Source organism: Ahaetulla prasina, chromosome 9 (assembly GCF_028640845.1).
Source record: "Ahaetulla prasina isolate Xishuangbanna chromosome 9, ASM2864084v1, whole genome shotgun sequence".
In the NCBI taxonomy this organism is placed as follows: Eukaryota; Metazoa; Chordata; class Lepidosauria; order Squamata; family Colubridae; genus Ahaetulla; species Ahaetulla prasina.
This window is the reverse complement of record NC_080547.1, coordinates 34847696-34909658: the sequence shown is the minus strand read 5'-3', so window position 1 is coordinate 34909658 and position 61963 is coordinate 34847696. Positions and strand designations below refer to the sequence as shown.

At 39.7% G+C, this 61963-nt stretch overlaps 1 protein-coding gene across 1 annotated transcript; it reads left to right on the top strand.

Moving 5' to 3' along the window:
- The first annotated feature begins 22996 nt into the window (after window positions 1–22996).
- On the top strand, window positions 22997–57760 carry LOC131204031 (zinc metalloproteinase-disintegrin-like MTP9). The gene is made up of 17 exons (XM_058194832.1): window positions 22997–23174; window positions 23600–23703; window positions 24507–24583; window positions 26371–26449; window positions 27586–27662; window positions 30948–31146; window positions 32718–32780; window positions 36916–36987; window positions 37485–37654; window positions 40508–40592; window positions 42151–42281; window positions 44437–44614; window positions 45108–45197; window positions 46386–46581; window positions 52188–52290; window positions 54081–54204; window positions 57414–57760. The coding sequence occupies exons 1-17, from the start codon at window positions 23012–23014 to the stop codon at window positions 57444–57446; spliced, it is 1944 nt and encodes a 647-aa protein (XP_058050815.1). The 5' UTR covers window positions 22997–23011; the 3' UTR covers window positions 57447–57760.
- Window positions 57761–61963: the final 4203 nt, after the last annotated feature.

Genomic DNA, 61963 nt, shown 5'->3' with positions numbered 1-61963 from the left:
AGAAAGATGGATGAGTAACCTACAGTGGAGAAATCTAAATGATAGTTCTCCAGACTGGGTGAGAAAGTTAGCTAAATAAATTTAATTTCAAACTGCATTCAAAGTAGCTGCCTCATCTCTAGCACCAAATCTTCCCCAATTTTCAGTAGTTTTTTCAGAGCGTGAATTCCCATAAGTGTGTAACAATCTTCCACCTTTACTTGGTGGGTTGTGATCAAACTCAAGTATCTTTTATCTACATATCTCAACTATCTACAATATCATCTGTGAACTATCGAGGAGGGTGGGGAGCTGTCTTCATTCTCTTTCTCTCACACATGATATCCAGGCAGAGTTGCCTCCGACTCCTCTGAATTTCACCCCATCCCTTCTGGGAAACCATTTCCTCACTGCGTTCCAGCACAGGAATGTACCTGTGGCAGTGCTGATGTTGGAAAATCAGGACATAAAGGAATCAATCTGGATTTAGATTCTGCTACAACAAGTGGTTTTTTGGAAGTTGCATAATAGTAGCTTCAGCTTTCTGTCTATCAAATGGCATAAGCAAGTTTATTGTAACACTGTATGAGATAGGGAATGCTTCATATATAATGAGGCTGAGTAATTGTGCATAATAGGTTACAAGTATCTGAATATTAACTAAATTGTTCTGAATTCCTCTGAGATGTCTTAAACCATTTGTTATCCTGTCGACATGTTACACTCTATTAAAATACATCAGTTTTAAACATTTAGATTTTTCAAACAGATTTTTTTTTAAAAAAGATCTTTGTATGTCTAAAGACATCGACTGTGCAAGTCTCAACTGCACCCTTAAACACATGCTATTTATTTCTCTTCTATCTGCATATAGAATAGAATAGAATAGAATAGAATAGAATAGAATAGAATAGAATAGAATAGAATAGAATAGAATAGAATTCTTTATTGGCCAAGTGTGATTGGATACACAAGGAATTTGTCTTAGGTGTATATGCTCTCAGCATACGTAAGGAGAATAAAATACATTCATCAAGAATAAAAAGATACAACACAGTGATAGTCAAGGTTTACTAATAAGGTATTAAATCATACTAGGAAACAAATAAAAACAATATAACTGAAAGATACAAGCAACATGGTTATAGTAATAAGTGGGAAGAGAGAAGAAGAGAGAGGCTGGACCTTCGTCTGATGTTATGCAATGCCAGGTCCATTGTAAATAAAGCCCCCGTCATCTCCGATCTTATACAGGAGGGGGGCGCGGACCTGATTGGCATTTCGGAGACCTGGTTGGGCACGGAAGGGGGAGTACCCCTGGTAGAAATGTGCCCACTGGGTTTCCGTGCATTCCATCAGGCGAGGGCCCAGGGTAGGGGCGGGGTGGTGGTGGTTGTTATCAATGAGAGTCTAGAACCGAGGGAGACCACTGTGCCACAGATAGCCGGATGCGAGTCCCTCCTTGTGAAGTGGGGCCGGGGGATGCAGGTGGGTTTACTGATCACGTACCTGGCTCCTTGCTGTGTGACAGAAGCCCTGCCCGAGCTGCTGGATGTGATCGCTGGGACGGTGGTCGAGACCCCCAGACTTATGGTCATGAGGGACTTCAATCTACCGTCGGTGGGGTGGTGGTTGTTATCAATGAGAGTCTAGAACCGAGGGAGACCACTGTGCCACAGATAGCCGGATGCGAGTCCCTCCTTGTGAAGTGGGGCTGGGGGATGCAGGTGGGTTTACTGATCATGTACCTGGCTCCTTGCTGCGTGACGGAAGCCCTGCCTGAGCTGCTGGATGTGATCGCCGGGACAGTAGTAGAGACCCCCAGACTTATGGTCATGGGGGACTTCAATCTACCGTCGGCGGGGTGGCATCTATGTCAGCTCGGGAGTTCATGGCCTCCATGACGGCCTTGGGCCTGATGCAGTTAGTTGACGGTCCCACTCACATCGGGGGAAACACTCTGGACTTGATTTTCATCTCTAGCCAGTGGTTGAATGATCTGGAGTTAGGGGAGTTAGTTATCAGACCCTTGTCATGGTCAGATCATTTGCTCCTTCAGCTGGACTTTCGAACCGCCGACCCCTGCCGCAGGGAGACAGAATCGACTCGTTGGTTCCGTCCCAGGCGCCTGATGGACTCTGAGATGTTCCAGACGGAGCTTGGGCCATTCCCTGAGGATTTGGCCCACGACTCGGTTGGGGATCTAGTTGCCGCCTGGGATCGGGCGGCAGCTGGTGCTCTAGACCGAGTTGTGCCTTTGCGGCCTCTGACCCCATGCCGATCTCGTTTAACCCCTTGGTACTCTGAGGGGTTGAGGGAGATGAAGCGCCAGAGACATCGTCTAGAGAGTATCTGGAGGTCCAGCTGCTCCGACTCTGACCGGACACTAGTTAGGTCCTATATTCGGACCTATCTAGTGGCAATGAGGGTGGCAAAATGGGAATATTTTTCCACTCTCATTGCATCAGCAGATAACCGCCCAGCCGCCCTGTTTAGGGTGACCCGCTCGCTCCTTCAACAGGGAGCGGTGGAGGATCCCTTACACGGTCGAGCTGAGGAGTTTGGGCAGTATCTGTTTGATAAAATCACTCAGATTCGGGAAGGGTTGGACACTGATTGGGTAGATCCGGGCGGGATGGGAGAGGCAGGTCTTGGGGTTACTATCTGAGACGAGTTTGATTCTGTGGCTCCTGAGGATGTGGACAGAATACTGGGGGGACTGAATGCGACCACATGTTTATTGGACCCGTGTCCCTCCTGGTTGGTACTGGCCACCCAGGAGGTGACATGAGGCTGGCTCCAGGGAATTGTGAATGCTTCTTTGATGGAGGGTGTTTTCCCTACCGCCTTGAAAGAGGCGGTGGTGCGGCCCCTCCTCAAGAAGCCCTCCCTGGATCCAGCTATTTTAGGAAATTACTGTCCTGTCTCCAACCTTCGTTTTGTGGCAAAGGTTGTTGAGAGTGTGGTTGGACATCAGTTGCCCAGTACCTGGATGAAACCATCTATCTTGATCCATTCCAGTCCGGTTTCCGGCCTGGATACAGCACGGAAACAGCCTTGGTCGCGTTGGTTGATGATCTCTGGAGGACTCGGGACAGAGGTTGTTCCTCTGTCCTGGTCCTATTATATCTCTCAGCGGCTTTTGATACCATTGACCATGGTATCCTGCTGTGCCAGCTCGGGGGACTTGGAGTGGGAGGCATCGTTCATCGGTGGTTCTCCTCCTACCTCTCCGATCGGTCGCAGATGGTGTTGACAGGAGGGCAGAGATCGGCCCCGAGGCGCCTCTTATGTGGGGTGCCGCAAGGGTCGGTTCTCTCGCCTCTTCTGTTCAACATCTACATGAAGCCGCTGGGTGAGATCATCCGTGGTTTTGGGGTGAGTTGTCACCTATACGCTGATGACACTCAGCTGTATATTTCCACCCCTAACCACCCCAACGAGGCTGTTGAAGTGATGTCCCAGTGCCTGGAAGCCGTACGGATCTGGATGGGGAGAAACAGACTCAATCCCACCAAGACGGAGTGGCTGTGGATGCCGGCAGCCCGATACAGTCAGCTAGTTCCATCGCTGACCGTTGGGGGTGAGTCATTGATTCCCACGGAAAGGGTGCGCAATCTGGGCGTCCTCCTGGATGCTCGGCTGTCTTTAGAAGAACATATGACGGCCGTCGCCAGGGGGGCTTTCTATCAGGTTCGCCTGATACGCCAGTTGCGCCCCTTTCTGGATCGGGCTTCCTTATGCACAGTCACCCATGCCCTTGTTACATCCCGCCTGGACTACTGCAATGCTCTCTACATGGGGCTCCCCTTGAAGGGGACCCGGAGGCTTCAACTGGTCCAGAATGCGGCTGCGCGGGTGATAGAGGGAGCACCTCGTGGCTCCCATGTGACACCTCTCCTGCGCAGTCTGCACTGGCTCCCAGTGATCTTCTGGGTCCAATTCAAGGTGCTTGTTATCACCTTCAAAGCACTCCATGGCTTAGGACCCAGGTATTTACGGGACCGCCTACTGCCGCCAGTAGCCTCACACCGACCAGTGCGCTCTCACAGAGAGGGCCTCCTCCGGATACCGTCAGCCAAACAATGTCGGCTGGCGACCTCCAGGGGGAGGGTTTTCTCTATGGGAGCTCCCGCCCTCTGGAATGAGCTGCCTCCGGGGCTTCGTCAACTCCCCGACCTCCGGACTTTTCCCCGCGAGTTGAAGATGCTATTGTTTTGATGTGCAGGACTAGCTTGAACATAGTTTTAAACTGTATTTAAATTTTTAGGCCGTTATTGAATCAGTTTTTTATATAGTTTTTAAATTTGTATTGTATGTACCGTTTTTATTGGCTGTGAACCGCCCTGAGTCCTTCGGGAGAACGGCTGTATACAAATATAAGAAAGAATGAAAGAAAGAAAGAAAGAAAGAAAGAAAGAAAGAAAGAAAGAAAGAAAGAAAGAAAGAAAGAAAGAAAGAAAGAATAGTAATACAGTTCTAGTAAATTATTTGACAGTGTTGTGGGAATTAGTTGTTAAGTTTAGTTTAGTTTGTGAAGTCTGTGTCTTGTTTGCTTGCAGATCCAAACCAGACAGTTATAGAGGTGCAGATGACAGACTCAATAATTCCTCTCTAGAACTGAATCAGCAGCTCTTTGGGCAGTTTGAGCTTCCTGAGTTTGTGCAGAAAGAACATTCTTTGTTGAGCTTTTTTGATGACGTTTTTGATGTTAGGTATCCATTTTAAGTCTGGAGATATGATGGCACCTAGAAACTTGAAGGACTCTGCTCTTCACACTTGTTGTCTAGTATTGTAAGAGGTGGTAGTATAGGAGGTTTCCTTCTAAAATCCACCACCATTTCTATGGTTTTGAGTGTATTTAGTTGAAGATTGCTCTGATTGCACCACAAGGGTAGTCGTTCAACCTCCCGTCTGTATGCAGAATCATCATTGTCTTGAATGAGACCAATCATTGTTATATCATCTGCAAACTTCAATATTTTAACAGAGGGATCTTTTGAGATACAGTCATTGGTGTACAGAGAGAAGTGGAGAGAGCACACAGCCCTGGGGGGCTCCTGTGCTAATTCTGCAAATATCTGATGTGATTTTGCCTAGCTTCATCTGCTGCTTCCTGTCTGTTAGGAAGCTTATGATCCATTTACAAGTGTGGTTAGGTACAGCTACCTAATTTAGTTTAGTTAGAAGAATATCTGGAATGATGGTATTGAATGCTGAGCTGAAGTCTACAAAGAGGACCCTTGTATAGGTCTTTGGAGATTCAAGATGTTGTAGGATGTAGTGCAGAGCCATATTAACAGCATTATTTGTCGATCTACTTGCTTGGTAGGCAAATTGCAAGGGGTCTAACAGTGGATCCCTGATTGTTCTCAGGTGGCTGAGCACTACTCTTTCAAAGGTCTTCATAACTACAGTTGTTAGAGCAATTGGTCTGAAGTCATTCAGTTCCTTGATGGAGGGTTTCTTTGGCACTGGGATGATAGTAGAGCATAGATTGCCTCCCACCGACCCGTGTGCTCTCACAGGGAGGGACCCCTTAGGGTGCCATCCGCCAGGCAGTGCTCACTGGCGACACCCAGGGGAAGGGCCTTCTCTGTGGGGGCTCCCACCCTCTGGAATGAATTTCCCCCAGGACTCCGCCAACTTCCTGACCTTTGAACCTTTCGCTGCAAGCTTAAGACACATCTATTTATTTGCGCAGGACTGGACTAGAATTTTAATTTTAATTTTAGTTTTTAACGGGGTTTTATTATTTTAATTATAATTTTAAATTTTGGCCTAATTCAATAAGTTTTTTAATTAGTGTTTTATCTTGTATTATATTTGTGTTTTTATCAGGCTGTAAACCGCCCTGAGTCCCTCGGGAGATAGGGCGGTATAAAAATTTGATTAAATAATAAATAATAAATAATAATAATTTGAAACAGGAAGGAACATAGCACATCTCTAGTGATTTATTAAAGATGTGAGTGAAGATGGGGGACAGTTGGTCAACACAAGTTTTTAAGCAAGAAGGAGTTATTTTGTCTGGACCTGGTGCTTTCCCTGACTTTTGTCTATGAAATACGCTTTGCACCTCATTCTCTGTAATCACCAGAGGTGTTGGGCCCAATGGGATAGGGTAGGTTGTGGTCATGCTGGCCACATGACCACAGAAGCTCTTCAGCTGTGAATCAGAGGTGAACACTGCCCCCTAGAGTCAGACATATTTTTTAGTGTTTCTCTTTTTTTTAATTTATTTTTTTTATTTTCAATTTACATAACAATAAACATTTTTTAACAGTACTGTGTCATGTGTCCCTTACAGGAATTTACATTTATTTCTATACATTTTTGTTTCTCTGTTCTAACCAGTTATACCACTTATCCCACACCTCATGCTTCTTCCTTGCCTTTCATTTCTAATGTGACATATTTTTAATGCATCAGTAATAATGTTTGATAGTTCTCCATATCATATTTGGCCAGAAGATTTTAGAAGCAATAACAGCCCAATGAAGCTCACCGGTTGTGTGCATTTTGCCTAGGTAAAGATAGGAAACTTTGTGTTTCTGGTTCCAGATCTTCTTTCACACACTTTGTTCTGATGACACCCAGGAAAGATCCAAGAGAATAGGAAGGGGTGACATTTCTAGTTTTTATTAGATAGTACTAACCTTGTTCTTGAAAATTCTAAATTCTAAATGAGACAGGCTGATGTTAATGGTAGATAAGTTTCCAGACAGAGCACATGAATTTGACATTGTCCTTTGAATCACAAACAGTAATGGTGTGTGGGAATGACCTTGGAAGACTGGGAACAGTAACACAAGAGACAATATGACCTCACAACTGCATAGTAGGTGGTGCAAGAGGCTCAGAAGGGACCCTCCTAGTTTCTCAGACTGCAAAGGAGACACTGGGAGACTTGTACTTTCAGACACTAGAGGAGTTGGTTTTCCAGAGCCTCATCTCACCACTTCTACTTCTGTTCTGTAGAGAAAAAGGCTTCTCAAATAGAGCCACTAAAATTGCTCACTTGTGCCCTGGTTCTTAGTACTCAAGTTTTCAATTCAAAAATATCTGTTTTTATTTTTCCGCAATTCCAGATTTCACAGCCATCTGTGAAATCCCATTTTACCACTCAAATGGAATAGATTACTTCCTGGAGTTGTAGGTACTTCATTTGACTAGATCAGTCAGCAAGAGAAACTCACGTGATCAGTTAAAGCTACCACTGCAACATTTAGCAACAAAGTGTTTTTTAAAAGCACACATTCTATCTCTTCCTAGTGCTCACTTTCCTTTCATCTTAAAATGTGATGTAAAAACTCCAATAATTTGGAACTGAGCGGGATCAGATTTTCCTAGTCCTGAACCAGATTGCCTTGAATGTATCATCCACATTCCTAACAACATGGTAAATTTTAAGGTGAAAAGGATGTCGGGCTACCAAGAATGTATTTGATAATACACCTTAGATTCTGGAGTGTTCACCATTGTATTTTAATTTAATTTTATTATTTATTTTGTTATTTTATATTATTTATTTTAATTTTATTATTATTTATGAGCTGCCCATCTTGTTCAGAGACGATTCTGAGAAGGTTATAAACATTAGAACTAGTACATATTAAAATAAGAAAGGGGAAAAAATAACAGCAGTAATATTATTGTTAACAGATGGAAAGGAGGGGAACACGAAGTACAGGAGGAAAGATGGGGGTCAATCCGACAGAATGGTGGGCCCCAGTTGGGGCCTCAGACCAGCTATCAGAGCCGGGTTTTCAGGCCCTTTTGGAAGGCCAGAAAGGAGGGTCCAGATCTCCCTTCCAGGGGGAGAAGATCCCAGAGGGCAGCAAAGGCTCTTCTCCTAGGCAGCCTCAGCCAAAATCCCTTCACTGATGGAGGTGCCCACCTTGCCCCCTCTGCCACCATGGATGGCGTGGACCAATCCATTCACCTGAGATGATTCATTTATTATTCCTTTTCTCTTGTAGCTCAAGTCACAGCACAGGAGGAAGCTGGTCTTTCTCCTTTTATATCTCTACAATAATTGCCATTTGAGAGAAATCGGAGTAAGGGGGCAACCAGCTAATAGTGATCCATGGTTGAGGATAAGCTTAGAGTTGGATCACCCCAATCTAAAATCAGCACTTTAGTTGCTATGCTAGACTTGCTCCTCTCAATGGCAGCTGACTGGCAATCCTTACATTTACCACATGGATAGAGAACTTTTTCCTTTGAAGGCCCCGTGGCTTGTTTGATGCTACAGAGAATGGTCTCCTATTTATAAGCCTATCTTTGTTCGCTTTTGTTAAGATATTAAAATTTAATAGCTGGAGCTGTGGGGTTATGCAGTGAGCCACAACACACAGTCAGAGCGGATTGCTCTTGCGTGAGGTAATCTGCGCTGTGATTGGTTGCCGTAGGTGTGAAGGGGGAGGGGGAGTCTCCCTTTTTTCCCGCCTTTTTCTCCTGTCCGTCTTTGTGATTTACCTCATGAGGCTCCTTGTTTGCCTGTCTCGTTTTCTATATACATAGATGTCAAAATATTTATTTAGTATGACACCTGCTGCACAATTCCCTGACAATTTTCATATATGTAAATAGTACAAGACTATTATATGAACCTTTATAAACAAAAGGAAACAGCAAATGATAAAAATTGAGAATTACCTATTGGAAGAAGGGCTTATGCCACTAGAAGAAGAAAAAAGAGCAATGTTAAATAAAGAAATAACAATAGAAGAATTGAGGGGGGTAATCCTAAGACTTAAAAACAATAAGACACCAGGACCGGATGGTCTCCCAGGGGAGGTCTATAAAAAAATGAATGAGATTATAGAACTATTAGAAATATGTAATGAAGCTCTGCAAGAAGCAAAACTACCAGAATCGTGGTACATCACTTTAATTGCGAAAGAAGGTACAGATAAAAATCAAGTTAATAATTATAGACCTATATCCCTACTAAATGCTGATTACAAAATATTTACGAACGTAATTGCAGAGAGGATGAAGAGAGTGTTGAACGAGATTATACACTCCAATCAAAATGCCTTCTTACCAAATAGACAAATAAAGGATAATATAAGAATAATAATAGACATATTGGAATATTACGAAGTGCATCCAGGGAAACAAATGGCCCTTATTTTCCTGGATGCCCAAAAGGCCTTCGATAACCTCAATTGGCAATTTATGATAAGGCAAATTAGAAATATGAAAATGGGAACTAAATTCAAAAATATGATAGAGGCAATTTATTCGATGCAAAAGGCAAAAGTAATAATAAATGGAGGTACCACCAACACCATCCAAATAGCCAAAGGTGTACGCCAAGGATGTCCACTGTTGCCACTTCTTTTTATCCTAACATTAGAAGTATTCCTAAATAGCATAAGAGCAAACCGAGGAATAAAAGGAACAAAAGTTAAAGAGTTTAAAGTACAGGCCTTCACGGACAACATGGTATTCATCATTGAAGAGCCTTTGGAATCTGGTCCCACCCTAATACAAGACATAGAAAGATATGGGGAAGTGTCTGGACTTAAAATCAATAAAGGGAAAACTAAAATGATAGTTAAAAATTTAATAACCAAACAGAAGGAAGAAAAGGAAAAGGAAATGGAAATGGAAAAGGAAATGGGTTTGCAAATTGTAAAAAAAATCAAATATTTAGGGATATGGCTAACAGCAAAATGATCATCACTTAAGGAGGACAACTATATGGCTTTAGCTCAAAAATTAAAGATTGATTTGGAAAATGGGGGAAGTTATAACCATCACTTTTAGGTAGGATAGCAGTTATTAAGATGAATGTCCTACCTAAATTGCTATACTTATTCCAGACAGTCCCCATATTATTAGACAGAAAATTCTTTGGAGAACTTAATAAAATTACCACAAAATTTGTCTGGGCAGGAAAGAAGGCAAGAATTAAATTATCCACTCTTCAAGATGGTAGAGATAGGGGTGGCTTTGGACTTCCAGCGTGGGAACTTTACCACAAGGCGGTATCTTTGGTTTGGATAAGGGAATGGGTCAATTTAAATAATAGAAGAATCATAGCATTGGAAGGCCATGACTTACGAAAGGGGTGGCACGCCTTCATGTGGGATATTTATTTATTTATTTTTATTTATTTATTTTGTCACACAGTATATATAAGCGTAAGCATGAAATAACTATACAATATATAAGTATATATATAAGTATGAGTATGTAATAACTAAATTAATTGGATATAACAAATATATAAAGGAAGTAAAACAGATTCATATTTTTACAGACATAGAATAAGAGATGTATTGGTATGGAATTGGCAAGACATAAGGAAAAAAAACTATATGAAAATTCCTGGCTGGTTATCCACTATGGAGGCGATGATCCACCCCAATACACTATACATAAGTTAGATGCCACGATATTTGGAAATATTAGACAAACAGGGAAAACTTAAAAACATTCAGACATTAAAGGGACAGGGAATATCGATATATTGGTGGCCATATTTACAATTGCAATCTAGATATAAGAAAGACATGGAAGAATTTGGAATTGATTTGGAACCAAATCAACTAGACAAATTATTGTAGGTCCAGAAGGAAAATTAATATCTAAATTATACAAATACCTACTAGAGTTTGATAGAATGGAAGAGGTGGTGAAAGAATCGATGATTGCATGGGCAAAGAATATAGGGCACAATATAGATTTAGATAATTGGGAATTAATCTGGAATAAAAATTTAAAATTAACCAAACTTACTGCTTACAAAGAACATCAATATAAAATGCTTTACCGCTGGCACCTAGCGCCAGATGGGTTGGCCAAAATGTACCCGAATTTAAGTCCAAAGTGCTGGAAATGTAATCAACATCAAGGTACCTTCTTTCATGTTTAGTGGATGTGCCCTGAAGCAAAAAAGTACTGGATTAAGATACAGGGATGGTTACAGGATATAACAAAATGCCAAATTGAAGTGAATCGAGAAATATTTCTCTTGGGGATGTTTAAGACAAAATTTGATAAAAAAACAAAATACTTGATTTTGCACATTCTAACAGTGGCAAGGATTGCGTTCGTGCAATATTGGAAACTTAGTAACATATCACCAGAGAATCTGATTATCCAAAAAGTATATGATTGTGCAGAAATGGATAGGCTTACCATAGAACTACAAGAAAAAGAAGATTCAGAATATTATGTGGTCTGGGATAATTGGTACACATGGACAATCAATAGAAATAGAAAACAATATATATATAAGGCTATTTATGATTAGATGTATATAATGTATATAGAAATTATATGGAAGGTAGATCCGAAATACACAATAATGTCACGGCTCTGTTGAATATGTATAATTGTTATGAAAAAAAATTGTAATAAAAATATTTTTTTTAAAAAATCATATATGTAAAAGCCATTTTGGCATAGCCTTCATCCCTTTCTTGCAGCAATAGCACTTAGACTTATATACCGCTTCACAGTGACTTTACAGCCCTCTCTAAGGGCTTTACAGAGTCAGCCTATTGCCCCCAACAATCTGGGTCTTTCTATTACCTGTAGAAAGAATCTCATTTCAATATAAGAAAAACAAATGCTTTTCAGAAAAAAATTGTCAGAAACAATTTCCACTGTGATATTTACCTTTTTTCTGAATGATGCAATAGTTTCAGTGTGTCATCTTCTACAGGTGTCGTCTTCTCCTACACTATAGAACAGGGATGTCAAACTCAAGGACGTGCTTAGATCTGGCCCGTGGGCCTGCCCTGCAAACAGTGAAGAAACGGCCCGCGGTGCCTCTGTCAGCAAAAACGGAGCTCGGGAGGGCCACCTACGGCCTGACCCCAGGCTCCATTTTCAGCCATGAGAGCCTCCTGCAACCCTCTGCCAGTGAAAATAGAGCTCGGGGGAGGCTGTGCGCTCCATTTCCACTGCCAGAGTGCTGCAGGAGGCCGTCATTGCCGAAAACGGAGCCTTGATGAGTGAAGTGGACCTGGCCACGTCCACCCTGGCAATGCCCTTTGGCCCCCCTGAGGTCAAAGACAACCTTGATGTGGCCCTCAATGCAATCAAGTTTGACACCCCTGCTATGCAGGTAGTCCTTCACTTACAACAGTTCGTTTAGTGACTGTTCAAAGTTACAAGGGCACTGAGAAAGTGACTTATGACCATTTTTCACAGTGACACCCTTTCCAGCATCCCCATGGTCATGTGATCAAAATTCAGATGCTTGGCCATGGGTCCATATTTGTGACCGTTGTGGTATCCCAAGGTCATGTGATCACGCTTTGCGACCTTCTGATAAGCAGCGTCAATGGGGAAACCAAATTCACTGAAGAACCGGTTTACTAACTTATCAGTTGCGGTGATTCACATAACAACTGAGGGAAGAAAGATCATAAAATGGGGCAAAATTCATTTAATCAATATCTCATTTGGGTTGTGTTTGACTTGGGGGGCTGGGGTGAGCGTGGCCATGGTGGGTGTAGGCAGCATGATGTCACTTGTACCAAGTAGCGCTTGTGGTGGTTCGAGTGCCAGGGAAAACAGGCTCCTGAGCCCCATTTTCGCCTGTGACAGCCTCCCGCGACCCTCTGCCAGCGAAAATGGAGCTTGAGTGTATGTGTGTGTGGGGGTATGCACAGCCCTCATGAGCTCCATTTTTATTGGCAGAGCCACCATGGGCTGGTCCTTCATGATTTCCATGGCAACCCCGTGGGCCAGATCTAAGCACCCCGCATTCTGGAACTGGCCCTCGGTCCTTGAGTTTGATACCCCTGCTTTAGACCATTGACAGTCTTTTTTTTTAAACTATTTATTTATTTATTTATTTATTTATTTATTTCATACCCATGAAAGCGTGTCTGACCAGCTTACAAGATAAAACACAAAAACATTCGACAATTATAAATATAAGGGCATTAAAAAAATTTTTAAAAAATTAAACTAAAAAAGCAAGGATTTGGAGAGGACAAGCCAGCGTAGCCAGGTTTTTAGGCTTTGCCTGAGAGATAAAAGAAAGAGAATGAATCTTATCTCCTGGGGCAAAATATTCTAAAGGGGAGGAACAATGGCAAAAAAGGCTCTTCTTCTGGATCCCACCCGCTGAAATTCCTTGGCAGAAGGATCTACAGCAGCCCCTTCTGCCAGCATGAGTGGGGCAAGTCAGTCCCATTGGGAAAAGATGGCTCTGAAGATATCCTAGATCCATGGCATGAAGGGCTTTAAAGTTAATAATTAACATTCTTAATTGCACCCGGTAACAGATCAGTGCAGCTCTTGTAACAAGATGTTACATTTGCTATCCAAGGAGCCTCCAAAACTGTCCATGCCAAAAATGGACCAATTGTAGCTTCTGAATACTCTTCAAGGGAAGCCCCTGTAGAACACAATACAAAAATCAAGTGGGAGATGGACCATAGTTGGAAGCAGGATGCTTGCTGCTTTCCAAGGGTGAGAAGGTAACTACCTTGTGAAATCATAATTATGAATGCTAAAGAAAAGCTTTGGTGATTCAGGGAAGTTCAGGATTATTATTTTTTGATCAAGAGCTGGGACATTAGATAAAACTATAAGATGCCATCAAATGCCAGGGAAAAAAGCCATCACCTTGTGTAGAGGACAGCAGTAAAATATAAATAAGGACTTTAGCTTCTTCATCCTGTTAAAAAGTTTCTTTTGCAGAAGTGATTAGGGTAAATATGTTTTCCTATTATTTTCTAATTCCTGCCATGAGAAAGCTAAATGTCAGAGTGTGTGTTTGTTATTACAACTTCTTGGCATGGATGAGATTTACTGTGGTAAATGGTGTGTATTTATCTTTCAAGGATTGGGACCATCTCCAGAAAGGCAATGAAATGCCATCACATGTCACATAAAAATTTTGTAAACATAAAAGTGGATATTGCCAGGTAAGGTTACATGATTATTTCCATGACTTCCATGAATTGATCGAACCCTTTTCTGAAGAAAGGAAAAAAAAGATTGAGGGAGCTACATATGTCTAGCATATCAAAGAGGAGGATTAAGGGGGACATGATAAGTGTCTTCTAGTACTTGTGGAGATATCATAGTGAAGAGGGCATTGACTTATTAAAGGGAGATCCAAAGTAAAGTAAGGAGAAATTTTCTGACAGTGAGAACAATTAATCAATGGAAGGAAAGTTCACTGGCGATTTGACTGGGATGGAACAAGGCTCCTGTCTTGAGCAGGGAATTGGACTAGAAGACCGATGAGGTCCCTTCCAGCCCTATGATGCTATATTCTGTGAAAGTAGCCAAGCTGGTAGCCGGTGCCACCTCTCATAGTAGCCAATTCCAAAGCTGAATTATAAATTCTGTAAAAAAAAAAAGGAAACAAAGGAAACAGATTTATTCCCAGGACTAAATTTCATTGGGTGACCTCTGCTTCAGAATAATCTCCCTAAATTCTTAACCCTGTTTATGGTTAAAAAAACTACAACAAAAAACTAAATAGCTAAGAAGATTTCTCAGGTTTTCAATAAATTAGAATAGTCACCTATGGTGAAATCCTCCATTTTCATAAGGCTATCAGGCGATTCACAACTCATAAAATGCACATGGAAAGGTCCCTAACACAAAGGAGAAAAAAGTTAGAGCAACATTAGTATAAAATATCTTAATGCAATTCTTTGAACTAGGCATACTAGAAAAAGTACATCAGAAAATAAATATATTAGATGCTCATATACATGCATACAAATTTTAATGCAGGCTTCTTGTTAATACAAAATTTATAATGATTAAATTTAGCCACAATATGCTCATTATCTATTTCATTTATACCACAACTCTGATCTCAAATTAATATATAATGCAATAAGTTCACAAAAGATTAGACTATGGAATAGTCTATAAAATAAAAAAATATTTGCAAATCTTTAGCCAAATATCAAACATTCATTGTAAAACAGCCAACATTACTGCAACAACTGTTCATAATGCTGGCAAGAATGGACTATCCTTTGTCCTCTATATGAAGAGGAAGAAAGAATGATATATTAGAAAACAAGGAAGAAATAGAAGAGAGAGAGAGACAGAGAGACAGAGACAGAGACATCGAGAGTGAGAGAGAGAATAGAATAGAATAGAATTTTTTATTGGCCAAGTGTGATTGGACACACAAGGAATTTGTCTTGGTGCATATGCTCTCAGTGTACATAAAAGAAAAGATACGTTCATCAAGAGAGAGAGGGAGAGAGAGAAAATATGGATGTCCCATGAAATTTTAGTTTTTATTCCCAGCCATTACTTTCTCCAGCCTTGCCCATTATTTGTGAAATGCTTCTCCTACTTTATCTTCAAAATATCATTATGGACAGAAAGGCAGGAAAACTAAAGTTGATATGCAAATACTATAATCCCAAACAAATATTCAGTAAATAAACTTATTAATAGTACATTGAGTGCACAAAGAAGACACAAAGAAATATATTGCATTTGAACTTTTAACAATTTATATCTTTTAAAAATTGGCATCATCCCAGCTGTTCCCTAATTCTGAAGTCTGCCCTGTGTTCCCTAGTGCAGTCTTTCTCAACCTCAGCAACTCAGCTCAGTATGCTGACTGAGGAATTCTGGGAGTTGAAGTCTACACAGCTTAAAGTTGCTGAGATTCAGAGAACACTGAACTAGGGTCGACATCTCATGGTACAACCGATATAGTGAACTTTATAGCTGGTTTTACCGCTCAGAGCAAGAGGACTGCAGTATGGACTGAAATCACTTTGTTCCTTTACATTTTACATGAATTTACTCCATTAGTTTTCCCAAACCTTCTTTGAATGGGAAAAGAATCTCCCATTTACTCTTTCTAGAGTTTTGCAATGTTGTTACAAAGCACATTTATATGCTGAAGTTTGCAATGTTCTGAAAGTTGTGATTCAGTTCACTTCTAATGTGTTATCAAAAAGCATAGGTAACAAACAAATGAGTACCCTATTACATATTTGCATATTTTAGGTGAATGTCTGCTCAAAAATAATTTATATGAGGAAAAATAATTTGTTAATGATGGGGTGGGAAGAGAGAACATTAAAGGTATACAAAATAAGATTATTAGGAGAAGGTCTATAGGAAAAATGTGCATGATGCAGTATTACAAATACATTGTAATTCGAGAATAAACTGAGAGAATTGTAAACCTGGAAAAACAAGAGTTTCTGTCAGAAGACTTTAGGGGAAGAACTTCCCCTTTGTATTGTACCCTTTAAAATGATATATATTGCAGACCACTTTTATAAACACCAACTAGCAGTCAGAAGACAGGATAAAAACTGCTTAATTCCTTAACTCCTTAACACAGAGTTTCAGCTGGGAGACTGGGAGCATCCTAGATCAAGCCAAGTTCAAAAAGACTAGAGAATTCCTGGGATTTGGGACTCAAGCAAATCAGGTACACAGAGATCAAATCATCTACACATTAATTGCAAGAGACAATCAAGAAGCCAAAAAGGAACAAAAAAACCAAAACCCCAAACATTTCCTCACTGGCAATCCACTACCAGATGAGCAAACACCAACACCAAGATGAACACTAGACCAAAAATCTAGAAGTAACCCAATCAAGGAACTTTCAACTCAGACAAAAAGCTAACATAAAAACAACCTAATTTGGTGGAATGGAATTAAAAAGAAGACTCTCGTCAACGCCAATAGGAAAAGCCATTTGTATATAAATAAAGAGCAAATCCCACTCCCTTCTAGCATTGATGATATTACCTAGCTTGGTAATGAAATGTCTGTCATAAGCAGTAGCTGCTTAAAACACAGTAATATCAGCACAGTAATACAATAGTTTTACGGTAGCATCCTAAAGAATAGCCTTAATAATAATAATTGACTGCCAAAAGGTTAAGCATAATAATTGTTTCAGAGTTGTTTTGCCTTGTCTCTTGCCAGCAGCTGATTGAAAGAAACAGACAAAAAGAGATTAAAGGAGATTCAAAAGAGATTAATGCCAAGGAGAATGTAGAAAGAAACCATTTTCTCCCCTGATCTGTTTCTTTATTTCTTTCTTTTCTCTGCTTGTTTTCATTTTATCTTCCAAAGCTGCAAAGGGTCATACTGCAGCTTATGCAACGTTAGAATTAGTGGCAGTCAAGAATGCATACATTTCTCCTGCCTATATAAAAAAAACAGGGCTTTGTGGCTACCATCTTGACACTCTTTTACCAACCCTCCCTGCAGATGCCCATAGCTGCAGTCAAAACTCATGAAAATCACTGAACCTTGTTAATGGTGGTTAGAATTGGGGGAGAGATTCATTAGCAAAATGAATAACAAATGGAGTCATAAAGAGCCAGTTTGGTGTAATGGTTAAGATGCTGGTCTAGGAACCAGGAGACTGTGAGCCCATCTAAGGCATGAAAGCCAGTTGGGTGACTTTGGGCCTCTCTGTTAGCCCAACAGAACTCATAAGGTTCCCCAACAATGTGGTTGGAGAAGAAAATAGGACAATGAAAGAATGTTAGGAATGTTCACCACCTTGACTTATTTATAAAAATAATAAAGGCAGGGGAGAAAAACTAAACATAAACCAGAAATCAAGAACAAGACATTTGGCCATAAATCATATAGATGTAGCAGAAGAACATTTCCAGTGTTGGAGCATTCACAACTTCTGCAGGCAAGTTGTTCCACTTAGAGCTATCAATAAGTGGAACAACTTGCCTGCAGAAGTTGTGAATGCTCCAACACTGGAAATTTTTAAGAAAATGTTGGATAGCCATTTGTCTGAAATGGTGTAGGGTTTCCTGCCTCGGCAGGGGGTTGGACTAGAAGACCTCCAAGGTCCCTTCCAACTCTGTTATTATGTTATGTTAAGAAAAGACAAAGCTGGAGGATGGAGTTAAATGTAACATCAGTTTGGAGTTGTTGCGTTGTCAAGTCTAGTCCTCCATGAATTTCATTGACTCTTTTCTAGTATCAATTTGGCATTTACCATTGGTTGACTAGATTTGTGTATACAGTGGCAGAGGTAAACCTTCTGTGCTTTGAATTCAGTGGCTTTGTTTGATTAATTGTGGCTGCATTGTGTTGAATTCCAACATGACCTGGTCACTCTCTGCCAAAGTTCCTGCAACTTCAACCCCCTTATCATTCCATCTCTGTTAATCAGAGTTCAGTCCAGTATAGCTGACCCTCTATTCCTTCCACAATTAATAGAAGCCACCATGGGGTTGTCAAAAAATTTCTTTCTTTCTTTGACAAAGTGACTAAATCGGTGGATAAGGGAAACACTGTGGACATAATTTTACTAGACTTCAGTATGGCATTTGACAAAGTAAACCACAGCCTACCTCTTGGAAAGATTGAACAATGTGGGATAATCAGTATCACCACCAGATGGATTTGCAACTGACTGACCAACCACACTCAGCAGGTAATTCTCAATGGAAGTACATCTATATGGCAGGAGGTATGCAGTGGGGTGCCCCAAATTCTGACTTAGGCCCAGTACTCTTCAACATCTTCACAAGTGATTTAGATGAATGAATAGAAGGGGAACTCATCAAATTTACAGGTAACCTCAAGTGGGGGGAACAGCCAACACTTTAGAAAATAAGCTCAAGTTTCAGAATGACCATGACAGACTTGAACTCTGAGCCTTATCTAATAAAATGTAATTCAGTGGTCAGAAAAGTAAGATTTTACACATAGATAAGAAAAACAAAATGCACAGATATAGACTAGGTGTTATTTGGCTCAACAGTAGCAACTGTGAGTAAAATCTAAGTGTCCTAGTAGAATCAACATTTAAGTGTGAGCCAGCAGCGTGCTGCAGCTGCTATAAAGGCTAATGTACTCCTAGGTTGCATGAACAGTGGGATAGTTTCAAGAAATAATAATACTGGTTTATACTGCACTGGTGAAACCACACTTGGAATATTACATCTAATTCTGGTCATCATGATAAAAAAGAGAGAGAGGAGAGGAGAGGAGAGGAGAGCAGCAAACATGATAAGGGGTCTGAAGACTAAACCATATGATCAAAGAAGAGACAACTCGTTATGTCATGTCGAAAAAGAGAAGGACTGGGGGTGATATGATTACAGTCTTCCAGTACTTGAGGGGCTGTCACAGAGAAGAGGGGGGTCAATTTATTCTTCCAAGCAGATGAAGGCTGGACAAGGAGTAATAAGTGGAGGGTCATTAGAAAGAGATTCAACCTCGAATTAAGGAATAATTTTCTGACAGTGAAAATAATTAATCAAATGAACAGTTTGACTCTGGAAGTCCATCACTGGAGGTTTTCAAGAAAAGGTTGGACAGCCACTTTTCTCTAATGGTATAGGATCTCCTGCCATGGACAGAGCTTGGACTAGAAGGTCTCTTCCAACCCTATCATTCTAGATCTGGCCCTTCTTTCTTTAATGCCTACTTTCCAAGAAAATTAAGACATTAATCCTAGTGCAAAAATATTGTAAGTGTGTTTGAAATGGCTGCTGCCAGTTATGGAATATTGTGGTTTGGCAAGGAACCATTTCTTCTCAAGTATAGTAAACATCCTCCTCTTGTCACAAATGACAAATGAAACCTTGTTGTCCTTTCTTTTCTATTGATGATGTGACTCAGAAGGGCTTTCAGCCTGCAAAGTCTGTGCCCACACAAATATTTGCAGTTTTCCTTGCCTTGTAAAGAAGTTTCCTTCAACTGATGAGTGGGTTGAAAATACTTCTCTGAGGTTCCCTGCCTAACCTTTAAAAAAAAAAGATTAAGTTGCCAAAAGGAAGAATGATCTAAGCATGCTTTGAATCATTTGCAAATCTACCGACGTCTATCCTAGACTTTCCAATTGAACTTTCACATTTATTTTACTTTGGTATCTTTTTCAAGGGCCAGTGTGATATAAGTTAAGGTATTGGATTGGAGTCAGGATAGCCATGTTTAAATCTCCAGTTACCATGCATCTCACTGGATGAGTTTTGACATTACTTTTCTTAATGTACACTAACTCTCAAAATTTGTGCTGTGAGGAAAAATAAGAAGTTATTTCATGTATATTTTAAGCTCCATGGAGGAAAAGTGGGAGATGAATGTAAGAGAATAAAGAAGATTCTTGAAGATCGCTCTTATGCAACAATTTTCTTAGATTACATTGATGAGTTTTCCTTTCTGTTGATTCTTTTTGACCAAGATAATATAATTTGATTGAGCTTGTAATAGCTTCTAGATTATGAGAATAGATAATAATACACCAGCAAGTATAACAAAAAAATCACAGGAAAATAGAATAAAAAGGAAAAATAATTGTTCTAAAATATCAAAAAAGGATTAGAGTAAATATGGCATTCTGTACAAATTATAGGACAGTACTTAACTAGGGCCAAGGAAATAAAAACAGACGGATCCAATAATAACATCAGAATGACCAGATTTTTTAGTAAAGAATAGAAATAATAATTATTGGCAAACATCTGCATAGAGGGGACAGTATAGAATAACATGTTCCATCAATTTAATTATTCCTCTACCACTTTCTGTTTTCAAAGGGATTTTTTGGTATCCTCCTTCAGTAATTGCTGTTGGGAGGGCATTGAATTTTGCTAGGGATAATGTCCTTCTGAATTTTGGGATACTTGTGTGACTAAGATATCTGACTGGTTGGAGAAGATGTGCAGAGTCGTTCAAGAAGGGATTTCTGAGAATTTATTTATTTAGAAAATGTATATGGATGCCCACTCATTCTCCATGAGTACAGCTGGAAAGTCTGCTTACAGCTCTAAATCAATGGCCCACTGTTTGAGATTAGCCAGTGCATGTTCATAGTCCATCATGGTGATGGCTGGCCAAGAAACCAAAAAGTTGCAATTTGGCATGTATTGCCTGGCTCCAGAAGCACTAAAAGCTGTCAATCATCATTAAAGTGGACTGTCAAGCACAAATAACCAAGAGCATTTGTTGTGTTCAATGCACAGAAGAATGTATGATTGCTACCTCTAATAAAAGAACCTCAAGAGGTTCACTTCTTAATATAGTTGAAAAGAACAAACAGATCATTGAGATGTACCATAGGTTGTTTTTCTAAAGAATGGCATGCATGTACAGTACAATGGCATACAATATGGGAATCCAAGAGATAACTTTGACCTAGACGAGAACTGTTACATCAGCAAAGAGGGTTGAAGGGTACCTGAAGCTGCAAATTTGGCTATAAATGAATCCCTATGGATTTTATAGAAGAGATGGTATCCCTAAGATTTCCAGATGCTACAAAATTAAAATCTAGATATGATGGCTATACTGCTTAGGGCTGCTGGTAGATGCCCAGTTGATTAGCAATATCTGGAAGTCTAAGCGACTATTGGTAAAGATAAGGCAAAAGTTTCTGAAAGAAAAATCCTTATACATGTAGTACATATACCTGTACATGTATTCACCCACCTAAATAAAATGCAGATAGATAGAATTAATCTGAATCACTGGGAAATGAATAACAATCATAACAATCTACTGACATGTGAGTGATTATTTCTTCTTTAGAAGTAAAACACAGAGAGACAAAGAGACAAGTTAATGGAGAAGAATGAGGTTGTTCAGTCGAGTAGCAGCTATGAGGAATGATCTCAATCATGGAATTCTGATTTTTTAATCTCTTCATTCTTTGATCACTCTAAAACAGAACCAAGGTCTCACTTCAAGAGAGCTCATTGGGTAACACATTTTAAGGTTATTGAAAGGGAAAGCTTTTCCTCCTTTTTCCTATTATGAGAGAAGAATTTAGAAATTTTAGATTTATTTATTTATTTATTTATTATTTAAATTTGTATACCGCCCTTCTCCCGAAGGACTCAGGGCAGTTCACAGCCAAGTAAAAAATGCACAATACATTATAGATACAATTAAAATACTAGTAAAAAACTTATTTAAATTGGCCGCAATTAAAATTTGGAGATAAAACCCAAATTTTTTTTTCAGATTCAGCATCAAACTGAGATAAGCAATGCATTAAAAGAAAGTATATATTTCCAGAAATATGCATCTATTATAATACTGGTTTATCATTTATCCTGCCCTCAAACAGAAAGGCTAAATTCAGCATAAGATGTGGCTTGAGACTACTTTGATAGCTCTTCTCATAATAAGCTTTGCAATTTTAATCAGTTTGGTGTCATTGCAGGAGAGGACTGCTGATGATGGTGAGGGCAGAAGTTCTGGAAGAAAACAAGCTGGCCACCAAAGAGAGTGTCAAAGGCTCACACAACTCCTTGTTTCTAAAAGAAGAGAAGGTTCTTTTGCCTTTGTCCTCTTGGAATGAAGAGGACTGCAGCTTCTCTTTCTCCAAAAATTGCCAAACAGAGTAATCAAAAGTAGATCTTCTGAAAAACTTCCAGTGTTGGAGCACCCACCATTTCTGAAATCAAACCATTCCACCCATGAATTGATCTCGCTTTGAATGCATATTACTGCAGCTGACATTCACATCAACATATAAATCTCCTGTTTCAGAAAATGGAGGGGCTGGTGAAGGAATTATGTGAAAACAAAAGCTCTTGAGTTCTCTACAAAGGGAGAAATCTACCATGGCATAGAAGGTTTTTTTTCCCCTGTAGTGAAGTCAGGGACCCCTTAGGTAAATGCATTGGCATGGACTCAGTCTTTCCCACAATAACATCGTTTTTCAGAGGCTACAAGTCAGCTCATTGAGCTTCCTGGTTAGCAACCAGCACTAAATGCTGGCAATATTGAAAGGATGCTAGCTTGTTCAAAAAGTGCCTCTTACTCACAAAATACTATTTAAAAAAACAACTTTGGCATTTAAGACCCCGATGCCCCACTTAAGAGGCCCCAAATTTAGTTGTATTAGCGTGTGAGCCAGGGAAGGCAGTGCTGTGAACATGTAATCCTCTCCTTTTGGCTTTTGCTTTGAGGGATGCCTTCAAAGAAGCTTTTCAGATGTCATGGTTGGAGTGACAAGCACTAAGCCAGTTGGAAAACTGCCCTCCAGTAATCTTGTTACAACTTAGAATTTGGGCAAATCCTTTAGCAAACACCTTTGCATATAAGGGCATGAATGAAGCTGAAGGACTCGTTCCTTGCTTCTCACAGTCAACTGGAGAAGAGCTCAGGTTGGCTTGGAAGCAGAAAGAGATTCCCTGTCTGCCAGTCTGATCCAGGCTCCAAAATGATCCAAGCTCTCTTGGTAACTATATGCTTAGCTGTTTTTCCATATCAAGGTAAGATGTTCTCTTTGGTTTCATTTTTGACTGATGGCTATACTAAACCATCATGTAGTATGGTTTACTAAATTGTGTGAATCAGACTATTGTGATTTACAGGTTTTTATTGTACCTTTTATCACTTAGTGCACAAATTACCACATTCATTGAGATTTATTTATTTATTTATTTATCTGATTATTCAAGCTCCAAAAATGTTTCTTTTGCACTGCCCAGTTAGACTCCCAGCTCTCAAACATCATTCAGCAAATTGCATACCTAGAGATAACCTGGATTTCTGTGCCAGGTTCCACTAGAAAAAGATTCCATTCTTCATTGGTAAATGAATAACAAATTGCGTTGTGGATGTGGGAATGGTAGAATAACATCCCAAAGTAAACCAAACCTTTCTTTTCTTTCTTTCTTCTTTTTTCTTTATGAAGGGAGCTCTATAATCCTGGAATCCGGGAATGTTAATGATTATGAAGTAGTGTATCCACAAAAAATCACTGCATTGCCTAAAGGAGTTCAGAATCATGAGCAAGAGGTAAGAAAAAGACCTCTGTTTCATCAGCAAATTCCTTCTTGTCAGCCAACAGAGCTTTTGTTATTCCTTTCCTGCCATCTAATGGTTATCTGGATTTTTGCATTGCAATCTATGTGCCTGATTCATTCATTCATTCATTCAACAAATTTATATGGCAACCTTCCCAATATACTATAACTAATAAAGTGTTGGGAAACATCCAGCTATATAGGGAAGAGGGTTCAAGCAAGGAATTAGCCTTGAGTCATTTCATAGCTGCAACAGATCCAGGACTGACATCCTCACCCACCCACCCCCAGGAAGTTTCACTAAATTTTATCTATCTGTTCTGAAGAGAAGGGAAGCAGTCTAGGGAGATGCCTGTATTATAGGCAGAATACAATAAAGTAATTAGTTTAAACTGAGCATGAGATACGAAATTATACTTTCTAGCTTCTCAGAATGCATCATTTTGAAATGTAAAAGTTGTTTCTAGGTGTTTCTAGGTGAAGATGGTATAGTGGTTCCAGCCCAAGATTAGGACTAAGAACCAGATTCAAGTCCATAACTGGATGACTAGTCTCTGTCCCAGCCTAGCTTCATTCACCAAGATATTTAGTTGGAGAATGAGATCTTGAACTTATGCAGGAAAATTTAATTTAATTTAAGATTGTATAGTGGCCTTCAAGCACCAGATGAAATACTCTAAATCTAATAAATAATTTGGCTATAGCTCTCCATTTGACACAGATGTAGAGTTGTTAAGAGGGTAAACATTTTATTTGTCTATTTTTTAAATAAACCCCAAACTCTTTGCATTTCAGACCAAGTATGAAGACACAATGCAATATGAATTTCAAGTGAATGGAGAGCCAGTGGTCCTTCATCTAGAAAGAAATAAGTATGTTAACTCAGAAGTTCTCTTAACTTTACTAGGACAATATGAAAAATGTATATTCTCGGACATAATCCAAGAGAAATAATAATTGTATTGCTCTGTTTGGAAAACTAAAAGTAAATTAAATTTTACACTATAGGAGAAATAGATACAGCTGGTGAACATGTTAATTATGTTTGACCCCTGAACTGAGATTTTTTTATTTATGCTTTTTATGGTACATTGCTGGACTATAACAATTTAGATAAAGTTGAACCATTTAAGGCTGATAACCTTCTATCACTTGAATTACCTAGGTTAATTATGAAATATTATAGAGGTTTTCAAATGATTGCTTATGCTGCTTCACAGATACCCATCAATCTGAATAACATTTCCTAAGAGACCTATATAGCATGAAAGGCATGAAATAGCATGATCTCTTAGGGCACAAAAGGGGACACAACCTAAATACCCATGTGAGCCTTCTTGGTGATGTTCCATTTGAACTGTAAATCAAGATAATAATAAAGATATTATTTATTTTATTATAAGCCACCTGGCTTATATTTGCATACTAACTAACCATGGAAACAGGTTTTTGGTCTTTTACCGACTCATCTAGCCAGACCTTTAAAAAAATTGACAGCTTTGTTTCACTACAGGGAACAAAAGCAGAATAAAATTATTTTTCAGCAGAAAAGAATAGCATAGTTGGAAGGGACCTTGAAGGTCTTCTAGTCCAACCTCCTGCTCAAGCAGGAGACTATATCATTCTATAGCTTTCCAATCATTCCTTAAAAACCTCCAGTGATGGAAGACCCACAACTTCTGAAGGCAAGCCATTCCACCTATTAATTATTCCCATTGTCAGGAAATTTCTCTTAATTCCTGGCTGGATTTCTCATATATAAATAAACTAATAACACCACTAAAAGAAAATATGCCATTTTCATTACCCCCAAGCCTGTAAATGCCATATCACCATTGAAATTAGTATGCAACTAAACTGTAAACATGGGAAGTCTCTGCAATCCTGATGCAATTTAACATTAGTGTTAAGACCAAGATATATAGTTGGTGCATTGAGAATGACTGCTTGGCTTTTATTTTAGAATGTATTTTGCTTTTGACTATGCTATATCCAAAAGATGCTATTTTTGCCTTTTTAAAAAAATCATCTTTGGGATAACTATGACCTGGATGACTGAGAATCTCCGTAGACCATGCTATATGTGCCTCAAATGAATATCGCCTTTATTATTAAGTATAGGCTACGAAGAAATGGCCCTATATGTGGGTATCTGTATGTCACTTTATCTTATATCACTGGAGATATTTCATATTAAATTCTAACATGTGCTTTAGAAATTCTAATGTCCCCTTTTGTTTTGTTTAAAAAACTTCAAGACAGATGCTTCTGTATGAAGGTTCAAGGCATTTCTTTGAGGTTGCTTCATTTTACTCTTAAGTAAATAGAGCTATACTGCCCCTCTTTATAGACCAAGCAGTTTCATCAGATTGTTGCATAGACCAGAAGAATGAAAAGAAGAGCAATACAAACTGTCTTCTCCTGGTCAATCATACCCCCTCTGAGCCTTGATGAAGAGAATTGCACTGCTTCCTTGGTGTAAATCCCTTTCCTCGGGGGAATCTAGTATGCTCAGCACTCCTCTTAAGGTTCAAATACCTGCTCTATTCCCTTGATACCAAACAATATGCTAAAATAAGTAGTTGTAGACTTACTATAAAATTATCTCTGTCCTACTTAATTCCTGACATAGATATTCTCTTCTTTGCATTCTTTCCAGAGGACTTTTTGCAGGAGATTACAGTGAAACTCATTATTCCCCTGATGGCAGAGAAATTACAACAAACCCTCCGGTTCAGGTAATATCCAGAGTTTCTTACTTTTAGGAAACAAATTGAGAGGAATATTTGAGCACAATATTCCAAATATGTATGTACCAGACCAGGCTACTCAAACAAGAAAGACTGTATATGTATAAAGTATCTTATACCGAAATATTCATATAAGGATGTATGGATTGTTAAACCCAGTTTGTTTAATGCATTGAATTAATAGGGCAAGATTTCAATCAACCAGTTCTTTCCTTCTGGTTAAAAGCAAACATTTTGTGGAGTGAGTTTCCCAAATAGATTTATTATGAGAACATCAGGTTTATAAGATCCACCTTTTCATTTTTAAACCAGATTACAGTGATAAATGCAAAATCATTTGTTTGTAATACTAAAAGTGGGAGAAATTCACTTTGCTTCTATACAGAAATTCATTTGATACCTCTCACATTAAAAGGCCCAGAACATGGCTGCACAGCAAAAATATCACAGCATTAAGATCTAAAAGTGCATCCTCTGTCTCCATAAAGTATCTACTTCTGGCTTAACATCATCAAGTTCATACAAATTGCTCCTATTTAGCGTGTAACAGAAATCTCCTGACTTTAATGCCTACATGGATCCTGATTCCAGATGATGCTAGGAATTATATCTCTGTGCATATTTCTGAAAGCTTTCATTGTGTGGGCTCAAGGAAATAACAATTAATTGATATCATTAGTAAATGTGGAATTTTTCATACATTATGGTAAGATTTCAGAATGTAGGACAATCATCAAGTCTGATAGTTTATTCAGCAAATCCTGTGGTTCATCACTAGAGTTGATCTCCAAGAAGACAAGGTTGGTGGAGAAAAAGGCTTATAATTTGAATAAGACATTTTCTATTTGTGTGTTGGTTGTCTGCCCAAAAGTTCTTAGCATTTTAGCATCAGGAGGGCTTTTCCTGCAGTATGACTTGTTTTTATGGAGATTTGTGTTTATCCGATGTTCATTTTGGAAAAATCAATATTAAGCAAGTCTTCTGTCCCCCGAATCAAAATGATCTGAATAATTACTGTCTTAATATTTCATTGATGTAGTGGAATACACTGGAACTGCCCTTCTGCTCATCAAATTACACTGCAAACAAGCTTTAACCAGTGTGATCCTCTTGCCCCCATACAGGATCACTGCTATTATCATGGTTACATTCAGAATGATGCTGACTCAACTGCAGTCATCAGTGCATGCGATGGCTTGAAGTAAGACAGTCTCTTTTATTTATTTTATTAAGAATAAAATACTGCTCTTGGAGTTGTAATAACTCCAATTTAAAATGAAGGACATCAGTTTTTCATGCAAATTAGTTGGGTGTGACGTCTGCAGAATTTAGAAGGACTTTGGTTGAATACCAAGAAGAGCTGCTGCCAGCCAGTAGAGACACTAGGGAGCTAAATCAGGTCTGTCTAAAGGAGCTTCCAAGCCCATGTCTCCTTTGTATATAGGAGGTGATGTTGATGTTACAGGTAGAGAAGATGAGTAAATTTCAGATTGCATACTGTGCTAGAAAGTGTACAGGAAGGGGCAAGCAGACTTTTCAGTTCTACCCAGAAACACTTTCTTGAGTCCCTCTGCACACCTTCTCCAACCAGCTAGATATCTTAGCTGCATAAAAATCCCAAAATTCGGAAGGTTCTTATCATTAATCAGATTCACCATCCTCCCAGTAGCTGTTATTGAAGGAAGACACTAAAAGATTCCCTTTGTACAGCAACTGTGTCCATGCAGTGGAGGAATGAATAAAATATTTGAATGTAATAGAATAACAACAGAACAATAAAGGAAGAACAGAATGATAGAATAACAGAATTGGAAGGGACATTGAAAGTCTTCTAATCCAACCTCCTGCTCAAGTAGGAGTTCTATATCATTCTGGACAAATAGCTGTCAATCTACTTTTAAGAATCAGTGGTGATGGAACACCGACATGGTCTGAAGATAAACCTTTCTACTGGTTAATTATTCCAACTGTCAGAAAATTTCTCCTTAGTACTAGGTTGCTTCTCTCCTTGAATAGTTTCCATCCATTTTTTCTTGTCCTGTGTTTTGGAGGATAGATTAACCCCATCTTAGCCCCTTAAATATTGGAAAACTGTTATCATGTCACTCTTAGTCCTTCTCTTCATTAGACTAGATGTACCCAGTTCCTACAACCACTCATCATGTTTTAGCCTCCAGCTCCTTGTTATTCTGCATTGTTATTCTCCGTCATTATCCATATTATTCTAAATTACCCTCTCTAAGCAGTTGCTTCCCAAGAATTCTTATTTCCATTCTTTATTAAATATCCTGGTCATCCTGACTCATATCTTAAATTGCTGATTTAAAATATGGTTTTATTTTCTTCACTACAGCCATATACTGTGCTATAGATTGTACAGTAGATTGTAGTATTCCTCTTTTTCTTTTTAGATATTTTAGAATAGCTATATTTTTCCTCTGTTATCCTAATTAGTTGTGACTTCTGGGTTTTATTTGCTGATCTATGGCTGAATAAAGATTTATTGATTCACTGTACAAGAGGAATATATATACATACATGTATATATACATACATACATACATACATAGACAGTACGATTTACGTTAATTGTTATTTAGTATCCTACAGCTGCAATAGGCCACACTTGAAATAATGCATCCAGTTTTGGTCGCCCAGATGTAAAAAAGATGTGGAGACTCTAGAAAGAGTGCAGAGAAGAGCAACAATGATGATTAGGGGACTGGGGGCTAAAACATATGAAGAACGGTTGCAGGAACTCGGTATGTCTAGTTTCATGAAAAGAAGGACTAGGGGAGACATGATAGCAGTGTTCCAATATCTCAGGGGTTGCCACAAAGAAGAGGGAGTCAAGCTATTCTCCAAAGCAATTGAAGGCAGGACAAGAAACAATGGGTGGAAACTAGTGGTGAAATCTGAACCGGTTTAGTACCAATTCTCTGGCTGCGCATACGCGCTACATGCGCATGCGCATGCACAGTGCACATCACACACCAAATGTGATGTGCGTGCACATGCAGTGCATGCCAAACAGAGGCATGGGGTAAGTAGAACAACGCATGGGGGGTGATCAGCTGTGGCATTTTTTTTTTACTTTTAAAAGCATTTTTTTACAACCTGTTCGGCCGAATAGGTTGTAAAAAAGTGCTTTTAAAATTTAAAAAAAGGCTCTGATGATCATGAGGCTCAGCTGTGATCGTCTGAGCCTTTTTTTTACCTTTTAAAAGCATTTTTTAAAAGAAGCAGCAAGCAGACAATTGGGTGACTGGGAGGGCATGGGCGGTGGGGGGGGCAGGTGATTTTTGCTTCCGGTTCTCCGAACCACCCGCCACCATCACTACCGGATCGGCAGATCCAGTCTGAACTGGGAGTATTTCACTCTTGGTGGAAGCTAATCAAGGAAAGAAACAATCTAGAACTAAGGAGAAATTTCCTGGCAGTTACAACAATTAATTAGTGGAGCAACTTGGCTCCAGAAGTTGTGAATGCTCCAACACTGAAAGTTTTTTAGGAAGATATTGGATAACCATTTGTCTGAAGTGGTGTAGGGTTTCCTGCCTGGGCAGGGAGTTGGACTAGAAGGCCTCTAAGGTCCCTTCCAACTCTGTTATTCTGACTATTGCTAAGTGTTGTATCTTATGATATATGATGAATGCATTTTTATGATGATCATGATTTATCACTTATAGCTTTTATATGTAATGTGAGCTTATGCACTGAAGACAAATTTCTTGTGTGTCCAATCACACTTGGCCAATAAAGAATTCTGTTCCATCCCAACCCAACCCAACCCAACCCAACCCAACCCAATTAATTCTATTCCATTATATTCAATAGTGGGTTTCCCCCGGTTCAATCTGTTCTTGTGAACCAATACTAAAACTGGTGGGAGGATCCGCCCACCCGCCCGTTTGTCACTATGGACAATCTGTACATGCATGCGCTCCCATTCCGAACCAGTAATAAAGGTAAGTAAAACCCATCCCTGATTCTATTCCATTATATATATATGATATAAAGTATTTCACAATTATGAGATAAAGTTTTACACAAAAACAGAATCTTTCAATAGGTTTAGTCTTATATTTGCATAGATAGAAACAATATTTTTTAAAAAACTCTAGGTGATATACAATATTGAATTCCATGCCAAACTTTCTCCATACAAATACTGTACGGGTATTTCTTGGTTGTATTGCGAATGTGTATTTTTCTGATAATAGCTGAATCTTTGGGAAGCATGAGAAAGTTATATGAGTTCTGAGGATAGAAAATAATAAATTCAGTTAGTTTTAAGGAGGGATTCAAAAACACAGGGACTGTTGACTTGGTTAATTAAAAATGGCTCTCAGAGTTTAGTTGTTTCCTTGAAGACATTTCATTACCCAACTAGGTAACATCATCAGTGCAGGTCATCCCTGAACTAACAATATTCTCTTTTATCGGTTATCCATCTCTGACCACCTTTTTCTACATTATTTTACAGAGGACAGTTCAAGTATCAAAGGGAGACATATCTTATTGAACCCATGAAGCTTTCCGACAGTGAAGCCCATGCAGTCTACAAAGCTGAATATGTAGAAAAGGAGGAGGAGACCCCCAAAATCTGTGGGGTAACCCAGACTACTTGGGAATCAGATGAGCCCATTAAAAAGGCCTCTCATGGGTCTATTACTCCTGAAGAAGTAAGTCTCATAAACCCTCAAGTATATAACATCATTTGAGAACAGGGATACATTTATTTGTAAATTAAAAGAGAAATTTTTGGGTGATTAGATAGAATTCATAAGGGAGGAGCCCCCATTTCTAAATTCTTTATCCTCAGCAAGTTGTGGTTACATACATTATGTTTAATTGGTCCTTAATTGGTCCTTTATCTTGAATGTTCTAGTCTCAATGTCTGGTCATGGTCACTTTATTCAAACTGGATCGTGTGCAGCAGGGTTAAGAAAGTGGCTGTCAGAGAGCAAGGAGAGAAATTGCATTCTAGAATTGGCAATTTGGCTTTACAGCTCTATAGGCTGAAAAAACATGAATACAGTTTCCTAGGGAAAGAAGCAAGTAATACACCCACACACATGCAGATCTTAGCATAAGTGTCCTTCCTGAGTAATTTGGGCATTGTAGTGGTGAAATCTAGGAGTGGAAGGCAGGAGGGAAGGGCTCTTTCCCAGGGAAATAAGAGGCAGATCAGCAATGAGTCCTTGGATTGCAGAAAGAAGCCCAGAGAGGATCCTCCCCAAAACTTTCACAGGATGTATCCAATGGTTACACAGAGTGTACTTTAGTCTGGCAAGATTCCTGTCTATAGGAGAGCATCAATAAAGAAACTACTCCAGTGGTGGGATTCAGCCAGTTCGCACCACTTCGGGAGAACCGGTTGTTAACTTTCTGAGCAGTTTGGTGAACTGGTTGTTGGAAGAAATCATTAGGACAGAGAACTGGTTGTTAAATTATTTGAATCCCACCACTGAACTATTCTCAGCACTTAACCATGTTGTTCTTGTTCCTTTTGCCTGAGCAGTCTGAAGCAATATTTCAGTAATCATTTCAAAATTACATCAAAAGAAAGATATACATCTTTGACCATTTAGGGTGAGTTCAGGGGGTCAAAATTAAATTCTGTTCAGAACTAGGTATTCTTATATAAATTTATCTTTCAATGTCAGCATCCTAAATTCCAAAAACAGATTAATTGGAAACAATTGTCACAGCATATTAATACAAAGAAAGTTTATTTGTGTCGTGACAAACTTTTTTTAAAGGTGACAACTTTTGTTTCTGCTTGACAATCCATTGCATAATGTACTTTTTCCTCAAACATTCAGAGTTCCCCAACCTTTCCAGCTTTGCAGACTGAGGGGGGGAGGGGTTGGTTCCATGCGAGTAGAAGGGTCATGTGTGTGCACAGCTCCATTTGTGTGAGGAGTGGGCACATGCACCATCTCATGCAAATGGAGCATGCCCCCCCCCATGCTTGCTCGCTGCCCATGCAAGTGAGATGCACATCTACCATTTCCAAGGCCCGGAAGTGGGTTGTGGCCCAGGGTTTGCAGGGCCCTGCTCTAAATGCTAAAATTTTACCAAGCTGCCTCCCTAGAAATGTCTTCTTCAAAGAACCAATATTTCTGAAAATCAAATATTTTGACCAGGGAGTATAACAAGCAGTTTTCTGATTATCTGATGATGACCAAGATTCTTTTGGGCTGCTGGGAGCAACATCTCTAAACAGCCTTTTGTTTATTGTTCTCTTTAGCAAGACAGATACTTGGGTGTCAAAAAATACATTGAGTTTTACGTAGTTGTGGACAATCTAATGGTAAGTATCCTGGATATTATTCCATTTTTTTTCTGTGTTGATTTCTGCCTTTTTTAATCTGGGCATTTTTGAAGACATTAACAAACATCCTAACTGGATTTCTCCTAAAATGTGTTTTATCATAAACTTTGATATTTTTTTGTTATTGGAGCCAACCAATATTTACAAAGTTAAGACACATTTCTAAATATACTCTAATTTGCACATTTGTTCTTCTTGGATTCCATCTAAATTTATTTTTATCCCACACTGGTTAAACAATTCTATGGGTTTCTTTGAAACATTCCTGTAAGGTGGAATGTTCCCCAATATACTATTCTTGGCATTGTAACCATATACGGAACGTAACATGCTGAAACCAGGTATTTACATCTTGCACGTAGCAATATGATATATAAAGCCTTGCTGGAAATCCCCGGACTTTGTTCAGACCAACAGCTTTGTTCTGTACTTGAACCTGCGCATATATAATAAACCCTTCCTTCCTTCCCAGTCTCTTCATTCTACAACACCTGCACTATTCGTTTATCCAAGTTGACAACACATGAAGTGTAAGATGTCTAGTGGAGAATGCTTATTTTACACTTCTCTAAATGTGGAAATATGGAATCCAATTTAGGAAAGCAGTAGGCTGACCAAAATTTTCTCCAACCAGGAAGTGAGCCTATGTATGCTGCTGAAAAGTTAATAATCTTAATATATTAATGGCACAAATGTAAATTAAAAGATCAGCACAAAAGAATTATTTGGACTGCTTGGATAATAGAATAGAATAGAATAGAATAGAATTTTATTGGCCAAGTGTGATTGGACACACAAGGAATTTGTCTTGGTGCATATGCTCTCAGTGTACATAAAAGAAAAGATACGTTCATCAAGGTACAACATTTACAACACAATTGATGATCAATATATCAATATAAATCATAAGGATTGCCAGCAACAAGTTATAGTCATACAGTCATAAGTGGAAAGAGATTGGTGATGGGAACTATGAAACGATTAATAGTAGTGCAGATTCAGTAAATAGTCTGACAGTGTTGAGGGAATTATTTGTTTAGCAGAGTGATGGCCTTCGGGAAAAAACTGTTCTTGTGTCTAGTTGTTCTGGTGTGCAGTGCTCTATAGCGTCGTTTTGAGGGTAGGAGTTGAAACAGTTTATGTCCAGGATGCGAGGGATCTGCAAATATTTTCACGGCCCTCTTCTTGATTCGCAGTATACAGGTCCTCAATGGAAGGCAAGTTAGTAGCAATTATTTTTTCTGCAGTTCTAATTATCCTCTGAAGTCTGTGTTTTTCTTGTTGGGTTGCAGAACCGAACCAGACAGTTATAGAGGTGCAAATGACAGACTCAATAATTCCTCTGTAGAACTGGATCAGCAGCTCCTTGGGCAGTTTGAGCTTACTGAGTTGGCGCAGAAAGAACATTCTTTGTTGTCCTTTTCTAATGATGTTTTGATGTTAGCTGTCCATTTGAGATCTTGCGATATGATAGAACCCAGAAATTTGAAGGTTTCTACTGTTGATACTGTGTTGTCAAGTATTGTGAGAGGTGGAAGTATGGAAGGGTTTTTCCTAAAATCTACCACCATTTCTACGGTTTTGAGTGTGTTCAGTTCCAGATTGTTTTGGTTGCACCACAAGGCTAGTCGTTCGACCTCGTCTATATGCGGATTCGTCATTGTCTCGAATGAGACCAATCACTGTTGTGTCATCTGCGAACTTCAGTAGCTTAACAAATGGATCATTGGAGATGCAGTCATTGGTATACAGAGAGAAGAGAAGTGGGGAGAGCACACAGCCTTGGGGGGCCCCTGTGCTAATTGTACAGGTATTTGATGTGATCTTGCTTAGCTTCACTTGCTGCTTCCTGTTTGTTAGGAAGCTTGTGATCCACTTACAAGTCTGTTCCGTACCTGTAGCTGGTTTAGCTTAGTTAGAAGAATGTCTGAATGATGGTATTGAATGCTGAACTAAAGTCTACAAAAGGACCCTTGCATAGGTCTTTGGAGACTCAAGATGTTGTAGGATGTAGTGCAGAGCCATATTAACAGCATCATCTGTTGATCTATTTGCTCGGTATGCAAATTGCAAGGGTCTAAAAGCGGATTCGTGATGGTTTTCAGGTAGGAAAGCACTAGCCTTTCAAAGGTTTTCATGACTACAGATGTTAGAGCAACTGGTCTGTAGTCATTTAGTTCCTTGATGGTGGGCTTCTTGGCACTGGGATGATGGTAGGGCGTTTGAAGCAAGAAGGAACATAGCACATCTCTAGTGATTTATTGAAAATATGGGTGAAGATGGGGGCCAATTGGTCAGCACAGACTTTTAAGCAAGAAGGAGTTATCTTGTCTGGGCCTGGCGCTTTTCCTGGCTTTTGTCTGTGAAATAGGTCCTGCACTTCCTTTTCTGTGGTCACTTAGGGTTGTGAACCCAATGAAATGGGGTCAGTTGTAGGAGGCTTGGCTGTTGTTGCTGTGTCTGAGATGGGGGTTGTGGAGATAGGTGGCTGTAGTTTCCTTTCAAACCTGCAGTAAAACTCATTCAGGTCATCTGCCAGTTGTTGATTACCTTCAGCCTGGGAAGGAGGTTTGCCATAGCCGGTGATATCTTAAGAGTTTTCCACATGTTTGCTGGTTCATTTGCTGAAAATTGATTCTTTAGCTTTTCAGAGTAGCTTCTTTGCTGCTCTTATCTCCTTGTTAGTGCATTTCTGGCCTGATTGTACAGCATTTTATCACCTTTTCTGTAGGCTTCCTCTTTGGAATGTCGTAGCTGCTTAAGTTTAGGTGTAAACCAAGGTTTGTTATTACTGTGTATTCGCAAGTTCCTTGTAGGTACACATAGGTCTTCACAGAAGCTGACATATGATGTTACAGTATCTGTGAGTTCATCCAGGTCTGCAGAGGTATCTTTAAAAATATTCCAATCAGTGCAGTCAAAACATGCCTGTAGCTTTAATTCTGATTCCTCCGTCCAGGTTTTCACTGATTTAATTATTGGTTTTATGGCTTTAAGTCTTTGCCTGTAAGCAGGTACAAGGTGAATCATGCAATGATCAGAGTGTCCTACAGCTGCACGTGGTAAAGACCGATAGGCATCTTTTAGTGTTGTGTAGCAGTGGTCTAGAGTATTCTTGCCTCTGGTGGGACAATTGACATGCTGAAAGTATTTTGGTAGTTCTTTCCTTAAGTTTGCCTTGTTTAGATCTCCCAAAACAATGGCCAGTGAATCAGGGTGTTTGGCTTCAGCCTCCATGATTTGGTCAGCTAGAGTTCGTAATGCCTCGTTTACACAGGCTTGTGGTGGGACATAAACAGCAATTAGAAGAAATGAGGAAAATTCACGAGGCGAATAGTAAGGTTTGCAATTGATAATTAGAGTCTCTAAATTGTTGTCACAGAATTTGTAAATTATGTTAAAATCTTGACACCAGGTTGAATTAATATATAGGCATAAGCCTCCTCCTTTCTTTTACCAGATGTTTCTGGAATCCTGTCTGATCGTTCAATTTGAAATCCTGGAATGTTCAGGCTGCTATTTTCAATTGATTCATTTAACCAGGTTTCAGAGAAGCATAGGACTGCTGAATTGCGAAAATCAGAATAGTATTTGTTTAAGAGGAGTATTTCATCCATCTTATTTGCAAGTGAGCGATATTTGTTAGGAAAATTGAAGGCAGAGGAGTTTTAGTGCGAGTTCTTAGCTTGATTAAGATCCCAGATCTTTTACCTCTTTCCCGTTTCCGTCGTTTGGTTTTAGTAATCCATGGCTCCGTGGGAATTGCCTCCTCCTGTGTTAGAATCTCCTCCGTGTTTGTAAAGACAGGCGGGGGTGAGATTAAAGAAAGCTGCTCCTTAAAGAAATGTTCCTTAATTTTTAGCAGATGGTCTCGTGAGTAGGAAATCCGTAGTGAGTCACAGAGAACAATTAGAAATAAAGAAACAATTAGAGAGCATTTCACCGAGGCAGCCTTCGTCGGCGCCATCTTAGGTGCTAAAAAGGTGATAAAAAGTATTTTTGTCTAAATCAGCAAATTCAATTATCCTTTCATTGATATGTTCTTTCTCTCCCTCCTTCTCCCCCTTCTTCCTATAATTATGATCTCATCTTAACTTTCTTGTCTTTTCTGTAGTACAGGAACTACAGCCGCAATTTAACTACTATAAGAACAAGAGTATATGAAATTGTCAACACTGTAAATCTGGTAAGAAGACATGGCAAAAATTATTTCACTTGTTGGATTTAAACTTCTCTCAGTCCCATCTCAGATTCTCACTGTGTTCACACAACACACTAACCAGGTAAAGAGAGCTAGGAGATGGACTTCTATAAGAATGCTAACTTTTGGGGCTTCGAGTCAGACAAAACTGGGTCATTTGGCCAGTTGGTGATCCAGCATTGTAAGGCCATCTCAGAAAATAGTTTATTAGGTTAATAAGCCTCTTATGTGGTGGTTCCCTTGGAGACATTTCATTATGTGACTAAACAACTTACTTGAGTAAGCAAAGCAGCAAACTCAGAGAGTACCAAGGACTCCACAACTGAGTCCAGAGCTCCAGAGTTTTCTCTTCTATGGATGCCTACATCTTTTATTTTTCTACCTGCCCATAAAAGCCAATGTCAGTTGCTTTTTAATCTTGAAAGGTTTCTCAAGGTTTACTTGCATTTGAGTTTCTGATTGTTGCCATGTTCACCTGACAGATTTACAGACCTTTGGATATTCATTTAGCACTGATTGGCCTAGAAATTTGGTCCAACCGAGATAAAATTAACGTGCAGTCAGCATCGGGTGTCACTTTGGACTTATTTGGAGAATGGAGAGAAACAGATTTGCTGCCCCGCAAAAGGAATGATAATGCTCAGTTACTCACGTACGTCTCATTGTGGGGAAAGGGAGTGGGGGTATCTGGGAGTGGGGGATTATGGGAAGGTTAGTGCTTGTACAGCTTCCGCTCTATGCTGTATACTTTAACCCATATGTGAACTATATTTCTAAGTCAAAGTCAACCACTTTCTTTTTTTGTAGATGAGAGCTGGTTTTGAGAAGTCCTTGAATGATTGTAGGTCAAAAACTCAGCTTGATTTCATTTCACCTGGATTTAAAATTGAAACTCAAATGATTATCCTGCTATGCTTTGGCTGTGCTTACACATGCATTTTTCATTCGATTAAGTAATGTTTTGGTTCCCAATTTGCATCCATTAAATGAGTGCTTGAATTACACAACTGATAAACCAAGAATAAAGCAGAATAATAAAACACCTAATCTATTTATAGAGCTTAGCAATAGCACAGCTGAAGAGCCAACTTGGTCCAAAGATGCTTCCATGGTCAAGTGGCCCGCATGATTAAATGCCAAAAGCACATGGGATGCTATTACCTTCCCACCAAAATGGTGCCTATTTGTCTACTTATGTTTCTGTGCTTTGGAATTGCTTGGTTAGCTGGAGTTGAAGCAAGTAATGGGACCTCACTGCATCTGGCATTACTTACCATATTTTTTTGTGTATAAGACGCACCGGAGTATAAGACGCACCTTAATTTTTGGGGAGAAAAACAAGAATTCTACCTCTGCCCATTGGCCCGATGCAATTCGCAGAGCCATGTTTTAGGTGGTGGCCAGTTTCCCTCCAATATGCTTTGGTGAACCAGCTAAGAAAGCATTTTCAGGTGGCAGCACCAGCCAAAGCACTTTGCATAGCGCAGCAGGGAATGGGGGTGCAGGATTGATGGGTCATTTGAAAGGGAAGGGGAAGCTGCACCCGGATAAAATCTCCACCGTCAAGCGGGTCTCGGAGGACATGGATGATTACTTCTAGAAGAGAAATGGGGGAGGACCCAGGCTTATAGGTGGAGGGGGGCACCTTCCTGGACAACGCTGGCTTTGGCTCTTTCCTCAGTGAAAGCCCTCTGCAAAGACTGCATGGTGGAGAGGAGCCGGGTGCTGTGGCTGAAGAGCCAACTTAGTGAGTACTACAAAGCCGTCTGCAACCTCCTCCAAACAGCTTGATGGTGGAGATCTTATCTGGGGCAGTCGGGGGTGGGTGGGGGCACAGGGCCAAAGCATCAACACCCCCAGCTCTTCCGCCTCTCCTCCTCCACACCGACCATGGCGCATCCAGTTAAGAAGGTGTGTCTTCCCCCTCCATTTCAAACGACCGATCAACCCCCCCCCCGCCCCCTTCTCTTCTCTGCTATGCTATGCAAAGGAAAGCATCCCCTCTGCTTTGGAGGGGGGGGGGGAAGAACAAGGAAGGAAAGGCGAAGGAATACCAGAGGAAACTGACAAATGTGGCAACAGACCAGCAAGGTGAAATGCCAACTTTGCGACAGTGTGAGAGATGATACCTCCTGCAGAGCTGGAAGGCTCCCTCCCTTCTCTGCAAGAGCATACTGTAAGCAGTTCCATCTGCCTGGTATTCCTTTGCCTTTCCTTCCTTTCTCCTTTCCCCACCCCACCCCAAAGCAGAGGGGATCACACCAAGAAGGAAGCCAGGGCCAAAGCCGGCCTCGTCCAGGAAGGTGCCTCCCCCATCTATCAGGCTGGGTCCTCCCTAATTGCCCGAAGCAATTCGCAAAGTTGCGCTCCCTCCTCCTCCTTTTCTGAAATCGGCTTCTGCTCCTGGCCTGGGAGGCAGATCTGGCCAGGAGGAAAGAGAAAGTGAGACTGCAGAAAAGGAGGAGGAGGGCACGCGGCTTTGCAAATTGCTTCGAGCAATGGGGGAGGAAAAAGAACGTTGCCTCCATGCATTGCGTTTTCTGGCGTTTTCCTCTTCAATTTCCCGATGCAATTTGTAGAGCTGCGCGTCCTCATGAAAACGCAGCAGCGGGGGTTTTCAGCCGGTTCCAAGCAGCACCCTAATGTGAGGATCCTCGCCGCCGGAAAATGTGACGTACAACCTCTGAAGGGTGGGGGCCAGCGGGTAGGCAGGGCTACATTAGCGTATAAAACGCACCCAGATTTTCATCCTATTTTTGGGGGTAAAAAGGTGTGTCTTATACACCAAAAAATGCAATAAGTCTCAAACTGTCCACTTTCCAGTCAACAAGCCCTGTTTTTAACTGCTCAGTTCTGCACCCAATCAGCCTATATATTGTCATACAATTGACACAGTTATTGTCTTATATATAAAAGATATTGGGCAAATAACATTGTGTGGTGAGCAATCTAATAGGATACTTGCATAGCAAGTAGGTCTTATGAAATATGTTAGGGGCTAGATGGAGGGGAGATCTAAGTGCAAGGGACAATGTTAAAATATACCAAAAAATCCATTTTATGTTTGCCACAGATGTTGATTTGACTTGTCACCCAATCACCTCTTCCAAACCCATCTATTCTTCAATAACCCCACAGCTAAATTGATAGACAAAATCTATTAAATAAATACGTATTGGGGGTTTTCATAGTTAATGGAATTTAAATTAACCTAGTGGACTGGATTCAGACAACATGCTAACTCCTCTCCCCAACCTAATTCACGCTAACACCAGCCAGATCACCATATAGTGAAAATGCATCCTGAATAAGTTTAACAGATCTGCTTAGTTAAATGGCTTCTGAGACTAAAGCCTAAAATGAATTCTAACATTCTGAAAACTGGTAGTAACTGAGGATAGGACGAGGGGTTTGCAAAAAGCCATAGAGAGTTATGTATGCCCTAAGACTACAAATGTGCTTTTATCATCTATAAATTTTAACCCCCTCCCCTTCTTTCTTACAGGAGAATTGACTTCGATGGAAACACTGTCGGGCTTGGTTATGTGGGCACCCTTTGCAAGCCAAAGTATTCTGCAGCAATTGTTCAGGTCAGTCGAAAGGATACCTGTTACCTATTTGTACTCAAGTGAAAACTTATATACAGGCATAACTTCTTTACAAATAAAGTATCTTCTTATTTTTGATCCATGTCATTTTCATCCATATTTATTTGTGGATTTGGTATCTCCAAATCCTCAATGATGGCATTTTGGCACAATGCATTCTACACATATTGTAGATTGAGCTTCTTGTATGCAATGAGCTATATATCAGAAGGTGACAATATACTTAGATAGATAGATAGATAGATAGATAGATAGATAGATAGATAGATAGATAGATAGATAGATATAGATATAGATATAGATATAGATATAGATATAGATATAGATATAGATATAGATATAGATATAGATATAGATATAGATATAGATATAGATATAGATATAGATATAGATATATAGATAGATAGATAGATAGATAGATACTATATATATAGGTCTTTGGTTGTTCGGGTTTTCTCCCGTGTAAAATATATTATACACACACACACACACACACACACACACACACACACACACACACACTTATATATATTGTTATGACAAAATAAATAAATAAATATTATAATGTTTCTGGATCAGGAAGAGTTAAACTGTGCTATAATTTTTTATTCAGAAAGAACATCTCATTCTTAAGTCTGTTTAGGACTTCATCCTTCAATATCCTGAAAATGCTAACTCGCACAAAAAATGTTGAATATTTTTGGACTGAAGTTGCCTGTAAGTTTTAGTAACTAAATAAATGCAGAGAGCAAGCGAATGCAAAGGTTTTGAACTTCCCCTGTGCTGTAGCTTCTGCGCTTTAAAGTTTCCTTTTCTGGATGTATTTGTGTATGTTCTTGAGCAGAGGTAGTCAACCTTTTTATACCTACCTCCCACTTTTGTATCTCTGTTAGTAGTAAAATTTTCTAACCGCCCACCGGTTCCACAGGAATGTGCCGTGTATTGTCATCTGCGCATGCCTCTCGCGCATCGTGGATTGGGTTTGGTGGGGGGGGTGCCAGCTACCAGCTCTGCTTGTCTGTTACAGCTGGGTGGTATGGGTGGAGATGCGCAAGCTATTCTGGGACGAGGCTCTTTTGTTTGCGGTCGTACTATAGCGCCATTTAGTTTCACTTACATAACGTGAACTAAACTTATGCGCGGGTGATACAAATAGTATATTTTCAGAAATTTAAATTGCCACGGGGAATTTTATGAAAACTTAATGAAAATGTTTTTAAATAATGCTATGGAAATTTTTAAAAAGTCAATTAAATTAAAAAAAAGGAAAGTACTTCAGTATCGGACAAAACCCCTACCGCCCACCATGAAACCTGGAACACCCACTAGTTGGCAGTAGGGACCAGGTTGACTACCACTGTTCTGGAGTCTTGTTGGGCAAACATGCATTCAGAAGACCTAGAGGAGTTCTAAGATGGTATCCTCGATTCAAAATTTGCTACTTAGTCACCAACTTTAGACACTTAGTGTTAATAATAATTGGATTCACTTTCAGTTTCTTAATGGACTAACAATAAACAAAGTATTCTCTTTTCTTCAGGATCATAACGAAAGAATACATATAATGGCATCTACAGTGGCCCATGAGTTGGGTCATAATCTGGGCATTAACCATGACAGAGCTTCCTGTAATTGCGCTGCTAACGCATGCGTTATGTCTCCAACAATAGCGTAAGGATTGTGGAACACTTTTAATGCCTTTCCAATTAAGTTATTGTTAAATACTTGCAATTAATTGTTAAATATACTAAGGACTTACAAAAATGAAATAGTCAGGAAGATAGAAAAAAAGAGGGTTTGGGTCAGTGGTGAAATCTACTTACTTTCGCTACCGGTTTGGGTGTGCTCCCACACAGATGCATGCGCAGATGGTTAAAAAACGGGATGTAATGACATCCTGGTGTGTGCGCAGAGCCTCCCACCGCTGGTGCTACCGGGTTTGGTCAGTCGGATGGAAATGGGGGGATTTCACCACTGGTTTGAGTCATTTGTGTGTCACTTTACCATGTGTAGTGAAAATGTGTCATATTTAAAAAGGTAGAACTGCTCTCGACAACTGAATAGCCATCATTCAGCAGCTTCCTCCAAAACAGGAGTTTAAAGAAAGAGCATAGAAAGCATAGCCCAAGAAACCAAATATGAATATCTGTGATGGATAAAAGAGAGAAGCAGGTTAGACATTAAAGACTTTCCTAAAATGGGAAGCAAAATGGGGTGGAAAATATTCTGAACATGCAACAGCAGGAAGAAAAAGATAAATTAGTGTCCATGGGGTTTTCCTACCTCTCCCCTTGTAACATAGAAGAGACGTTACATCTCTCTCATATCTTGCAGTCTTCTGAAATCAAGAGGTAGCAATGTACAGGTAGTCATTGACTTACAACCATTTGTTTAGCAACCATTCAAAGTTACAATGGCACTGAAAACAGTGACTTATGACTGGTCCTCACAGTTATAGCCATCACAGCCTCCCTTCAGTTACAGAATCAAAATTTGGGCAGCTGGCAACACCAGCATGTATTTATGATGGTTGCAGCATCCTACATTCATGTAATCATCATTTGTGACTTTCCCAGCTGTTTTCCCATATGCAAAGTCCATGGACTGTGTGATTCACTTAACAGAGGGGCAAAACTGGTTGTAAAACTAAGCATGACTCATTTAACAACTGGCTTGCTTGGCAATGGAAATTCTGTGGAAACAAGTCAAGGACTACCAATATTTTGTTGTGGATGCATGTCTAGGCTTTACTTCATCAAGAGGGGAAAAGGAAACAAAACAAATCGAAGGAATCTTCTCAGAGATGGTCTTGTGCAAAACTCCCCATAACTTTTGTGTTAGAGTTTTGTGTAGCCTCAGTGAGCATGCCACCTATTGATCAATTTCTGGTTTCTTCTGCTAAAGCCCTAGGACTTCATTGCCTCATCTTTCATGCAATGGCTATGAAGTCAGGGAGTATGGAGAAGGCTATGTAGCCTTTCCTGTCCTTACTGAAGGATTTCTGGGCATCATGATTACTTTTTAATACTTCTAGATACTTCATGGTGTTTTGTTTTGTTTTGTTTTATTTATTTATTTTTGTCACAACAGTATACACAAACGTCGTCATAAATAAAAACAACACATCATGAAAGAAAAATATGTATATATAAGGGGAAAAAAGCATGCAACAGCTATGTTAATTTGATATAATGAAGGGAACAATAGGACAGGAACGGTAGGCACTTTTGTGCTCTTATGCAATTTTGCTCAGTGAACGCCACCAAATGAGTCTGGTGCAACTTTGACCTCGAAAGAAGACCATCTTGTCTATTTAATGGCCACCGGCAGATTGTCTTTGTGTTCTTGTATTCAAGAACTAACCTGAAGGCCAATTTTTGTATTCCTAAAGATTCGTATTAAAATTAGGAAGCTGCTTGGATGGGCTTATGATGCCATGTTTGCATCCATTTACAGCAAATATGCAGTTTTAGAGGTCAGTAGGACATTGCTGATATTATGATCTTTTCAAAAAAAGAAATGAACAATGAATACTTTAAGGCAAATAGAGAGTTAGTATACTTAGCTTTCTATTTGCCACAAAGTATTCATTGTTATAAAAACTACTATCCCTCCAAAAGAAGAAAAGAAAAACAAAATTCCACTGTTCTGATAGCTATTTTGTTAGCTTAGAGAAAAAAAATCACTAATAAATCACTTTGTTAGCGTTAGAGGAAAAAAAATCACTGTATTTCTTCATTAGCCTTTGTATATGTGTTTGCAATGAATTCTGTTCCTAGTTCAAATATGGATGATGTCCTGATCTTATTTTGTTTCATCTCTACAGTTCAGATCCTTTATATGTGTTCAGCTCTTGTAGCATCCAGGAGCACCAGACTTATCTTACTAATAGAAGACCACAATGCATTCTCAACAAACCCTTGAGCACAGATATTGTTGCACCTGCAGTTTGTGGAAATTACTTTGTGGAGGTGGGAGAAGAATGTGACTGTGGCTCTCCTGAGGTAATGGGTGATTTACCTCTCCAAGAAAATCCTTCCGTACTGAAAACCCCTATTTTGTTGACATGGCCACATTATCTGTCCCACTATTTTCTTGAGCTGCTTCCTCCCAGAATTGATGACCTTTAATCTATACTCTGATTCCTAATAATATTTTTATAAGAACAGTAATTTAGTTAAGTGTTTCTTTATATTGTTAGATACACATGCAATAATGTCCTTGAGAGACAAAAGGAGGAGGAAAAGTCTACTCGATGGTCACATAAGAAGTAGATTCTTTTCACATAGGAAATATCAGTTATGTCTGTTTCACACAGATATCCCATCATCCATTTGCAATAAGAAACTGTTTATGTATTTGGTAGCATGAACCCATAAGAGGGAACAAATCGCAGAAATATCTTTTTCCTTGGCAGTTTCCCTCTTCAAAATAGACCTATTCAAAAAGACTAGGCCAAGAAGTTTATGACATCATTTGATATGTTCTGGTTTTCAGGATTGTCAAAATGCCTGCTGCAATGCTACAACTTGTAAACTGCGAGATGGACTACAGTGTGAATCTGGAGAGTGTTGTGAACAATGCAGAGTAAGACTTGTTTATTTTTAATACCAAGAGAGATTTTACCCGGCTCCATACTAGCCATATAAAAATGTAATATTTCTTGGCTGTTTACTATGATCAAAACATTGTAACTTATTCCTATCCCTTCTTCCAGTTTTTTTGACCCTTTTGAATTTATCCATAGGGAGGATAATTTAACAAAATTTCAGTCTTGTCTCAATCTAAAATGCCATTTTTTGGCATGTTAAATCACGTCTGTGAAAATAATATATTTGTTCTTTGACTGAGTTTGCATGGAATCCCAGTTTAAATAAGGGTGGGCAATGTTTGAGATTGATGCCCTAACTCAGCTTCCTGACTTTCTGGAAGATTCTAAGACAGGGGTTGCAAACTGGAGGTCCACCGGACGGATGCGTCACATGCAGCCCACATACACCGCAGCTCCGCAAATGGGAAAAACATTGTGAAATGTCACATGATGGCAATGTGATGCAGCAAGTTTGATACCCTAAGAGGTCTCTGGTAATGCTGTGATATTTTTCTCTCTGAGACTTTTAGGATGGAAATCAATGCAGGATACTCCTGGAAGTAAAATGGCTTTTTTCCCCCTTAAGTTCTCTACCTGCTGTCTAAAGCCCTAAATTCAGCTATTTTGGTGGCACATTCTGGAGGTGCTGCAGGACCATGAAGAGAGAGGTGCAAGTTCCTCATTCCTTCTTTACGGGATCCTAGTTGACTCGGCAATTAACTTTTTGAGCAGAATGGCCCAAAATATTTTGTTCTTTCCATATTTTCATCACAAGCCTAGATTCACAGCAAGAGACAGCAGCCACTTTTTTTTTCAGCACATATCAGAAAAGTCTATGAATGCTTCTTCTCATGTAAAGAAATAAAAATATATCATAAGAAGTTTGGCAATTAACATTTGGTTCCTTTTTCATGGCAGCTCAATTGATTTTCACTTTATGGTCAGACAACAGGTAAAACTTGTGTTTCAGGAATTGAGCTTTTCATGATGATCATTTTCTCATAACAAATAAGATACAGTAGGACTTCCAGACACTACGCAGAATTGCAACAGGGCAGGGATGCCTTGCTTTCAAATCCTTAAGAGAGATGAAAAGGAGGTTTTGAAATGTGTTGTGAATCATGGTTTGGCTCTTTGATCCCTAAAGAGTCATAGCTGGAAGTATTTTCCATTCTCACCCACAGTTTAAAGGAGCAGAAGCAGAATGCCGGGAAGCAAAGGATGACTGTGACTTGGCTGAACTCTGCACTGGCCAATCTGCTGAGTGTCCCACGGATCGCTTCCAAACGAATGGACATCCATGCGAAAACAACGAAGGTTACTGCTACAATGGGAAATGCCCCACCTTGGCAAAGCAATGTGTTGCTCAGTTTGGAAATGGTAAGTCAACCTTAGGGTTTCAGAATAGTGGTAACTGCTGTGGGTTTTCTGCAGATGGAATAATTTTTCAAGATGCGGTTCTTTCTCTGGAGGCTTTAGAGTCAAGTCCTCCAGATCTTTTGGTTTAAAGCTCTAGTTATTCCTAGAGGAAATGGCCAATGGTCCAAGATGATGGCAGTTGTAGTCAAGAAATCTGGAAAGACTGACTTTGTTGGAAAGGAAGCTTTTGTGGGTTGAGGATACATTCCCAAATTGGACAAAGATCTGAGCCGATCTCAATGAGAGATAATGTAAATTTATTGTGGGACTGTGTCCTAAGAATATTCAAACCCCAGCATTGAAATTTTCTTCACATTTGGCACAATAATTGAGGAAACAGATGTCAGGGATGTGATTCTTGTCACTGATCATTCCTGGCTTTCAGACTATTCACAAAATTTTCAGCATGGTTTTATGCTGAAAAGGGCAACTGAAAATAAGTTCCCTTTTTCATCTAAGGTAGATTGTGTTCAATAAACAGGGAGATTTATCTTGGCCACAGATCAGTGGTGCAGTGACGCTTTTTGCACATAGAAAGCCCAAACACAGGTTTAGGGTCATTAATTAAGAGTGAGAATTAACAGAATAACTGAGTTGGAAGGAGCCTTGGAGGTCTTCTAGCCCAACCCCCTGATCAAACAGGAAACCGTATACCATTTCCAATCTCTTCTTTAAAAACTTCCAGTGTTGGAGCACCCACAACTTCTGAAGGTAAGTCATTCTACTGATCAATTGTTCTGTCAGGAAATTACTCCTTATTTCTAAGTTGGTTTGTCCTTGGTTAGTTTCCATTCATTGGTCTTGTTCTCTAGGTGTTTGGAAAATAGCTTGACCCCCTCATCTTTGTGACAGTCCCTCAAATATTGGAACACTACCATCATGTTACCTCTAGTCCTTCTTTTCATTAAACTAGACATATCCAATTTGTGCCACTGTTTTTCATATGCTTTAGCCTCCAATCTCCTAATCATATTTGCTGCTTTTCTCTGCATTCTTTCTAGAATCTCTTTTATGTATCATGGTGAACAACACTAGATGCAATAGTCTCATTCTATTTGTATATATTTTTACAAAGTCAACTTATTGCCCCCCCAACAATCTGGGTCCTCATTTTACCTACCTTATAAAGGATGGAAGGCTGAGTCAACCTTGGGCCGGGCTTGAACCTGCAGTAATTGCAGGCTTTGTGTTCTTAATAACAGGCCTTACCAGCCTGAGCTATCCGGCCCCTTTCTAGAATCTCTTTTATATATTGTGGCAAACAACACTAGATGCAATATTCCATGTGGGGTCTTGCTAAAGCATTATAAAGTAATACTAACACTTCACATAATCTTGATTTTATCCCTCTGTTATTGTAGCTTAGGGCTGTGTTGGATTGTTGGACTGTGTTGCAGCACACTGCTGGTGCATATTTAAGTGTTTGTCCACTAGGATTCCAAGATCCCTCTTACACTTATCAACTAGGTATCACCTATTCTGTACCTGTGATTTGATTTTTCTTGCCTAAATATAGAACTTTTTTTTACTTTTTTTGAATTTATTGTGTTAGGTCGAGTGTTGAAGCCTCTCAAGATCCTTCTGGATCTTAAGCCTATCTTCTGGAGTGATTGCAATTCCCGCCAGCTTGGCATTGTCTGTAAATTTGATGAGTTCCCCTTCTATCCCCTTGTTCAAATTGTTTATGGAGGATTTGATTTAGAAAATAAATGGACACTTGCTGGATTCTTTCCATTGCTTTGAAAATGGAAATCTCAGTTCAAACAAAGAAATCTTTATTTTGGTCAGTTAAAATGATGTAACATTCCAAAGAATGATAATAGCTTAATCTTTTGCAAATAATCCAGCTATATTCAAAAAGGCTTATGCCCAGGAATTGATAGGCCTCAAACCAAGAATGACACATGATTTTCTTACAAGTCCACCATACATGAAAATATGTAGCATCATCACAATTACATCTCCAACATTTCGCTTGCATATCTGGATACATACATGATAATTTCTTAGGATCTAAATGCCATCTATAAAACATCTTATAAAAATTTTCCCTTAAATTCTGCGCTTGCGTAAATTTAACATTTCTAACCCAAATTTTTTCCCATGTTTCCAACATTATTGGTTCTTGAATATTCTGTGCCCATTTTATCATACAATCCTTTATTAAATCTCTTTCAGAATCTATTTCTATCAACACAGTATACAATCTCTTTATATGCCCCTGGGTTTGATTTCTAATTTGTTTAACCAAATTTTCATTTTGAATAATACCAATTTTCTGATCTTCTTTCCATCTAGCCTTTAACTGTCCATATTGAAACCAAGTATAATTCCTCCCTTCTTCTTTTAATGTATCCAAAGATTTTAATTGTAGATTTCCCCTCTCATTGTATAAAAGATCTTTATAAGTAATCATTTCTTGTTCCTGTTCTACATTTATATTCTCTACTGTGTGCCGAGGACTTGCCCATATGGGAATTTTATAATTTAACTTATAATATTTTTTCCAGACACGCAGAAGAGAAATTCTCAACACATGATTCTTAAAAGCTTTATCTACTTTCTTATCATATAATAAATATGCATGCCAACCATATAATAAATCATAACCTTCTATATTCAAAATCCTTTCCTCCATCAAATTAAGCCAATTACTTATTACCGTAAGAACAACTGCTTCATAATACAGTTTTAAATTAGGCATTTTTAATCCTCCTCTTTCCCGTGTATCTTGCATTATTTTCATTTTGACTCTCGCTTTTTTCCCTTCCCATATAAATTTATTAATTCCAATCTGCCATTCTTCCAAATTTTTGTCTTTCTTAATTACTGGTATCATCTGAAACAAGAACAAGAATTTAGGCAAAACATTCATTTTTATAGCTGCTATTCTCCCCAACAAAGATAATTGTAATTTTTTCCAAGTATTCATTTCCTTCTGAATTTTTTCCATAACACATCATAATTATTCTTATACAATTTTACATTTGATGAAGTAAGAAAGACTCCTAAATATTTAACTTTTTTTACAATTTCAAATCCTGTTATTTCCTCTAGTTTTTCTTTCTGGTTCTTAATCATATTTTTGGTTAACACTTTTGTTTTATTTTGATTCACTTTAAACCCTGAGACCCTTCCATATTGATTAATTACTTCCAACAAATATACACCCGAATTTATAGGCTGAGTCAACATAACAACCAAATCATCTGCAAATGCTCTAACTTTGTATTCATGTCTTCTAATTCTAATACCCTCTATCTCCCTTAACTCTCTTATCTTATCCAATAAAGGTTCCAAAGACAAAAAATAAAGGTGATAAAGGACACCCCTGCCTTGTTCCTTTCGCAATTTTAAAACTATCTGTCAAACAACCATTAATTATTATCTGAGCTGTTTGCTCTCCATAAATTGCCCTAAGTATTCGTATAAAACCATTTCCAAATTGCATTTTGTCTGTTAATTTAAATAAAAATTCCCAATGCAAACAATCAAAAGCTTTCTCTGCATCCAAGAATATAAACGCTGCCGGAATCTGATTTTTCTTTTCCAAATATTCCAGTAAATTCACTATCTGCCTAACGTTATTCCTCATTTGTCTCCCTTTTATAAAACCAGACTGGTCAGTATGAATCCTTTGTTGTACAATTTCCATTAACCTATTTGCCATTATTTTCACAAAAATCTTATAATCATTATTCAAGAGTGAAATCGGTCCTTTTACTCTCCTTCTCTACCCTTCTACTTTCCATAACCATCCTCCCCCTCTCTTATCTACATCCTCTCCTCTTTCCTCCCTACTCCTTTCTTCTCCCTCTTCCCCTCTTCCTTCCTTTCCTCCTCCTCCTCTTCTCTTTCCTCCTTCTCTCTTCTACTCCTTCTTTCCCTTCATTCTAAAGTAGTAGCCAGGCAGGTCCGATCTTACATTAATTATACATCTTCAATCATCTTTGTACATTAACTATCAATCCATTTTCTGCCCCCTCCCCCTCCCTTCCCCTTCCTCCCCCCACCCCCCAGGACTTCCGAGAACCGAGTACAGGGTATAAAACTAACAACAAAAATTAAAATCTAGCACAAATCATAATCCATAGTCATTCCTTAAAACCTCCACTCCCCTTCCAAAGACAAAGAAGATACTTTTCTTCCACTCCATTATATATCAGACCATTCCACTCCTAGAGTTCTCAGAAGTTTCCGATTGAAGGGGGTGGTGACCGGGCAGACCCGATTAATTGTATATGAGGGTACATTAAATATGTTATTGGATATGTTATTGGATAAGAATGTCAAAATAAAACTTTTTTGAAAAAAAAAAAAAGAGTGAAATCGGTCTATAATTCCCAGGCTTAGTACAATCCTGATCCTCTTTTGGTATCAATGAAATAAAAGTAGTCCCCCATGATGGTGGCACTCCTCCTCCCATCAGTATCTGATTAAATAACTCCATAAGTGGACCAACTATCTCATCCTGTAAGTCTTTCTGGATAAGAATCTGGTGGATTATGCAGAATGTTCTGAAGAAGAAGATAAAGTTCCTACCGCAATTTTTTCTTTTGGGAATAACAACAGACTGTACAGTGATTGAGACTAAGTTGATTTTGAACTTAATAACAGCAGCAAGACTGTTGATTGGACAATATTGGAAGAAAAAAGAACTACCCACAATAGAAGAATGGATATTGAAAGTTTCCAATTTGGCTGAGATGGCTAAAATTTCAGCCTTCTTGAAAGACAGTACTCAAGAAAAATATTTAAATGAATGGAAGAACTGGATTGATTATATTCAAAATAGATATCAGATTAAGAAATTTCGGATTGCCTTTGAATGAAGGATGTTGTTTTTGATTTTAATGGAAGAAGTCAGGTTATGTGGGAGAGAAGGATTATAATTGTGTTAGATTTTAAAAATTTAATGTATGACTGTTTGTTTAATGAACTATACCTTGTGTTTGCTCCGGGAAGTGGGGGGGGGAGAGGGGGTTTTGGAGGGAGGGTGGAAGGTGGGGGAGGGGGAAAATTTAATTGTTGTTCTAAAACTTTTTCAATTAAAAAAAAAAAAGAATGACACATGATGATTCTTACAAGCTGAGCTCTTTCTTCTTTCACTCCTGTAGACAAAATCTTGCTGGACTAAGGACTCTACTGTCTGCATCCACAATACACTCTGTAAACTATTAGGGAGGACCTGTCTTCACCCTCTTTTTCTCACACATAATATCTGGAGGGAATTGCCTCTTATTTCTCTGGACTGCACCCCCTCCCACCCAGGGATCCCCCTCTTCACTACATTCCAGCACAGGAATATTTCTACAATAGTGTTAAAGTTGGAAAATGGAGAATGAGCACACAGAGGAATGAAGCTGAATTCAGTGTATGAGATAGTGAATGCTTCATGTATAATCAGGATTAGATAAATAATGGGTTACAAAATAATAGGTTACAAATAAGCAAATATTAACTATAGGTGTTTTTTTAACTCTTCTGAGATCTCTTAAGGCATTCTTTATCCTGCTGGCATGTTACACTCTCATGTATTTGTCTTGATTTCTAACTCCCTCTTGCAGATACAATTGTGGCTCCAGATGCGTGTTTTGATGAAAACCTGCAAGGGACTTATTATGGCTACTGCAGACAGGAAAATGGTGTAAACATTCCATGTCAACCACAGTAAGCAATCTAAATTATTTTATTCTATGATGATGATATAATATAAGGATAATAAGAAACATTTTAGGGTCCACCTCTATGGGAATATGATTCTGTCATCTGGCTAAAACAATAGAAATATGAGTCAATTTCTGTATGGCTAATTTCCCTTTGTTTTCCATCTTGGGAAACTGCCTTTTAAAAGATTGTGTCAAAGGAAAGATAGTTCTTGACTTACAACCATTCGTTTAATGACTTCCAAGAAGTAACTTACAACTGGCCCTTGCACTTGCAACTGTTACATCATTCCTATAGTCATGTGACCAAAATTTGGGTGCTTGGCAATTGTAGTGATTCACTTAACAATCATGGCAAAAAGATCATAAAATTAGTGTATTTGTAGTGTATAGTGCATTTGTGGTCATAAATCAAGGATTATGCTATAATTAGCCTTTCTCTTTGGGCTGACATCACTCAGCTTGTTTACCTTGCATATTATTGAATAAACCTTGGTTGGTGAGTTTATGAATCGCATTTAGGCATAAATCACAATTTAGAAATCACAATGGCTAAATTTGCACCACAGGTTGAACCCAAACTAAACTTTTAGTGGTGTATAAATCTGGACTCTGCTTTTAGCTCTTACACAAGCACACAGACCCCTGTGCCATTGTTTCTTGTTAAAACAAGGGAACCTCTTATTTTATACATCCCTATTTCAATCTTTATTCCTCTTTACTCTCATATTTTTTATTAGACTGAAATGGAATAATAGCTATTTTTCAGGGCAATTTCCCTCTCCAATGTTTAGTGCAGTTGCCCCAATCTTTGGATTTCAACTCCCATCATCCACTGATCAGAGATTATGAGAATTTTAGGCTAGAGATCTGGAAAATCTCTAAAGTCTCCTAAATCTGCTTTAAGTAAGATCATTATTTCCTCTTAAAATAAGAATCATCTTGACCCTTAAAAACAGGGAAATCAGAGTGAGCCATTTGGAGATACAGGAACGGTCTTCTCTATTTTATTCCAAACCTTGAAACACCTTGTGAGATTTTTCAGTTATGCATTAGGGGCAACTAGTTCCTACTGAGGCTGAGCAAACTTCTGCTTCTCCATTTCTAATTAATCAAAAACACATAAAGGTTGGCCCAAGATCAAGATTGTCAGCACAGTCACTCATGCCCTGGTCCCAGCTGGACTACTACACAGGGCTACCCTTGAACACTATTTGGAAGCTACAACTGGTACAGAAGGCAATGATGTGGACAGTCCTGGAGGCCCCTGGCAGATGGCAGATGTGACACCATTGTTACACAAGCTGCACAGGTTGCCAGGTTGCTTCTGGGCCCAATTCAAGCAGTTGGTCATTACCTTTAAAGCCCTTTATGACATGGGCCCAAGATATGAGTGGAACTGCCTTACTTGTTGGGACTGACCTGCCCCAGTCCTTCAGTGGAAAGGGCCTGCTTCAGATTTTGGCTGAGAGAATCTGAAGCAGGATAAAAGCTTTTTCTGCTTGGTAATATTTTCTTATGAGAGGTGAGATCTGCCCCCAGAATTCTGGCCTCCCGGAACAGCCTATAAACTTGGCTCTGCCCCTTGACCTGGGTCCCCAACATGGGCCTGCTATGGTATGGGTGGCAGACCAGGAAGAGACGATATCTTGGTCTCTATTTTTTCACTTTTATTCTAATTATAATTGTTTATAGCAATTTCTAACCTTTTATTATATTGTAAGTCACCCAAGAGAACAACCTCTCATTATTCAATTCTTTTTAATTAGAATGAATTCACTGTTTCCTTTTCAGGGATGTAAAGTGTGGCAGGCTATACTGCACACAGGGAAACTCGAAGGATTGTCTTCTGAGATATTTTTCAAATAGACCAGAAAATGGAATGGTTGAAACTGGAACAAAATGTGAAGATGGAAAGGTTAGTAAAAAATTACCTCTAATCCGTGTGTTCTGATTCCAAAGGTTGATCACTAAAAATGTCACTGAAAGCTGGTTTAGATTTTCCACACTACAGTGAATCTACATAGAAAAAAAATATCCATCTAGCCTTCTTTTGGTTTTCTTATTTTGTTCTTCCTTCAAACAACAACCACAACAAATGAGGTGAATGCAAGGGCTGTTTCTTTCTTCTAAGAACAAAATGCCTTCTCAGAGCCTTGTGCTTCTCCCTTGCAACACTTCCTCTTTTTTAAAAAACAAGTTTTTATTGATGTTTTAATTTCCCCCCTCTACACACATACATGGTTTATTATTATTTTTTCATAATTTTTATTCATATCCTATTATTTCCTTGCTCATTTCACTAAGTCACATTTTCTTTTGCCCTCGAGTTCTAATTTCTCCATTTTTATTAGTATGGATTCTCTTTCATTCCTTTTTTTTTAACTATTTCAATTTTTATCCTAATATTTTCAAATATATTTGGGGTAGCCTGTCTTCCATTTCATCTTTTCCTTTTCATAGCAATTCTTTCTTCTTCTCATTCCTCTTCCTCCCTTCTTTCATCCTCCCTACTTTCTTCTCTCCTCTCCTGTTCCCTTTCTACTTCCCCTTCCTTTCTCCCCCTCATCCCTACTTCCTCCCTATCTGAATTTCTCTCCTACTCTTATTTCCCCTACTTTTCCTTTTCGCCTCTTCCCTTTCTTCTTTCTCTCTCCCTTTCCATCTTTCTCCTTCTTATCTCTCACCATTGCTGTATTTATTTTCATTTCAATACTTCTGGTGTTCAGGCAACCCCGATTTCTCATTTATTGAGTATATTTCTCAAACCTCCCCTCATATATTTTAGTTATTAACATTGTCTTCATCTTATTCCATTTGTATCTTACAATCAATTAATACAACCTTCCACCTCTTATTTTCTTAGAGTTTTTGTTCACAACTTCAATAATTGTTATTTCCCTTCCAATAGTATACATCATTTACTAACATTTCAATTTCATTTCCTTTTACATCTTAATAACAATCATTTTCACTTATAAACCATACTATCTGTCACATTCCATCTGCTGGACTATTTGTTGTTATTTTTTTAAGACAATATATTTCTTCTTTTTAACCTTCTTACAATTTTATATCTTAACTTCAAATAATTTTTCCATTCTTTTATATATTTAAAGTTTATTTCCTTACCATCAACTATAATTTTCTCTCATTCCATGCATTATGAGACACAAAAAGAAAAAGAAAACATACATCCCATTATATCTTTCACATTTCATTTACTTCTCCATTTTACATTAAACAATATACTCCTTCTTTTTTAATCCTTTCATTCACTTCATTTCACCCTTTTTCACTACTCTTTTACAATAATCTATATATTTCTATATATTTCTTCTAATTTCCATCATTCCTAAGAATTTCTAACACTATTTTAATTTCTTTTCTACTATTCATTTTTCCCCTCCTTTTAACCATTTTCTTTCAGTCTCTCCAAAATCCCATCTCTTAATATTTTTCTCCCTTTCTCCCATTCTTTTATCTTCTTTTTTCTCTTTCTTATATCTTCTTTTCCACCCTTCTCTAACTTTTACTCTTTTAATTTCCCCCCTCAATTTTTCTCTTCTCTTTATTCTGTTACTGCTAATCCCAGTGTAATCATCTATTTTTTCACTCTTTTAGTTTTTCCCTTCAATTTTTTCTTCTTTTCTTTTTCTTCTTTCTTTTTCAAGATATCCTTCCCCTTCTTCATTTCTATTTTTCCACTATCAATCCCAATATGATGATCTGTATTTTTATCCTCACTCATTTCTTTTTCAACATTATATTATTGTTGCTTTTATTTCCCCATAATTTCTTCATTGTTTTTTTTATTTTTAAACCACAGCTCTGCTTGTTTATTCCCTTTAAAGGATTCTCGCACCATTTGAAGCATCTCCCATAATTCCTCCCAATTCTCCATGTTTTCAATATAAGGAGAAAAACTTTAAATTTATTTATTTTAACTTATGTATAGTCCACATTCAGATCCAAAATATTGTCTCTCCCCCCCCTTTTTTTTTTCTGTTTCCAAATGCAAACCAGTTCAGATGTTTTTTTCTCTCCCCCCTCCCCCCCAGGTCTTAGTTCCAGTCTAGATCTTTCCAGTCTTTTGAAGCTATTCCACAGCTGTTTAAACAAGTACTCCTTCAGTGTTCCTTTTTCTCTTAATAGTCTAAACAATGCAATGTTGTTGTTTTTTTCCTCTCCAGTGATGTTTCTCTCCAATCCACAACTTCCAGCAACAAATTGTCACTTGTTAATCCACAAAACCAATTCCTTTGTCTTCCTCTATTTAATTCTTTTGTTAGCAAAAGATGCTTTCTCTCAATTTTCTTCTCCTTTTAATATTTATTTTTTCTTCCAAAACCAATTTTAAGTCCACTTGGAACGTTAGTTCTTTTAGGGCTTTTGTCTTAAAAATCCTCTTTGCTGTTTGTTTCCTCTGACTTTGAATTTCCATGTGCCAATTAGCTGCTAAATTCAATCTGAAAAATCTCTTGAGCTTTTAAAAAAATTCTTTTTCTTCTTACCTGTGAGTTGGCCAATCGCTCGCCCAGTAACAATACTCTGCTCTGATCTTCCCTCCTGCTCAATCTTCTTGTGTGGCCATCCAGACTTTGGCAGTTCCTAATGGCTGCCTTTCCTTGTTGTTGGGTCAAAGGCTGGGTGCCGGTGCTGCAGGGAATTCGCAACTTCCCTGTTTGCACTGGCCGGTGCCTCCTTTCTTCGCTGTCCCTCCAGGACAGCTACGGTCCATAAAGAACCCCCAAACTAACTGGAATTTTGGTGTTCACCCCAGAGCACCAGGGCACACTGTCCCGTCATGACACTGGTCACACCTCTACCTCTTGCAACACTTTCTCAACAGTCCTTTCTCTTAACTTGTGGGTATCTCCATAGGGAAGATGGCAAAGAGAAATGAGAAAATCAGGGCAGAGCTGCTTGTGACCCAAAGGTCTACAGTTCAATGAAGCCACTTAGAAGTGCTGAATCCACCCCAAAGCTTATGTGATAGGATCAGGACTCACTTCTCCCTGTCTTTTTATACAGTGTAGAACCTGAAAGAAGTTTGGGTTAGTTCTAAGGAATGACAGAGCTTAGTTGTGAGGAACTCTATTGATAATCTCTTACTTTGACTTTCAGGTCTGCAGCAATGGGGAGTGTGTTGATGTGTAAACAGCCTACTGATCAACCACTGGCTTCTCTCAAGTTTGATTTTGGAGATCCTCCTTCCGGAAGACTTCCCTCAAGTCCAAAGAGACTCATCTTCTTTATCCTACTAGTAAATCACTCTTAGCTTCCAGATGGCATTTAAAATTTGCAATATTTCTTCTCCATATTTAATCTGATTATCTTTTGCTATAATCAAACCTTTTACCTGCCACAAAGCTCCATGGTCATGTACAACACCAAGAGCTTATTTGCTGACAAGAAAATGAATTGGCTTTCCAAGATGTAGCTGCTTCCATCAATAAACTATTCTCATTCTGCATTTTGTAAAGGCTCATCTTTCAAATCTGGTTTGCTGAAGTACTTGCATGCAATCATGAAGTAAACCATCCAAGTTGGATTTAGCTTATTCACCGTCACCTGTCTCATTCTAGCTGAGAAAGCACCCCTAAATATAAATCATTCACATATTGCAAAACATGTGTTTTTCAAAAGGCAACTGAACATTCTTGGCTTTTCCTTGAAAATGCTGCACTTCTCATCCAAGATGCTTCTTCAGTTCTTCAAGTCCAGTTGCCTTTTGAAAAGCACCTTTGAGACCACCGTGACATGGATGATTAAGAATCCCCATGCACACTGCAACACAGTGCTATTTGTTCCTGATTGTGGTGTCTATCTGAGTAAGCCAGAGCCAAAGGCTTCACCAAAAATGGTTGGGCTATTTTCAGATCCTTAGGGTAAGACAGTCCAATATAGCTGAGCTCCTGTACGTGTTCATTGTCAGACCATAAAAAGCAGACAAGCTCTGGCTATTTGCTTGAAGGGGAATAGAGAAGAAGGCATCGTTTAAGTCCAATACAGTTAACCATGCAAAACAAAGGTGAAATCAAAGTAGAAGGATTTGGCACTGTAGGGTGAATTGTCACTGTGAGTAAATTGATAATTCTCAAGTCCAGAACCTGGTGAAAAGACTCCTCGTGTTTCTTAGCTGACAGAGCTGGAAATTGGAAAAAGTTTTCCCTTTCTTGAGAAGATCATATTGTAGGAAATGATTAATGATTGGCCCCAGTCCTGCTGTAGCTTTCTCAGAAAGAACATACTGTTTAATGTGCACAGGTTCCTCTCCTAGTTTGAGGGCAATTTCCACAGGAGGAATATATTTAGCTCATCCTGGATTGCTTGTAGCCCAGACCCATGATATAACTGCATTTAAGACAGACTGCCTTGGATGGGGAAGCTGTTGCCTGAGTGGGGATTTCAGGACAGGCAAAACGAGTCTGGCCTGTGGTGCATCTGTCAGTGAAAATGGAGCTTGGGAGGGCTGTTCGCATCGCTCCCTAGCCCCGTTTTTATTGGTAGAAGGTTGCAGGAGGCCATCGCAGCTGAAAACGGAGCTCAGGAGCTTATTTTCACTGGCAGAGCACTCAGGCCACCACAGGTACCCCTGACATGAGTGACATTGAGCTGGCCATGCCCACCCTAGATATGCCCATCCTGCCCCCCGAACACAACCCTGATGTGGCCCTCAATGAAATTGAGTTTGACACCCCTGTCCTATTTGCTTACAAAAAGCACATTGATGCTTCTGAAGAGTCTCTAGCAAGTGCAGAGTGCTTTAGTGAGACAAATGGCACCCCAGTTCCTGTACTCCAGTGGGACAAATTGTTTCTCCTCTGTGTTACTCATCTGTTTTACAAAGACGAAATGTGGCTACCTTGAGTATTTTTGTACCATCACACTATGGCCAGGAGGGGGAGCAAGAGGACAATCAGAATGGGCATTGGCTTACCTGATACGTCCCTTCTAGGAGAGGGGGAAATGGCGGTCAGGTTTGGGAAAATCCTCTTGTTTGCCGTAAGACCGAGTCTGCAAGACACTGTACGCCAGCTTTTCAGCGAGGACAAAGATGCAGACTGATGTGTTGTGCTGAAATGATAAAGAATTAGTGCTCACCCTCCCCGATGCCCCCCCCGCAAGTCAGCCAATATAAAGGATGGGACTGACTGCCATTTCCCCCTCTCCTAGAAGGGGCGTATCAGGTAAGCCAACTCCCATTCTCATTGTCGGGGGAAACGGCGGTCAGGTTTGGGACATACCAAAGCTATAAGTGTGCCTGGGCAGGAGAAGGCTGACAACATCATTCTGAGTCTACATGAATTGCCTGGAAGACCCTTCTTCCAAAGGCAGCGTCAGAGGACGCATACACGTCTAGCCAGTAATGTCGAATGAATGCCGTTGGGTTGGACCAGGCTGCAGCCCTACATATCTTCTCCAGTGATGTTTGAGTAGCCCAAGCAGCCGAGGTGGATGCACTCCTAGTGGAGTGCACAGAAATATATCGAGGAACCGGAAGAGCCCGCTTTTCGTATGCTGTGATAATTGTGGCTCTGATCCATCTGGACAAAACCGATTTCGTAACTCTCGTTCTCAGAGATGCAGGCTGAAAAGAAATGAAGAGGGCCTCTGTTTTGCGTATTGACTCAGTGCGGTGGATGTAAATTTTTAAGGCCCGGCGAACGTCTAGGGTGTGCCAGATGAACTCCTGCAGTCGTTGAGGATTCGCACAGAAGTTCGGAAGTATGAACTCTTGTGTGCGATGAAATACCACGTTAACTTTGGCGAGGAAGGTAGGGTCCAAACGTAGGACCACCCTGTCCCTGTAAAAAACACACAAATCTTGACTGGATAAAGCCAACAGCTCTGAAACTCTACGGGCTGATGTGATGGCTATCAGAAAGGAAACTTTGAAAGAGAGGAATCGGAGTGATACCTCCCTCAACAGTTCAAATGGTGTCCGGGTCAAGGCAGACAGAACCTCGTGTAGACTCCACGATGGAAAACGATGAACCACTGGAGGCCTCAGGTTAGCAGCTCCATGGAGGAAATCTCGCAGAAGAGGTTCCCTGCAGGAACCGCAGGAAAGGGAATGAGATGACCCGTAGGTAAGTATCGAAGATATGGCTGCTAGCTGCCATCTCAGGGTGTTTGGCGCGAGACCGGCCTCAAAGCCGTTGTGGAGGAATTCTGATACATGGAGGACAGAAGCCGATGTAGCTGACCATGTAGCTTGGTAAATATGAGATCTAGAGTCACGGCGGGCCGCCTGAATTGTAGGAATGACCTTGGAGGGGATGTTGGCTTTGGTTAGGAGGAGCCGCTCAACCTCCAAACGGTTAGGCGGAGCCATAGTGGGTCCAGATGTTGTAACGGTCCTTGGCAGAAGGCCACTCTGCTCCCCGGTATCCGCCATGGGTCCTGTACCGACAAGGAAAGAAGGTCCGCAGACCAAGGCCACCTGGGCCAATAAGGGGCCACTAGAAGCAGTTCGGCCCTCTCCTCCAGAAGTTTGCGAATCACCCTGGGAATCAAAGGAAGCAGGGGGAAGGCATATAGAAGGCCTCGAGGCCACCTGCAGCGCAGGGCATCCACTGCCTCCGCACCCTGGGAAGGAAACCGTGTGAAGTACCTGGGGAGCTGGTGATTCGAGGCCGAGGAAAATAGGTCCACCAGAGATTGGCCAAAATGGGATGATAGATCATCAAACAGATCCGGTATGAGAGCCCATTCCGCTTGATCGATTGTATCCCGACTGAGGGAGTCCACTGTAATGTTGGTAACCCCTGAAATATGAGAGGCCTTCAGGGATCTGAGGTGTGATTCTGCCCAGCTGCCAAGACAGAGAGCTTCCTGGAGTAATGAGTGAGAATGCGTTCCACCCATCCGATTTACGTGGGCCTTCGCCATGATATTGTCTGTTAGAACCAGAACATCCGGGCGGGCGATGTGGGTCGAGAACGCCTGGAGGGCCAGGAAAATGGTCCGCAGTTCCAGAAAATTGATGCTGTGCTGGGCTTCGTGAGACGACCATTGGCCTTGGGCCATATGTGGACCCAGGTGCGCTCCCCAGCCAAAGAGGCTGGCATCCGTGGTGATGATCAAACAAGGGGGCTCCCTGAAATAAGTCCCTTGGGAGATGGCCGGGGTTGTCCACCAATTTAGAGACCTTGGAACATCCTCGGGAAGGACAACCTTCTTGAGGGAGGAGCTGATTCGGTCCGTTGGTATGGGAGCATGTGTTGTGTCTTGCCCGCCCTCAGAGTAGCCGGGGCCTTCTTACCTGCTCCCGAACACTGAGGAATGTATGCCTCCCGGCCCAAGTCCTGGCTCCATGCCCACACAAACTGCCGAAGAAGGAGCATCTCCCGGCCCCAGCCCTGACTCCATGCCCAGGCAAACGGAGCAGCTAGACCCCTCCCCCTCCTCCACAGCATGTGAGCCTGAGGAGGGTTTATTCCCAACAGCTGCTGATTGGTGTGACCCTCGCATCAGAAGGCTGGATAGGCGGAGGCAACAGAAGGAAGGGAGGGGCAGGCCTTAATGAGTGCTGAGTCATGGACCCACACCCCATGGCCTATATAAAGGATCTGCTTTCTGGCAGTCTCTGAGTCAGGCAAAAGTCGAGCTTATCTTGCTGAAGTCACTTACTGGTCTCCTGCCTGCTCTGAGGACTTTGCTAGGACTTT

Excerpts from the sequence above, each read along its gene's own strand:
- LOC131204031 (XM_058194832.1), top strand. The coding sequence starts at position 23,012 with ATGAAGCTGAAGGACTCGTTCCTTGCTTCTCACAGTCAACTGGAGAAG. Across the intron at positions 26,450-27,585 it reads CAACAAACCCTCCGGTTCAG|GATCACTGCTATTATCATGG; the intron begins GTAATATCCAGA and ends GCCCCCATACAG. Across the intron at positions 37,655-40,507 it reads GATAATGCTCAGTTACTCAC|GAGAATTGACTTCGATGGAA; the intron begins GTACGTCTCATT and ends TCTTTCTTACAG.